Below are 70,124 nucleotides of genomic sequence, written 5' to 3'. Positions count from 1 at the left end.
AGGCGCTCCCACGAGCGGCTGTGCCCTCGATGCAGGGTGAGAACCCACCCCACCGGGGGCGCGCGCTTCTGCCCCGGCCCTCGTCCAGCCCAGCCTCTGCCTGCGTGCGCACTCACCGCTGGCCCAGGCTGTACTGGGGCAGGGCGTCCTGCTGGCGCCCCTGATAACCGCCCCCATTGTGACTCGTCCCCTCTGCTGTCACAGGCGCCAGAGCGCATCACGGGCACGCCCGCCGGCCAGCCCCGCCCCTCGGCCCCACCCCGGAGCAGCAACTCACAGCTCCCCAGGCAGCCAGAGCCCTGACAGCCAGAAAGCGCAGACCCACCCGGCAGGACAAGGCCGGGTGACTCGATTTGGGGAAATTACTTTATTACCAATCAACTCGGTTCACTTGGGTAAGTCGATATCACGGTGGGCGCAGGCTTTTCCACCGACACCTTGATGACAGCTGTGATGCCCCTCCTGACCACCATACCCCTGTCAGGCTGGCGCAGGAGGGATTTCCTGCTGCGGCTGCAGGATACCATGAGATACCTGCGCTGCTGCCTGGAGGAGAATCGCCTTGACCACCTCTTCTCTGGCAATGAGAACATGCCCCAGGAGATCATCTTGCCCCCTGCCTTCCAAACAGCTGAACCCCTCAACCTTTCCCAGGAAGGAACGCTAGTTAATTAAAACAAATTGCTGGTTAGGGAAGCTCTTCTCTCACATTCCCCGTGACCTTGGGCCAGCTGGAGTGGTAGACCTATTCAATGCTGCTTTTTCCTCAAGAGGGATGTGGAGAAGTGGCTGTAAGGCGTCATCACTGTAGTTTGCAGTTGTGGGAAACCAACAGGTCCAGCTATCAAGCAGTGACACTTCTCCACGGCTCTTAAATTGACAGGAGGGCTTCTGGTGGTCCAGTTCAACCTTCCTTTGGGACTGCCCCACGGCCACTTAATCTGTAGCTTTCAGGTACCGCAACAACAGGATCTATTAGGGTGCAGAGGATTGTGGGGGGTTGGGGTGCAGTTTCCTGGGAAGGACTTACAGCAGAACCTAGGCATCATGGCACTCTGGACACTTGTGCCAGGGTACAGCGAGGGCCAGCCGCTCCCTCAGGGCCTGGAAGTCAGGAGCTGAGTGTGCTAAGACAAAGGCCTGTCCCACCACCTCCACCCAGGTAGTGGGGCAGGCCTGGAGACCCTTGGCAGGTTCACTCATGCCTGCAGATCATCAAGCAGGTTCACGGTGATGAGGCAGGATGAGTTCAGGCCAGGAAGTCAACCTGCAGCTCAGGGCTGTGGGGACAAGGCCAGGCCGAGGCCAGGCTGGGATAGTGGCCCACTGGTGGGCCTGGCTCAACGGAGCCCATGGCCAGGCCAGGCAAGGCTGGGGGAAGCTGGAAACTGACAACCTGAAGTGTCGCTCTGACAGGGACTGACAGCCCTGGTTTGAGCTGCAGGGGGATTCTGGGCCATGGACAGGGCGGAGGGAAGGCCTGGGGGGGCTGGTCAGGGCCCTGGCAACCATGGAGGCAGCGTATCTCGTAAGCCAGTTAATTAATACTTTTTGCTCCTAAGCTAGGAGAGACCCATGACACCGTTTAGGGACCAGGGAAAGCGAAGCGATGCAGACTTCTTGCACGTGCATTATTTACACAGTCGATTGCAGGGAAACCCACGTAGTGACATCCAGTGGCAATGGAGTGCAGGGAGCATTTCCTGCCTGTGACGTGACACGCTGAGACAGGGTTTTCTTATGCCGAGTCCTGCTCTTGCTCCTTTCCACTCCCATCACGCCCACAGTTCAGCCATTTCCTTTTTCTACATATGGTGTTAGCTATCTTGCTTCGTCCTTGTGCATTCCCTGTCCTTTGGCAGATTATAGCCTGAAATTAACTCCAGTTTAATGGAAAAGGTTATCAGTTGCCATGGAAATGCCTTACCATGTGATTGTGGTTGTACTTCCTGTTGTGCTTAGGGCTGAAACCATTAGACGAGCCTTGTTTTTACACTTGCTTACAGTTCTATAGATATCTGTTACTCAAAACTGCGGACAGAATGTTCAGTCTTCTAACACAGGTCATTTTGGTTTTTATGCTGTGATCTTATGCCAAGCTGTTAAACACTTATGCTAAAGCTTTCTGCAACAGACATCCTCAGACTTCCTGGTTTGTTATTTAAGAACTGCAAAGCCAAATTCCTGCTGATAACTATTAACTGTCAAGGAAATAGGTTGATTTCCATGAACGAAGAGAAGGCTGAAGCTGGTCGCTTGCCTTTGCTGGCTGGCTGATACTGAGATAAGAGCTCTAGGATGCAGGAGGTATGGGCCGCTGTGCCAGGCAGCCTAGCACGGAAAACTGCCCAATGCTGGGTGACTCTTGGCCTCAGTGTTAGCGACTGTAAACAGCACCTCCTTTTCCTCAGGGGTATACCTGCCACCACTAATAGCTCATCTGGGGATCTGTGCTGGCTCTTTCTTTGTTCATCGTATATATTAGGGATTCCAGTAATGCAGTTGATTGGTAATAAAGTAATAAATTAATGAAGTAATTTCCCCTAATCGAGTCACTGTTTTGCCAGTGGTGGTAATTGCTGAGTGATCTCCCTGTCTTTATCGAAAAGCACTGCACTTTGTTGTAATTTTCTCCTCCTGCAGTGATGTGGAGCGGAAATGATTGAGCGGTTTGGTGAGACCTGGTGCCCAGCTGTGCTCAACCACTGACAGTATCCATGGCACATGTCACCGGATCTTAGGTTTGGTGAGGGTTTCAGGGGTCTTTTGTCTGCTTTGTAAGGGGAGCCATTGGGCTATCAAGCTATGGATGCTTGAAGCAGCTGTGAGTTGCTGCTCCAGGGTGGGGCCGAGGGGCGGGGCTGGCCGGCGGGCGTGCCCGTGATGCGCTCTGGCGCCTGTGACAGCAGAGGGGACGAGTCACAATGGGGGCGGTTATCAGGGGCGCCAGCAGGACGCCCTGCCCCAGTACAGCCTGGGCCAGCGGTGAGTGCGCACGCAGGCAGAGGCTGGGCTGGACGAGGGCCGGGGCAGAAGCGCGCGCCCCCGGTGGGGTGGGTTCTCACCCTGCATCGAGGGCACAGCCGCTCATGGGAGCGCCTTGGGCAGGGCACGGTGATGCCGCTGCCGCGGGTGGGCGCAGGCCTTGCTGCCTCCCAGCTGCCTTGCCCCCTCTCCTCCCTGCCCCCAGCTCCCCCCGCCACCACCTCCCTCCCTTCCAGCCACACTCAACCCCTTCTCTCCCTCCTCCCGCAGGCCATGGCTGCCACAGAATTCCTCATCCGGGTTCTGCTAGGGACCATTTGGTACCCGCAGAAGGTCGGTGATGAGCTGGATGAGACCACGCGTGAGCGCATGCAGCAACGTGCGCAGCTGCTGAGCTTGGAGATGTCTCGGCTGCTGCAGGAGCTGGAGCAGAGCAGCCAGGAGCAGAGCAATGTGGCCTGGGGAGCTCTGCTCTTTGCTGCCTTGCAGCAGCGACAGTTCTGGGCCATTGCTGGAGTCCTGGTCCTGCTCTTTGGGCTCTGGTGGTGGCTCAGCAGAAGGAGCCATGAGACCGACACATGCAGCAAGAAAGGCAGTTGCAGAAAGAAGGGGCACAGGCAGGAGCAAGAAGGAAAACCCAGTGTTGCTCTGGATGTGGGCAGAATTTTGGCGGAGCGCCTTCTGGACGTGCCAGAATCATTTGTCATGGTGGAGGAGCTGGTGGATGAACTTCTGCGTACCTGCCGAAGACTCTGCAGGAATAGTTTCATGCCGCGACTGATGCCAGCCATTGGGGAGGGTAGTTTCTGCCAAGGCTGGAGTCCCCGTGAGGATGACGCCGTCTACCGCCTGCTCGTGCCCCTGCAGGCCCCCCACGGGCACGCCTTCCACCTCGAGCTGGGCACTGATGAGGAGATGCCGGCAAGGAACTCCCGCCTCCGTGTGGAGCTGGTGTGTACCTGCATGAGGGAGCGGCTGGTGAAGGACATGCTGTGCTTCCTCCACCACCCCAAGGAGGAGCTGAGGAGAAATCAGGGTCCCAGCCTGCTAGGCACCCTCTGCACCGGCCCCTACCTAGACGTGGAGAAAACCACACGCTGGTTCCTGACATTGGTACGTGCAGCCTGGCAGGTTTTGCCTCGGTCGCGACACAGCCGCCTCACAGTGCTGCCCTCCAGGCGCTCCTGCAAGCTCCGGGTTGTGGATGCTTCTGATAGTCTCCTCCTGATTGAGATGCTGTTTGGGGTGCAGCAAGGTGACTCGGACACCTTCCTGAGCATCGAGTAGGCAGAGGCCAGGCTTACCATCAGCGGGACGTGGCCAGAGAGCTGTGCTATGGCAGAGGTGCACATCTTCACGCACAGGGCCAGGCGTGGCGGCACTCCCCGGGGAGCTGGTCCTGCAGAACCAAGCACGCTGGACACGGAGAACACACAGCTCCGTCAGCAGTGGGAATTACTGCTGCGCCTTTCCTGCGCAGAAGAAGCACGCCCTGGGGAGCGGGGCCCCATGCAGCTGAAGGGGCCGTTGCAAGGAGGCTTGCGACAGAGACACCCGTTGCCTGCTGGACGGTGACTGCCCTTCCTCTCTGAGAGACACTGTCCCCTCCGGGACCTTTACTCTGTGCCAAGGTGCCAATAAATTGTGTCTTTGAATAAACGCTGATTCTGCGAGTGTCTGTGCACCACTTTGTTGGGGAACATGGGCACGGGGTGCTCCCTGCTCAGCTGGCGCAGTTAGAGAGCATTTTGCAGAAGAGCTGATGCAGTGGGCTCTGGTTTCGCTGATTGTTTAACTATGGCCTGCCCTGTCCGTGCTCCTGCCATGGGCCTCATCCTGCAGAAGGGCTTTGGGAAATGAAAGCCTGCCACAGCATCTGAGATACTGCTTCGCAAATGCCTCTGTAGATGAGAATGGGTAGGTATTGGATAGGTAGAATATGTCTGGACCTATTGTATAAATATAATGAGGTAGCCGGCTACGTTATGCTTGATTTGTGGAAAACCACCGAGCAGCCAGGCTTGCGCAACCCTGAAGTAAATTAGCAATGTCTCTCCTGAGGGTGTGATTATCGACTCGTTGCACACCGGGCAGCGAATCCGCTTTTCGGACAACATCTGTGCGCCTGACGGCCTTGGGCTGCGCACGGGAGGCCCTGGCCAGCAGGCAGCAGGTCTTGGGAGAGTTGGGCGGTGCTGGCTGTCCCCGCAACCGCTTCCAACCATGGGAAGTGTTAGGAAACTTTCGCAACTGTCCCGCACCGACTCAGGAGAGAGGCTAGGGTGCAAAGTACAGAATTACAAGAGAAATTCTTTATTCATGCGCATGAGGTGTCCCATGCAAACTGGGGCACTCCAAACGTGGTTTTACACGAGGTTCTTATACCTTTCTCTAGCATTCAGGCACAACGTGATTTGACCAAGCGCTACTTAACACGCACATACTACTATTTTGCAAAGCAGCCGTCGTTCTGTGGCATCACCATCCACCTGTTCTTTCTGGATCTAAACGACCCTGGAGTTGGTCTTGCTACAGGTACTTATCTATGACGCCAGCTAACGGGAGGCTTTCACAGAGGTGTTTGTTAGAGGGGCTTGGATGCAGATGTGACCGTGTGGGATTGGAGAATTCAGAGCACGGGAGTAACGGACAGCATCCAGGAACTTCAAGCGGGCAAAGTTGAGCCATCACCTGCATTAGAACCGGTGCCACCAGGAAAGCACGTCAGGTATTAGCAATTGGAGATTCTATGAGTGTGGCGAAACACTGGAACAGGTTGCCCAGAGAGGTGGTAGATGCCCCACCCCTGGAAACATTCAAGGTCAGGTTGGACAGGGCGCCGAGCAACCTGACCCAGTGGAAGATGTGTGGAATAACCGGTGGGGGTGACTTAGAAATTAAACTTATGTTTTTAGAAAAGGTACAGCATGGAAGAGTCTTGCAGGGTAGCGTGCGGCTGACAGGTGAGCAATCCATTCCATGGAAGTCCCCTAGGCTCGTAACCTTAGATGTCAGCGATGCCAGGAGAACTTGGTGTTCTGACTCTAGGAGGATTTGTCCGGAGGGTGGAACGGTGTGGAGACACCATGGCCAGGCTCCGTGACCACGGAGCTGGTACACTGCACATTTGCCCAGGCTCCGTGACCACGGAGCTGGTACACTGCACATTTGCCCAGGCTCCGTGACCACGGAGCTGGTACACTGCACATTTGCCCAGGCTCCGTGACCACGGAGCTGGTACACTGCACTTTTGCTACCCCGAGCCAACAGTCTGTCATGGTTTTGACAAAATGCTGTCCTTTTTATCATTATAATACCAAAACACACCTCCGTCCCAAAAGCTACTGCTACAAAAGTTTGTGGATACTATCCTTCAAGGTCCGAGCCTCCCCGTAAGAGGAAGCGGCGTATCCAGAAAGTTCCCAAAATAAAACCAATAGCAACAAAGTCACTATTAAGCAGGCATTCTTTATTACAGCGCTGGGCAGCGCTGGGGATTGCTCCACCACGAGTGCTCCAGTGATTCGGTAAACTTCCACAGATTATTATGCTATAAAGTCATGCATAGTCATAAGGTTCCCGAGGATTCATTAACGTATGGAAAAGTTCAATCCGCGTGCATAGTTGTCTTTTTAGTGGTCTTCGGGGGTCCTCCAGTGGTCTCCGATGGTCTTCCTCACCTGTCCGATGGTTGAACTTTGGGTTTCCTTTGCCTATATATAGTCACTGAATCATCTCATCAGTCCTTTGGCCTTGGACTATCACAAGAGGCTGATGCTTATCTCGGCACTGATGTCCCGAGTCTATGTTATCGATGAATTTACGAGCTTATTCAAGGTCCTTTTAATCCTATCAGGCACCAAGTGGCATTCTTCAAATACCTAACACTATCTTTGCAAGGGAGGAAGCCACAAGACAAGAAGGATGCGTACAATTAGGTCTGAGTCAGGGACTGTCAGGGGTTTAGTCCTTTCACTACCTGCCTCTAAGATGCAACCACCCCTCACTGGGCAAAGCAAGGGAATTTTACACCAATCATAATAAAGGTGCGTATGACTAGAGTCACTCAAGCTCCACCTGAAAGGTAAAAAATAGTATAAATTAGGTTAAGGGAAAAAGGGTGTTGGGGAAGATACCATCGCGTACCACTCTGACTGATGTGCTGAGTACAGCGGAGCACGTCTGAAATATCTTTACGCTAATGCGCACAGCAGGAGGAATAAAGAAGAGGAGCTAGAAGCTTTGGCCCAGTCCCAGAGCTAGAACGTCATCGGCGTACGCAAAAGCTGGTGGGATGAGTCCTGTGACTGGTGTGCCGTGACGTGGCAGACGCTTACGGGCTCTTCAGGAGAGAGAGGCAGGGCAGGCGAGGCGGAGGGGTTGATTCAGGGAATGCATAGTTAAACGTCACCAATGCAATCTAGTGTAGCGCAACAAATGTTGGGGCCCGGAGCCAAAACTCAGCCAGGATAACGAGGTAGCCTTGGGCTGTAAGGTAACAGGCAGAGCTTGCACGATGACGGAAACTTGTTGCTTTGGGGGAGTCAGAGGGGCGTCAGGACAAGAAGCGCCTAAACAAAGTTATAAGGACGCTGCAGAACTACCAAACTCCTGTCTGGAAACCACCCCGTGATCCCTGAGGTTCCCCTCAGAAGCACCCGGGACAAACAGGCAACAGCCTCAGACTGCCACTGCTGTAAGGGGCCTCAGGCAAGAATGCACCCAAGGATGTAATCTTCCCAAGCCTGATGGGGAACATCCTGGGGGGGATGCAAACAACCTAGCAGCAGGTGCCACTCAAAACCAAGACAAAAGGAGCTAAGGACATCTCCATCTAGATAAGAGTCAGAACACCCGTTGAAACCAACACCCCTTGCAATACACTGGCAAGATTACTGGATGGGCCAACTCATGACCGACCATATGTGGAAGAAGGGACTTAAAATGCATGCGTAATTAAGAGGCAAGTATTATAATTAGTGCCAGGAAATCTAATGCGTATGTATATAACTGAGCAATATAAGCTTTGTCCATCAGGACTTGCAGTGTGCAAGTCAGGAGGAGCGACCCCCCTTGCACCCAGGGCTGCAATAAACCTACCTGCTTTATAACTCTCCGTGAGTTGTAGAGTTTGTTTCCGCGCCTCAGGGTAGCACTGGGTGGAAAGGAGGGGCTGGACTGTGCACAGGGCTTGCAGCTGGGGACGGCATGGTTGAGAGCCACCGCCTAAGGGTGAAGGGGAAAGCAAATAAAGCGGATGCTTTTGTGGCAGCCTACCACTGACCATCCAGCCAGGGCGATGCCACCGATGAATTATTGGACTAGGAAGTAAGGGATATCTCTGGATCAACTGCCCTCTTCCTTATGGGTGGTTTGAACTTCCCAGGCGTCAACTGGGAATATCGTACAGTGGACGCAAACAGGTCCAGGAAATTCCTGAAGCACACTGAAGATAACTTCTTGGTTATCTTAGCAGGTGCTAAGGGGGCCGACCAGGAAAGGTGCCCTCCTAGATTTGTTGCTTGTAAAGAAAGAGGGAGTGGTGGGCAATGTGGTGATTGGTGGCTGTCTTGGTCACTAGTTACAGTGACCACGAAGTAACGGAGTTCCCAGGCGTTGGCGATAGAGGAAAGCTGCCAGCAGAACTTGGAGCCTGGATGCGGGGAGAGGTGACTTGGGGCTGCTGAAGCAGCTAGTTAGTAAGGTTCCCTGGGAATCTGCTTTCACGGGTATTGGCTGTCCATGGATGCTGGCCACTTTGTAAGAGCCATCTCTTAAGAGCGCAGGAGCAGGCAATTCCAAGGTGTCAGAAGTCAAGCAAGTGGGGCAGAGGGCCGGCTTGGCTGAACAGGGATCCTCTTCAAGAACATAGGTGGAGAAGGAAAGTGTACGGACACTGGAAGCAAGGAAAGAGAGGCGACACGAGAAGACGACAGAGATGGGGCTTGCCACTGTAGGGGGAAAATCTGTGCAGCCAAAGCTCCGTTAGAGTTCAAGCTGGCCAGCACTAGGACATGAGGAAATGGACTGACGCTGCGTCAGGGGAATTTCAGATTGGACATTAGGAAAAGGTTCTTCACTAAGAGGGTGGCTGGTCACTGGAACAGGCTCCCCGGGGAAGCGGTCACGGCAGCAAGCCTGCCAGAGTTCAAGGGGCGTCTGGATGATCCTCTTTAGTCATATGACTTAGTTTTAGGTAGCCCTGCAAGGAGCAGGGAGTTGGACACAATGATCCTTATGGGTCCCTTCCAACTTGAGCTATTCTATGGCTCTTTGACAATAATCTGAGGGCCGCTGTACAAGGCTAGCAAGTTTCCTGGTAACCCAAGCCGCAGGGAGGTGAACGCTTCCTGTAAAGGCAGGTCTGCTCAGCAGAACAGGGCAGTAGTGAACGGCTTCTTTGTTTTGCTTTACCTGGCCACGTAGCTTTTGCTGCTAAACTGTCCTCTCTCAACCCACAAGTCTTCCCCCTTTCACCCTGCTGATGCACTCAGCCTGCCCACTGTTGGCAAGGGATTGAGCAGCTGCGTGATGCCAAGCTGCCTACTAGGATTAGCCTGCACCACCTGGGAAGGCAAGGCCCAATGAATCACTGAAACCAGAGGGCACGGCACCCGCTCTTCTGCAAAATGTTGGCCGACTGTGTGGCAGCTGAGCTGTCAGCACCCCATGCCCGCATTCCCCAGCAAAGTGATGCATGGAACCTCAGGGACGCAGCGCTTGTGTGTTCAACAAGTGATTTATTGGCATGTTGGCACCTCTGCCATAGCACAGCTCTCTGGCCACGTCCCGCTGATGGTAAGCCTGGCCTCTGCCTACTCGATGCTCAGGAAGGTGTCCGAGTCACCTTGCTGCACCCCAAACAGCATCTCAATCAGGAGGAGACTATCAGAAGCATCCACAACCCGGAGCTTGCAGGAGCGCCTGGAGGGCAGCACTGTGAGGCGGCTGTGTCGCGACCGAGGCAAAACCCGCCAGGCTGCACGTACCAATATCTGGAACCAGCGTGTGGTTTTCTCCACGTCTAGGTAGGGGCCGGTGCAGAGGGTGCCTAGCAGGCTGGGACCCTGATTTCTCCTCAGCTCCTCCTTGGGGTGGTGGAGGAAGCACAGCATGTCCTTCACCAGCCGCTCCCTCATGCAGGTACACACCAGCTCCACGCGGAGGCGGGAGTTCCTTGCCGGCATCTCCTCATCAGTGCCCAGCTCGAGGTGGAAGGCGTGCCCGCGGGGGGCCTGCAGGGGCACGAGCAGGCGGTAGACGGCGTCATCCTCACGGGGACTCCAGCCTTGGCAGAAACTGCCCTCCCCAATGGCTGGCATCAGTCGCGGCATGAAACTATTCCTGCAGAGTCTTCGGCAGGTACGCAGAAGTTCATCCACCAGCTCCTCCACCATGACAAATGATTCTGGCACGTCCAGAAGGCGCTCCGCCAAAATTCTGCCCATATCCAGAGCAACACTGGGTTTTCCTTCTTGCTCCTGCCTGTGCCCCTTCTTTCTGCAACTGCCTTTCTTGCTGCATGTGTCGGTCTCATGGCTCCTTCTGCTGAGCCACCACCAGAGCCCAAAGAGCAGGACCAGGACTCCAGCAATGGCCCAGAACTGTCGCTGCTGCAAGGCAGCAAAGAGCAGAGCTCCCCAGGTCATGACGCTTGGCTCTTGGCTCGTCTGAACCTGGCTCCTTTGCCTCTGGCTGCTCTGCTTCAGCTCCTGCAGCAGCCGAGACATCTCCAAGCTCAGCAGCTGCGCACGTTGCTGCATGCGCTCGCGCGTGGCCTCATCCAGCTCATCACCAACCTTCTGCGGGTACCAAATGGTCCCTAGCAGAACCCGGATGAGGAATTCTGTGGCAGCCATGGCCTGCGGGAGGAGGGAGAGAAGGGGTTGAGTGTGGCTGGAAGGGAGGGAGGTGGTGGCGGGGGGAGCTGGGGGCAGGGAGGAGAGGGGGCAAGGCAGCTGGGAGGCAGCAAGGCCTGCGCCCACCCGCGGCAGCGGCATCACCGTGCCCTGCCCAAGGCGCTCCCACGAGCGGCTGTGCCCTCGATGCAGGGTGAGAACCCACCCCACCGGGGGCGCGCGCTTCTGCCCCGGCCCTCGTCCAGCCCAGCCTCTGCCTGCGTGCGCACTCACCGCTGGCCCAGGCTGTACTGGGGCAGGGCGTCCTGCTGGCGCCCCTGATAACCGCCCCCATTGTGACTCGTCCCCTCTGCTGTCACAGGCGCCAGAGCGCATCACGGGCACGCCCGCCGGCCAGCCCCGCCCCTCGGCCCCACCCCGGAGCAGCAACTCACAGCTCCCCAGGCAGCCAGAGCCCTGACAGCCAGAAAGCGCAGACCCACCCGGCAGGACAAGGCCGGGTGACTCGATTTGGGGAAATTACTTTATTACCAATCAACTCGGTTCACTTGGGTAAGTCGATATCACGGTGGGCGCAGGCTTTTCCACCGACACCTTGATGACAGCTGTGATGCCCCTCCTGACCACCATACCCCTGTCAGGCTGGCGCAGGAGGGATTTCCTGCTGCGGCTGCAGGATACCATGAGATACCTGTGCTGCTGCCTGGAGGAGAATCGCCTTGACCACCTCTTCTCTGGCAATGAGAACATGCCCCAGGAGATCATCTTGCCCCCTGCCTTCCAAACAGCTGAACCCCTCAACCTTTCCCAGGAAGGAACGCTAGTTAATTAAAACAAATTGCTGGTTAGGGAAGCTCTTCTCTCACATTCCCCGTGACCTTGGGCCAGCTGGAGTGGTAGACCTATTCAATGCTGCTTTTTCCTCAAGAGGGATGTGGAGAAGTGGCTGTAAGGCATCATCACTGTAGTTTGCAGTTGTGGGAAACCAACAGGTCCAGCTATCAAGCAGTGACACTTCTCCACAGCTCTTAAATTGACAGGAGGGCTTCTGGTGGTCCAGTTCAACCTTCCTTTGGGACTGCCCCACGGCCACTTAATCTGTAGCTTTCAGGTACCGCAACAACAGGATCTATTAGGGTGCAGAGGATTGTGGGGGGTTGGGGTGCAGTTTCCTGGGAAGGACTTACAGCAGAACCTAGGCATCATGGCACTCTGGACACTTGTGCCAGGGTACAGCGAGGGCCAGCCGCTCCCTCAGGGCCTGGAAGTCAGGAGCTGAGTGTGCTAAGACAAAGGCCTGTCCCACCACCTCCATCCAGGTAGTGGGGCAGGCCTGGAGACCCTTGGCAGGTTCACTCATGCCTGCAGATCATCAAGCAGGTTCACGGTGATGAGGCAGGATGAGTTCAGGCCAGGAAGTCAACCTGCAGCTCAGGGCTGTGGGGACAAGGCCAGGCCGAGGCCAGGCTGGGATAGTGGCCCACTGGTGGGCCTGGCTCAACGGAGCCCATGGCCAGGCCAGGCAAGGCTGGGGGAAGCTGGAAACTGACAACCTGAAGTGTCGCTCTGACAGGGACTGACAGCCCTGGTTTGAGCTGCAGGGGGATTCTGGGCCATGGACAGGGCGGAGGGAAGGCCTGGGGGGGCTGGTCAGGGCCCTGGCAACCATGGAGGCAGCGTATCTCGTAAGCCAGTTAATTAATACTTTTTGCTCCTAAGCTAGGAGAGACCCATGACACCGTTTAGGGACCAGGGAAAGCGAAGCGATGCAGACTTCTTGCACGTGCGTTATTTACACAGTCGATTGCAGGGAAACCCACGTAGTGACATCCAGTGGCAATGGAGTGCAGGGAGCATTTCCTGCCTGTGACGTGACACGCTGAGACAGGGTTTTCTTATGCCGAGTCCTGCTCTTGCTCCTTTCCACTCCCATCACGCCCACAGTTCAGCCATTTCCTTTTTCTACATATGGTGTTAGCTATCTTGCTTCGTCCTTGTGCATTCCCTGTCCTTTGGCAGATTATAGCCTGAAATTAACTCCAGTTTAATGGAAAAGGTTATCAGTTGCCATGGAAATGCCTTACCATGTGATTGTGGTTGTACTTCCTGTTGTGCTTAGGGCTGAAACCATTAGACGAGCCTTGTTTTTACACTTGCTTACAGTTCTATAGATATCTGTTACTCAAAACTGCGGACAGAATGTTCAGTCTTCTAACACAGGTCATTTTGGTTTTTATGCTGTGATCTTATGCCAAGCTGTTAAACACTTATGCTAAAGCTTTCTGCAACAGACGTCCTCAGACTTCCTGGTTTGTTATTTAAGAACTGCAAAGCCAAATTCCTGCTGATAACTATTAACTGTCAAGGAAATAGGTTGATTTCCATGAACAAAGAGAATGCTGAAGCTGGTCGCTTGCCTTTGCTGGCTGGCTGATACTGAGATAAGAGCTCTAGGATGCAGGAGGTATGGGCCGCTGTGCCAGGCAGCCTAGCACGGAAAACTGCCCAATGCTGGGTGACTCTTGGCCTCAGTGTTAGCGACTGTAAACAGCACCTCCTTTTCCTCAGGGGTATACCTGCCACCACTAATAGCTCATCTGGGGATCTGTGCTGGCTCTTTCTTTGTTCATCGTATACATTAGGGATTCCAGTAATGCAGTTGATTGGTAATAAAGTAATAAATTAATGAAGTAATTTCCCCTAATCGAGTCACTGTTTTGCCAGTGGTGGTAATTGCTGAGTGATCTCCCTGTCTTTATCGAAAAGCACTGCATTTTGTTGTCATTTTCTCCTCCTGCAGTCATGTGGAGCGGAAATGATTGAGCGGTTTGGTGAGACCTGGTGCCCAGCTGTGCTCAACCACTGACAGTATCCATGGCACATGTCACCGGATCTCAGGTTTGGTGAGGGTTTCAGGGGTCTTTTGTCTGCTTTGTAAGGGGAGCCATTGGGCTATCAAGCTATGGATGCTTGAAGCAGCTGTGAGTTGCTGCTCCAGGGTGGGGCCGAGGGGCGGGGCTGGCCGGCGGGCGTGCCCGTGATGCGCTCTGGCGCCTGTGACAGCAGAGGGGACGAGTCACAATGGGGGCGGTTATCAGGGGCGCCAGCAGGACGCCCTGCCCCAGTACAGCCTGGGCCAGCGGTGAGTGCGCACGCAGGCAGAGGCTGGGCTGGACGAGGGCCGGGGCAGAAGCGCGCGCCCCCGGTGGGGTGGGTTCTCACCCTGCATCGAGGGCACAGCCGCTCATGGGAGCGCCTTGGGCAGGGCACGGTGATGCCGCTGCCGCGGGTGGGCGCAGGCCTTGCTGCCTCCCAGCTGCCTTGCCCCCTCTCCTCCCTGCCCCCAGCTCCCCCCGCCACCACCTCCCTCCCTTCCAGCCACACTCAACCCCTTCTCTCCCTCCTCCCGCAGGCCATGGCTGCCACAGAATTCCTCATCCGGGTTCTGCTAGGGACCATTTGGTACCCGCAGAAGGTCGGTGATGAGCTGGATGAGGCCACGCGTGAGCGCATGCAGCAACGTGCGCAGCTGCTGAGCCTGGAGATGTCTCGGCTGCTGCAGGAGCTGGAGCAGAGCAGCCAGGAGCAGAGCAATGTGGCCTGGGGAGCTCTGCTCTTTGCTGCCTTGCAGCAGCGACAGTTCTGGGCCATTGCTGGAGTCCTGGTCCTGCTCTTTGGGCTCTGGTGGTGGCTCAGCAGAAGGAGCCATGAGACCGACACATGCAGCAAGAAAGGCAGTTGCAGAAAGAAGGGGCACAGGCAGGAGCAAGAAGGAAAACCCAGTGTTGCTCTGGATGTGGGCAGAATTTTGGCGGAGCGCCTTCTGGACGTGCCAGAATCATTTGTCATGGTGGAGGAGCTGGTGGATGAACTTCTGCGTACCTGCCGAAGACTCTGCAGGAATAGTTTCATGCCGCGACTGATGCCAGCCATTGGGGAGGGCAGTTTCTGCCAAGGCTGGAGTCCCCGTGAGGATGACGCCGTCTACCGCCTGCTCGTGCCCCTGCAGGCCCCCCACGGGCACGCCTTCCACCTCGAGCTGGGCACTGATGAGGAGATGCCGGCAAGGAACTCCCGCCTCCATGTGGAGCTGGTGTGTACCTGCACGAGGGAGCGGCTGGTGAAGGACATGCTGTGCTTCCTCCACCACCCCAAGGAGGAGCTGAGGAGAAATCAGGGTCCCAGCCTGCTAGGCACCCTCTGCACCGGCCCCTACCTAGACGTGGAGAAAACCACACGTTGGTTCCAGACATTGGTACGTGCAGCCTGGCAGGTTTTGCCTCGGTCGCAACACAGCCGCCTCACAGTGCTGCCCTCCAGGCGCTCCTGCAAGCTCCGGGTTGTGGATGCTTCTGATAGTCTCCTCCTGATTGAGATGCTGTTTGGGGTGCAGCAAGGTGACTCGGACACCTTCCTGAGCATCGAGTAGGCAGAGGCCAGGCTTACCATCAGCGGGACGTGGCCAGAGAGCTGTGCTATGGCAGAGGTGCACATCTTCACGCACAGGGCCAGGCGTGGCGGCACTCCCCGGGGAGCTGGTCCTGCAGAACCAAGCACGCTGGACACGGAGAACACACAGCTCCGTCAGCAGTGGGAATTGCTGCTGCGCCTTTCCTGCGCAGAAGAAGCACGCCCTGGGGAGCGGGGCCCCATGCAGCTGAAGGGGCCGTTGCAAGGAGGCTTGCGACAGAGACACCCGTTGCCTGCTGGACGGTGACTGCCCTTCCTCTCTGAGAGACACTGTCCCCTCCGGGACCTTTACTCTGTGCCAAGGTGCCAATAAATCGTGTCTTTGAATAAACGCTGATTCTGCGAGTGTCTGTGCACCACTTTGTTGGGGAACATGGGCACGGGGTGCTCCCTGCTCAGCTGGCGCAGTTAGAGAGCATTTTGCAGAAGAGCTGATGCAGTGGGCTCTGGTTTCGCTGATTGTTTAACTATGGCCTGCCCTGTCCGTGCTCCTGCCATGGGCCTCATCCTGCAGAAGGGCTTTGGGAAATGAAAGCCTGCCACAGCATCTGAGATACTGCTTCGCAAATGCCTCTGTAGATGAGAATGGGTAGGTATTGGATAGGTAGAATATGTCTGGACCTATTGTATAAATATAATGAGGTAGCCGGCTACGTTATGCTTGATTTGTGGAAAACCACCGAGCAGCCAGGCTTGCGCAACCCTGAAGTAAATTAGCAATGTCTCTCCTGAGGGTGTGATTATCGACTCGTTGCACACCGGGCAGCGAATCCGCTTTTCGGACAACATCTGTGCGCCTGACGGCCTTGGGCTGCGCGCGGGAGGCCCTGGCCAGCAGGCAGCAGGTCTTGGGAGAGTTGGGCGGTGCTGGCTGTCCCCGCAACCGCTTCCAACCATGGGAAGTGTTAGGAAACTTTTGCAACTGTCCCGCACCGACTCAGGAGAGAGGCTAGGGTGCAAAGTACAGAATTACAAGAGAAATTCTTTATTCATGCGCATGAGGTGTCCCATGCAAACTGGGGCACTCCAAACGTGGTTTTACACGAGGTTCTTATACCTTTCTCTAGCATTCAGGCACAACGTGATTTGACCAAGCGCTACTTAACACGCACATACTACTATTTTGCAAAGCAGCCGTCGTTCTGTGGCATCACCATCCACCTGTTCTTTCTGGATCTAAACGACCCTGGAGTTGGTCTTGCTACAGGTACTTATCTATGACGCCAGCTAACGGGAGGCTTTCACAGAGGTGTTTGTTAGAGGGGCTTGGATGCAGATGTGACCGTGTGGGATTGGAGAATTCAGAGCACGGGAGTAACGGACAGCATCCAGGAACTTCAAGCGGGCAAAGTTGAGCCATCACCTGCATTAGAACCGGTGCCACCAGGAAAGCACGTCAGGTATTAGCAATTGGAGATTCTATGAGTGTGGCGAAACACTGGAACAGGTTGCCCAGAGAGGTGGTAGATGCCCCACCCCTGGAAACATTCAAGGTCAGGTTGGACAGGGCGCCGAGCAACCTGACCCAGTGGAAGATGTGTGGAATAACCGGTGGGGGTGACTTAGAAATTAAACTTATGTTTTTAGAAAAGGTACAGCATGGAAGAGTCTTGCAGGGTAGCGTGCGGCTGACAGGTGAGCAATCCATTCCATGGAAGTCCCCTAGGCTCGTAACCTTAGATGTCAGCGATGCCAGGAGAACTTGGTGTTCTGACTCTAGGAGGATTTGTCCGGAGGGTGGAACGGTGTGGAGACACCATGGCCAGGCTCCGTGACCACGGAGCTGGTACACTGCACATTTGCCCAGGCTCCGTGACCACGGAGCTGGTACACTGCACGTTTGCTACCCCGAGCCAACAGTCTGTCATGGTTTTGACAAAATGCTGTCCTTTTTATCATTATAATACCAAAACACACCTCCGTCCCAAAAGCTACTGCTACAAAAGTTTGCGGATACTATCCTTCAAAGTCCGAGCCTCCCCGTAAGAGGAAGCGGCGTATCCAGAAAGTTCCCAAAATAAAACTCAATAGCAACAAAGTCACTATTAAGCAGGCATTCTTTATTACAGCGCTGGGCAGCACTGGGGATTGCTCCACCACGAGTGCTCCAGTGATTCGGTAAACTTCCAAAGATTATTATGCTATAAAGTCATGCATAGTCATAAGGTTCCCGAGGATTCATTAACGTATGGAAAAGTTCAATCCGCGTGCATAGTTGTCTTTTTAGTGGTCTTCGGGGGTCCTCCAGTGGTCTCCGATGGTCTTCCTCACCTGTCCGATGGTTGAACTTTGGGTTTCCTTTGCCTATATATAGTCACTGAATTATCTCATCAGTCCTTTGGCCTTGGACTATCACAAGAGGCTGATGCTTATCTCGGCACTGATGTCCCGAGTCTATGTTATCGATGAATTTACGAGCTTATTCAAGGTCCTTTTAATCCTATCAGGCACCAAGTGGCATTCTTCAAATACCTAACACTATCTTTGCAAGGGAGGAAGCCACAAGACAAGAAGGATGCGTACAATTAGGTCTGAGTCAGGGACTGTCAGGGGTTTAGTCCTTTCACTACCTGCCTCTAAGATGCAACCACCCCTCACTGGGCAAAGCAAGGGAATTTTACACCAATCATAATAAAGGTGCGTATGACTAGAGTCACTCAAGCTCCACCTGAAAGGTAAAAAATAGTATAAATTAGGTTAAGAGAAAAAGGGTGTTGGGGAAGATACCATCGCGTACCACTCTGACTGATGTGCTGAGTACAGCGGAGCACGTCTGAAATATCTTTATGCTAATGCGCACAGCAGGAGGAATAAAGAAGAGGAGCTAGAAGCTTTGGCCCAGTCCCAGAGCTAGAACGTCATCGGCGTACGCAAAAGCTGGTGGGATGAGTCCTGTGACTGGTGTGCCGTGACGTGGCAGACGCTTACGGGCTCTTCAGGAGAGAGAGGCAGGGCAGGTGAGGCGGAGGGGTTGATTCAGGGAATGCACAGTTAAACGTCACCAATGCAATCTAGTGTAGCGCAACAAATGTTGGGGCCCGGAGCCAAAACTCAGCCAGGATAACGAGGTAGCCTTGGGCTGTAAGGTAACAGGCAGAGCTTGCACGATGACGGAAACTTGTTGCTTTGGGGGAGTCAGAGGGGCGTCAGGACAAGAAGCGCCTAAACAAAGTTATAAGGACGCTGCAGAACTACCAAACTCCTGTCTGGAAACCACCCCGTGATCCCTGAGGTTCCCCTCAGAAGCACCCGGGACAAACAGGCAACAGCCTCAGACTGCCACTGCTGTAAGGGGCCTCAGGCAAGAATGCACCCAAGGATGTAATCTTCCCAAGCCTGATGGGGAACATCCTGGGGGGGATGCAAACAACCTAGCAGCAGGTGCCACTCAAAACCAAGACAAAAGGAGCTAAGGACATCTCCATCTAGATAAGAGTCAGAACACCTGTTGAAACCAACACCCCTTGCAATACACTGGCAAGATTACTGGATGGGCCAACTCATGACCGACCATATGTGGAAGAAGGGACTTAAAATGCATGCGTAATTAAGAGGCAAGTATTATAATTAGTGCCAGGAAATCTAATGCGTATGTATATAACTGAGCAATATAAGCTTTGTCCATCAGGACTTGCAGTGTGCAAGTCAGGAGGAGCGACCCCCCTTGCACCCAGGGCTGCAATAAACCTACCTGCTTTATAACTCTCCGTGAGTTGTAGAGTTTGTTTCCGCGCCTCAGGGTAGCACTGGGTGGAAAGGAGGGGCTGGACTGTGCACAGGGCTTGCAGCTGGGGACGGCATGGTTGAGAGCCGCCGCCTAAGGGTGAAGGGGAAAGCAAATAAAGCGGATGCTTTTGTGGCAGCCTACCACTGACCATCCAGCCAGGGCGATGCCACCGATGAATTATTGGACTAGGAAGTAAGGGATATCTCTGGATCAACTGCCCTCTTCCTTATGGGTGGTTTGAACTTCCCAGGCGTCAACTGGGAATATCGTACAGTGGACGCAAACAGGTCCAGGAAATTCCTGAAGCACACTGAAGATAACTTCTTGGTTATCTTAGCAGGTGCTAAGGGGGCCGACCAGGAAAGGTGCCCTCCTAGATTTGTTGCTTGTAAAGAAAGAGGGAGTGGTGGGCAATGTGGTGATTGGTGGCTGTCTTGGTCACTAGTTACAGTGACCACGAAGTAACGGAGTTCCCAGGCGTTGGCGATAGAGGAAAGCTGCCAGCAGAACTTGGAGCCTGGATGCGGGGAGAGGTGACTTGGGGCTGCTGAAGCAGCTAGTTAGTAAGGTTCCCTGGGAATCTGCTTTCACGGGTATTGGCTGTCCATGGAAGCTGGCCACTTTGTAAGAGCCATCTCTTAAGAGCGCAGGAGCAGGCAATTCCAAGGTGTCAGAAGTCAAGCAAGTGGGGCAGAGGGCCGGCTTGGCTGAACAGGGATCCTCTTCAAGAACATAGGTGGAGAAGGAAAGTGTACGGACACTGGAAGCAAGGAAAGAGAGGCGACACGAGAAGACGACAGAGATGGGGCTTGCCACTGTAGGGGGAAAATCTGTGCAGCCAAAGCTCCGTTAGAGTTCAAGCTGGCCAGCACTAGGACATGAGGAAATGGACTGACGCTGCGTCAGGGGCATTTCAGATTGGACATTAGGAAAAGGTTCTTCACTAAGAGGGTGGCTGGTCACTGGAACAGGCTCCCCGGGGAAGCGGTCATGGCAGCAAGCCTGCCAGAGTTCAAGGGGCGTCTGGATGATCCTCTTTAGTCATATGACTTAGTTTTAGGTAGCCCTGCAAGGAGCAGGGAGTTGGACACAATGATCCTTATGGGTCCCTTCCAACTTGAGCTATTCTATGGCTCTTTGACAATAATCTGAGGGCCGCTGTACAAGGCTAGCAAGTTTCCTGGTAACCCAAGCCGCAGGGAGGTGAACGCTTCCTGTAAAGGCAGGTCTGCTCAGCAGAACAGGGCAGTAGTGAACGGCTTCTTTGTTTTGCTTTACCTGGCCACGTAGCTTTTGCTGCTAAACTGTCCTCTCTCAACCCACAAGTCTTCCCCCTTTCACCCTGCTGATGCACTCAGCCTGCCCACTGTTGGCAAGGGATTGAGCAGCTGCGTGATGCCAAGCTGCCTACTAGGATTAGCCTGCACCACCTGGGAAGGCAAGGCCCAATGAATCACTGAAACCAGAGGGCACTGCACCCGCTCTTCTGCAAAATGTTGGCCGACTGTGTGGCAGCTGAGCTGTCAGCACCCCATGCCCGCATTCCCCAGCAAAGTGATGCATGGAACCTCAGGGACGCAGCGCTTGTGTGTTCAACAAGTGATTTATTGGCATGTTGGCACCTCTGCCATAGCACAGCTCTCTGGCCACGTCCCGCTGATGGTAAGCCTGGCCTCTGCCTACTCGATGCTCAGGAAGGTGTCCGAGTCACCTTGCTGCACCCCAAACAGCATCTCAATCAGGAGGAGACTATCAGAAGCATCCACAACCCGGAGCTTGCAGGAGCGCCTGGAGGGCAGCGCTGTGAGGCGGCTGTGTCGCGACCGAGGCAAAACCCACCAGGTTGCACGTACCAATATCTGGAACCAGCGTGTGGTTTTCTCCACGTCTAGGTAGGGGCCGGTGCAGAGGGTGCCTAGCAGGCTGGGACCCTGATTTCTCCTCAGCTCCTCCTTGGGGTGGTGGAGGAAGCACAGCATGTCCTTCACCAGCCGCTCCCTCATGCAGGTACACACCAGCTCCACGCGGAGGCGGGAGTTCCTTGCCGGCATCTCCTCATCAGTGCCCAGCTCGAGGTGGAAGGCGTGCCCGCGGGGGGCCTGCAGGGGCACGAGCAGGCGGTAGACGGCGCCATCCTCACGGGGACTCCAGCCTTGGCAGAAACTGCCCTCCCCAATGGCTGGCATCAGTCGCGGCATGAAACTATTCCTGCAGAGTCTTCGGCAGGTACGCAGAAGTTCATCCACCAGCTCCTCCACCATGACAAATGATTCTGGCACGTCCAGAAGGCGCTCCGCCAAAATTCTGCCCACATCCAGAGCAACACTGGGTTTTCCTTCTTGCTCCTGCCTGTGTCCCTTCTTTCTGCAACTGCCTTTCTTGCTGCATCTGTCGGTCTCATGGCTCCTTCTGCTGAGCCACCACCAGAGCCCAAAGAGCAGGACCAGGACTCCAGCAATGGCCCAGAACTGTCGCTGCTGCAAGGCAGCAAAGAGCAGAGCTCCCCAGGTCATGACGCTTGGCTCTTGGCTCGTCTGAACCTGGCTCCTTTGCCTCTGGCTGCTCTGCTTCAGCTCCTGCAGCAGCCGAGACATCTCCAAGCTCAGCAGCTGCGCACGTTGCTGCATGCGCTCGCGCGTGGCCTCATCCAGCTCATCACCAACCTTCTGCGGGTACCAAATGGTCCCTAGCAGAACCCGGATGAGGAATTCTGTGGCAGCCATGGCCTGCGGGAGGAGGGAGAGAAGGGGTTGAGTGTGGCTGGAAGGGAGGGAGGTGGTGGCGGGGGGAGCTGGGGGCAGGGAGGAGAGGGGGCAAGGCAGCTGGGAGGCAGCAAGGCCTGCGCCCACCCGCGGCAGCGGCATCACCGTGCCCTGCCCAAGGCGCTCCCACGAGCGGCTGTGCCCTCGATGCAGGGTGAGAACCCACCCCACCGGGGGCGCGCGCTTCTGCCCCGGCCCTCGTCCAGCCCAGCCTCTGCCTGCGTGCGCACTCACCGCTGGCCCAGGCTGTACTGGGGCAGGGCGTCCTGCTGGCGCCCCTGATAACCGCCCCCATTGTGACTCGTCCCCTCTGCTGTCACAGGCGCCAGAGCGCATCACGGGCACGCCCGCCGGCCAGCCCCGCCCCTCGGCCCCACCCCGGAGCAGCAACTCACAGCTCCCCAGGCAGCCAGAGCCCTGACAGCCAGAAAGCGCAGACCCACCCGGCAGGACAAGGCCGGGTGACTCGATTTGGGGAAATTACTTTATTAACAATCAACTCGGTTCACTTGGGTAAGTCGATATCACGGTGGGCGCAGGCTTTTCCACCAACACCTTGATGACAGCTGTGATGCCCCTCCTGACCACCATACCCCTGTCAGGCTGGCGCAGGAGGGATTTCCTGCTGCGGCTGCAGGATACCATGAGATACCTGCGCTGCTGCCTGGAGGAGAATCGCCTTGACCACCTCTTCTCTGGCAATGAGAACATGCCCCAGGAGATCATCTTGCCCCCTGCCTTCCAAACAGCTGAACCCCTCAACCTTTCCCAGGAAGGAACGCTAGTTAATTAAAACAAATTGCTGGTTAGGGAAGCTCTTCTCTCACATTCCCCGTGACCTTGGGCCAGCTGGAGTGGTAGACCTATTCAATGCTGCTTTTTCCTCAAGAGGGATGTGGAGAAGTGGCTGTAAGGCATCATCACTGTAGTTTGCAGTTGTGGGAAACCAACAGGTCCAGCTATCAAGCAGTGACACTTCTCCACAGCTCTTAAATTGACAGGAGGGCTTCTGGTGGTCCAGTTCAACCTTCCTTTGGGACTGCCCCACGGCCACTTAATCTGTAGCTTTCAGGTACCGCAACAACAGGATCTATTAGGGTGCAGAGGATTGTGGGGGGTTGGGGTGCAGTTTCCTGGGAAGGACTTACAGCAGAACCTAGGCATCATGGCACTCTGGACACTTGTGCCAGGGTACAGCGAGGGCCAGCCGCTCCCTCAGGGCCTGGAAGTCAGGAGCTGAGTGTGCTAAGACAAAGGCCTGTCCCACCACCTCCATCCAGGTAGTGGGGCAGGCCTGGAGACCCTTGGCAGGTTCACTCATGCCTGCAGATCATCAAGCAGGTTCACGGTGATGAGGCAGGATGAGTTCAGGCCAGGAAGTCAACCTGCAGCTCAGGGCTGTGGGGACAAGGCCAGGCCGAGGCCAGGCTGGGATAGTGGCCCACTGGTGGGCCTGGCTCAACGGAGCCCATGGCCAGGCCAGGCAAGGCTGGGGGAAGCTGGAAACTGACAACCTGAAGTGTCGCTCTGACGGGGACTGACAGCCCTGGTTTGAGCTGCAGGGGGATTCTGGGCCATGGACAGGGCGGAGGGAAGGCCTGGGGGGGCTGGTCAGGGCCCTGGCAACCATGGAGGCAGCGTATCTCGTAAGCCAGTTAATTAATACTTTTTGCTCCTAAGCTAGGAGAGACCCATGACACCGTTTAGGGACCAGGGAAAGCGAAGCGATGCAGACTTCTTGCACGTGCGTTATTTACACAGTCGATTGCAGGGAAACCCACGTAGTGACATCCAGTGGCAATGGAGTGCAGGGAGCATTTCCTGCCTGTGACATGACACGCTGAGACAGGGTTTTCTTATGCCGAGTCCTGCTCTTGCTCCTTTCCACTCCCATCACGCCCACAGTTCAGCCATTTCCTTTTTCTACATATGGTGTTAGCTATCTTGCTTCGTCCTTGTGCATTCCCTGTCCTTTGGCAGATTATAGCCTGAAATTAACTCCAGTTTAATGGAAAAGGTTATCAGTTGCCATGGAAATGCCTTACCATGTGATTGTGGTTGTACTTCCTGTTGTGCTTAGGGCTGAAACCATTAGACGAGCCTTGTTTTTACACTTGCTTACAGTTCTATAGATATCTGTTACTCAAAACTGCGGACAGAATGTTCAGTCTTCTAACACAGGTCATTTTGGTTTTTATGCTGTGATCTTATGCCAAGCTGTTAAACACTTATGCTAAAGCTTTCTGCAACAGACGTCCTCAGACTTCCTGGTTTGTTATTTAAGAACTGCAAAGCCAAATTCCTGCTGATAACTATTAACTGTCAAGGAAATAGGTTGATTTCCATGAACAAAGAGAATGCTGAAGCTGGTCGCTTGCCTTTGCTGGCTGGCTGATACTGAGATGAGAGCTCTAGGATGCAGGAGGTATGGGCCGCTGTGCCAGGCAGCCTAGCACGGAAAACTGCCCAATGCTGGGTGACTCTTGGCCTCAGTGTTAGCGACTGTAAACAGCACCTCCTTTTCCTCAGGGGTATACCTGCCACCACTAATAGCTCATCTGGGGATCTGTGCTGGCTCTTTCTTTGTTCATCGTATACATTAGGGATTCCAGTAATGCAGTTGATTGGTAATAAAGTAATAAATTAATGAAGTAATTTCCCCTAATCGAGTCACTGTTTTGCCAGTGGTGGTAATTGCTGAGTGATCTCCCTGTCTTTATCGAAAAGCACTGCATTTTGTTGTCATTTTCTCCTCCTGCAGTCATGTGGAGCGGAAATGATTGAGCGGTTTGGTGAGACCTGGTGCCCAGCTGTGCTCAACCACTGACAGTATCCATGGCACATGTCACCGGATCTTAGGTTTGGTGAGGGTTTCAGGGGTCTTTTGTCTGCTTTGTAAGGGGAGCCATTGGGCTATCAAGCTATGGATGCTTGAAGCAGCTGTGAGTTGCTGCTCCAGGGTGGGGCCGAGGGGCGGGGCTGGCCGGCGGGCGTGCCCGTGATGCGCTCTGGCGCCTGTGACAGCAGAGGGGACGAGTCACAATGGGGGCGGTTATCAGGGGCGCCAGCAGGACGCCCTGCCCCAGTACAGCCTGGGCCAGCGGTGAGTGCGCACGCAGGCAGAGGCTGGGCTGGACGAGGGCCGGGGCAGAAGCGCGCGCCCCCGGTGGGGTGGGTTCTCACCCTGCATCGAGGGCACAGCCACTCGTGGGAGCGCCTTGGGCAGGGCACGGTGATGCCGCTGCCGCGGGTGGGCGCAGGCCTTGCTGCCTCCCAGCTGCCTTGCCCCCTCTCCTCCCTGCCCCCAGCTCCCCCCGCCACCACCTCCCTCCCTTCCAGCCACACTCAACCCCTTCTCTCCCTCCTCCCGCAGGCCATGGCTGCCACAGAATTCCTCATCCGGGTTCTGCTAGGGACCATTTGGTACCCGCAGAAGGTCGGTGATGAGCTGGATGAGGCCACGCGTGAGCGCATGCAGCAACGTGCGCAGCTGCTGAGCCTGGAGATGTCTCGGCTGCTGCAGGAGCTGGAGCAGAGCAGCCAGGAGCAGAGCAATGTGGCCTGGGGAGCTCTGCTCTTTGCTGCCTTGCAGCAGCGACAGTTCTGGGCCATTGCTGGAGTCCTGGTCCTGCTCTTTGGGCTCTGGTGGTGGCTCAGCAGAAGGAGCCATGAGACCGACACATGCAGCAAGAAAGGCAGTTGCAGAAAGAAGGGGCACAGGCAGGAGCAAGAAGAAAAACCCAGTGTTGCTCTGGATGTGGGCAGAATTTTGGCGGAGCGCCTTCTGGACGTGCCAGAATCATTTGTCATGGTGGAGGAGCTGGTGGATGAACTTCTGCGTACCTGCCGAAGACTCTGCAGGAATAGTTTCATGCCGCGACTGATGCCAGCCATTGGGGAGGGCAGTTTCTGCCAAGGCTGGAGTCCCCGTGAGGATGACGCCGTCTACCGCCTGCTCGTGCCCCTGCAGGCCCCCCGCGGGCACGCCTTCCACCTCGAGCTGGGCACTGATGAGGAGATGCCGGCAAGGAACTCCCGCCTCCGCGTGGAGCTGGTGTGTACCTGCACGAGGGAGCGGCTGGTGAAGGACATGCTGTGCTTCCTCCACCACCCCAAGGAGGAGCTGAGGAGAAATCAGGGTCCCAGCCTGCTAGGCACCCTCTGCACCGGCCCCTACCTAGACGTGGAGAAAACCACACGTTGGTTCCAGACATTGGTACGTGCTGCCTGGCAGGTTTTGCCTCGGTCGCGACACAGCCGCCTCACAGTGCTGCCCTCCAGGCGCTCCTGCAAGCTCCGGGTTGTGGATGCTTCTGATAGTCTCCTCCTGATTGAGATGCTGTTTGGGGTGCAGCAAGGTGACTCGGACACCTTCCTGAGCATCGAGTAGGCAGAGGCCAGGCTTACCATCAGCGGGACGTGGCCAGAGAGCTGTGCTATGGCAGAGGTGCACATCTTCACGCACAGGGCCAGGCGTGGCGGCACTCCCCGGGGAGCTGGTCCTGCAGAACCAAGCACGCTGGACACGGAGAACACACAGCTCCGTCAGCAGTGGGAATTGCTGCTGCGCCTTTCCTGCGCAGAAGAAGCACGCCCTGGGGAGCGGGGCCCCATGCGGCTGAAGGGGCCGTTGCAAGGAGGCTTGCGACAGAGACACCCGTTGCCTGCTGGACGGTGACTGCCCTTCCTCTCTGAGAGACACTGTCCCCTCCGGGACCTTTACTCTGTGCCAAGGTGCCAATAAATCGTGTCTTTGAATAAACGCTGATTCTGCGAGTGTCTGTGCACCACTTTGTTGGGGAACATGGGCACGGGGTGCTCCCTGCTCAGCTGGCGCAGTTAGAGAGCATTTTGCAGAAGAGCTGATGCAGTGGGCTCTGGTTTCGCTGATTGTTTAACTATGGCCCGCCCTGTCCGTGCTCCTGCCATGGGCCTCATCCTGCAGAAGGGCTTTGGGAAATGAAAGCCTGCCACAGCATCTGAGATACTGCTTCGCAAATGCCTCTGTAGATGAGAATGGGTAGGTATTGGATAGGTAGAATATGTCTGGACCTATTGTATAAATATAATGAGGTAGCCGGCTACGTTATGCTTGATTTGTGGAAAACCACCGAGCAGCCAGGCTTGCGCAACCCTGAAGTAAATTAGCAATGTCTCTCCTGAGGGTGTGATTATCGACTCGTTGCACACCGGGCAGCGAATCCGCTTTTCGGACAACATCTGTGCGCCTGACGGCCTTGGGCTGCGCGCGGGAGGCCCTGGCCAGCAGGCAGCAGGTCTTGGGAGAGTTGGGCGGTGCTGGCTGTCCCCGCAACTGCTTCCAACCTTTGGAAGTGCTAGGAAACTTTTGCAACTGTCCCGCACCGACTCAGGAGAGAGGCTAGGGTGCAAAGTACAGAATTACAAGAGAAATTCTTTATTCATGCGCATGAGGTGTCCCATGCAAACTGGGGCACTCCAAACGTGGTTTTACACGAGGTTCTTATACCTTTCTCTAGCATTCAGGCACAACGTGATTTGACCAAGCGCTACTTAACACGCACATACTACTATTTTGCAAAGCAGCCGTCGTTCTGTGGCATCACCATCCACCTGTTCTTTCTGGATCTAAACGACCCTGGAGTTGGTCTTGCTACAGGTACTTATCTATGACGCCAGCTAACGGGAGGCTTTCACAGAGGTGTTTGTTAGAGGGGCTTGGATGCAGATGTGACCGTGTGGGATTGGAGAATTCAGAGCACGGGAGTAACGGACAGCATCCAGGAACTTCAAGCGGGCAAAGTTGAGCCATCACCTGCATTAGAACCGGTGCCACCAGGAAAGCACGTCAGGTATTAGCAATTGGAGATTCTATGAGTGTGGCGAAACACTGGAACAGGTTGCCCAGAGAGGTGGTAGATGCCCCACCCCTGGAAACATTCAAGGTCAGGTTGGACAGGGCGCCGAGCAACCTGACCCAGTGGAAGATGTGTGGAATAATCGGTGGGGGTGACTTAGAAATTAAACTTATGTTTTTAGAAAAGGTACAGCATGGAAGAGTCTTGCAGGGTAGCGTGCGGCTGACAGGTGAGCAATCCATTCCATGGAAGTCCCCTAGGCTCGTAACCTTAGATGTCAGCGATGCCAGGAGAACTTGGTGTTCTGACTCTAGGAGGATTTGTCCGGAGGGTGGAACGGTGTGGAGACACCATGGCCAGGCTCTGTGACCACGGAGCTGGTACACTGCACATTTGCCCAGGCTCCGTGACCACGGAGCTGGTACACTGCACATTTGCCCAGGCTCCGTGACCACGGAGCTGGTACACTGCACGTTTGCTACCCCGAGCCAACAGTCTGTCATGGTTTTGACAAAATGCTGTCCTTTTTATCATTATAATACCAAAACACACCTCCGTCCCAAAAGCTACTGCTACAAAAGTTTGCGGATACTATCCTTCAAGGTCCGAGCCTCCCCGTAAGAGGAAGCGGCGTATCCAGAAAGTTCCCAAAATAAAACTCAATAGCAACAAAGTCACTATTAAGCAGGCATTCTTTATTACAGCGCTGGGCAGCACTGGGGATTGCTCCACCACGAGTGCTCCAGTGATTCGGTAAACTTCCTAAGATTATTATGCTATAAAGTCATGCATAGTCATAAGGTTCCCGAGGATTCATTAACGTATGGAAAAGTTCAATCCGCGTGCATAGTTGTCTTTTTAGTGGTCTTCGGGGGTCCTCCAGTGGTCTCCGATGGTCTTCCTCACCTGTCCGATGGTTGAACTTTGGGTTTCCTTTGCCTATATATAGTCACTGAATTATCTCATCAGTCCTTTGGCCTTGGACTATCACAAGAGGCTGATGCTTATCTCGGCACTGATGTCCCGAGTCTATGTTATCGATGAATTTACGAGCTTATTCAAGGTCCTTTTAATCCTATCAGGCACCAAGTGGCATTCTTCAAATACCTAACACTATCTTTGCAAGGGAGGAAGCCACAAGACAAGAAGGATGCGTACAATTAGGTCTGAGTCAGGGACTGTCAGGGGTTTAGTCCTTTCACTACCTGCCTCTAAGATGCAACCACCCCTCACTGGGCAAAGCAAGGGAATTTTACACCAATCATAATAAAGGTGCGTATGACTAGAGTCACTCAAGCTCCACCTGAAAGGTAAAAAATAGTATAAATTAGGTTAAGGGAAAAAGGGTGTTGGGGAAGATACCATCGCGTACCACTCTGACTGATGTGCTGAGTACAGCGGAGCACGTCTGAAATATCTTTACGCTAATGCGCACAGCAGGAGGAATAAAGAAGAGGAGCTAGAAGCTTTGGCCCAGTCCCAGAGCTAGAACGTCATCGGCGTACGCAAAAGCTGGTGGGATGAGTCCTGTGACTGGTGTGCCGTGACGTGGCAGACGCTTACGGGCTCTTCAGGAGAGAGAGGCAGGGCAGGCGAGGCGGAGGGGTTGATTCAGGGAATGCATAGTTAAACGTCACCAATGCAATCTAGTGTAGCGCAACAAATGTTGGGGCCCGGAGCCAAAACTCAGCCAGGATAACGAGGTAGCCTTGGGCTGTAAGGTAACAGGCAGAGCTTGCATGATGACGGAAACTTGTTGCTTTGGGGGAGTCAGAGGGGCGTCAGGACAAGAAGCGCCTAAACAAAGTTATAAGGACGCTGCAGAACTACCAAACTCCTGTCTGGAAACCACCCCGTGATCCCTGAGGTTCCCCTCAGAAGCACCCGGGACAAACAGGCAACAGCCTCAGACTGCCACTGCTGTAAGGGGCCTCAGGCAAGAATGCACCCAAGGATGTAATCTTCCCAAGCCTGATGGGGAACATCCTGGGGGGGATGCAAACAACCTAGCAGCAGGTGCCACTCAAAACCAAGACAAAAGGAGCTAAGGACATCTCCATCTAGATAAGAGTCAGAACACCCGTTGAAACCAACACCCCTTGCAATACACTGGCAAGATTACTGGATGGGCCAACTCATGACCGACCATATGTGGAAGAAGGGACTTAAAATGCATGCGTAATTAAGAGGCAAGTATTATAATTAGTGCCAGGAAATCTAATGCGTATGTATATAACTGAGCAATATAAGCTTTGTCCATCAGGACTTGCAGTGTGCAAGTCAGGAGGAGCGACCCCCCTTGCACCCAGGGCTGCAATAAACCTACCTGCTTTATAACTCTCCGTGAGTTGTAGAGTTTGTTTCCGCGCCTCAGGGTAGCACTGGGTGGAAAGGAGGGGCTGGACTGTGCACAGGGCTTGCAGCTGGGGACGGCATGGTTGAGAGCCACCGCCTAAGGGTGAAGGGGAAAGCAAATAAAGCGGATGCTTTTGTGGCAGCCTACCACTGACCATCCAGCCAGGGCGATGCCACCGATGAATTATTGGACTAGGAAGTAAGGGATATCTCTGGATCAACTGCCCTCTTCCTTATGGGTGGTTTGAACTTCCCAGGCGTCAACTGGGAATATCGTACAGTGGACGCAAACAGGTCCAGGAAATTCCTGAAGCACACTGAAGATAACTTCTTGGTTATCTTAGCAGGTGCTAAGGGGGCCGACCAGGAAAGGTGCCCTCCTAGATTTGTTGCTTGTAAAGAAAGAGGGAGTGGTGGGCAACGTGGTGATTGGTGGCTGTCTTGGTCACTGGTTACAGTGACCACGAAGTAATGGAGTTCCCAGGCGTTGGCGATAGAGGAAAGCTGCCAGCAGAACTTGGAGCCTGGATGCGGGGAGAGGTGACTTGGGGCTGCTGAAGCAGCTAGTTAGTAAGGTTCCCTGGGAATCTGCTTTCACGGGTATTGGCTGTCCATGGATGCTGGCCACTTTGTAAGAGCCATCTCTTAAGAGCGCAGGAGCAGGCAATTCCAAGGTGTCAGAAGTCAAGCAAGTGGGGCAGAGGGCCGGCTTGGCTGAACAGGGATCCTCTTCAAGAACATAGGTGGAGAAGGAAAGTGTACGGACACTGGAAGCAAGGAAAGAGAGGCGACACGAGAAGACGACAGAGATGGGGCTTGCCACTGTAGGGGGAAAATCTGTGCAGCCAAAGCTCCGTTAGAGTTCAAGCTGGCCAGCACTAGGACATGAGGAAATGGACTGACGCTGCGTCAGGGGAATTTCAGATTGGACATTAGGAAAAGGTTCTTCACTAAGAGGGTGGCTGGTCACTGGAACAGGCTCCCCGGGGAAGCGGTCACGGCAGCAAGCCTGCCAGAGTTCAAGGGGCGTCTGGATGATGCTCTTTAGTCATATGACTTAGTTTTAGGTAGCCCTGCAAGGAGCAGGGAGTTGGACACAATGATCCTTATGGGTCCCTTCCAACTTGAGCTATTCTATGGCTCTTTGACAATAATCTGAGGGCCGCTGTACAAGGCTAGCAAGTTTCCTGGTAACCCAAGCCGCAGGGAGGTGAACGCTTCCTGTAAAGGCAGGTCTGCTCAGCAGAACAGGGCAGTAGTGAACGGCTTCTTTGTTTTGCTTTACCTGGCCACGTAGCTTTTGCTGCTAAACTGTCCTCTCTCAACCCACAAGTCTTCCCCCTTTCACCCTGCTGATGCACTCAGCCTGCCCACTGTTGGCAAGGGATTGAGCAGCTGCGTGATGCCAAGCTGTACCTACTAGGATTAGCCTGCACCACCTGGGAAGGCAAGGCCCAATAAATCACTGAAACCAGAGGGCACTGCACCCGCTCTTCTGCAAAATGTTGGCCGACTGTGTGGCAGCTGAGCTGTCAGCACCCCATGCCCGCATTCCCCAGCAAAGTGATGCATAGAACCTCAGGGACGCAGCGCTTGTGTGTTCAACAAGTGATTTATTGGCATGTTGGCACCTCTGCCATAGCACAGCTCTCTGGCCACGTCCCGCTGATGGTAAGCCTGGCCTCTGCCTACTCGATGCTCAGGAAGGTGTCCGAGTCACCTTGCTTCACCCCAAACAGCATCTCAATCAGGAGGAGACTATCAGAAGCATCCACAACCCGGAGCTTGCAGGAGCGCCTGGAGGGCAGCACTGTGAGGCGGCTGTGTCGCGACCGAGGCAAAACCCGCCAGGCTGCACGTACCAATATCTGGAACCAGCGTGTGGTTTTCTCCACGTCTAGGTAGGGGCCGGTGCAGAGGGTGCCTAGCAGGCTGGGACCCTGATTTCTCCTCAGCTCCTCCTTGGGGTGGTGGAGGAAGCACAGCATGTCCTTCACCAGCCGCTCCCTCATGCAGGTACACACCAGCTCCACGCGGAGGCGGGAGTTCCTTGCCGGCATCTCCTCGTCAGTGCCCAGCTCGAGGTGGAAGGCGTGCCCGCGGGGGGCCTGCAGGGGCACGAGCAGGCGGTAGACGGCGTCATCCTCACGGGGACTCCAGCCTTGGCAGAAACTGCCCTCCCCAATGGCTGGCATCAGTCGCGGCATGAAACTATTCCTGCAGAGTCTTCGGCAGGTACGCAGAAGTTCATCCACCAGCTCCTCCACCATGACAAATGATTCTGGCACGTCCAGAAGGCGCTCCGCCAAAATTCTGCCCACATCCAGAGCAACACTGGGTTTTCCTTCTTGCTCCTGCCTGTGCCCCTTCTTTCTGCAACTGCCTTTCTTGCTGCATCTGTCGGTCTCATGGCTCCTTCTGCTGAGCCACCACCAGAGCCCAAAGAGCAGGACCAGGACTCCAGCAATGGCCCAGAACTGTCGCTGCTGCAAGGCAGCAAAGAGCAGAGCTCCCCAGGTCATGACGCTTGGTTCTTGGCTCGTCTGAACCTGGCTCCTTTGCCTCTGGCTGCTCTGCTTCAGCTCCTGCAGCAGCCGAGACATCTCCAAGCTCAGCAGCTGCGCACGTTGCTGCATGCGCTCGCGCGTGGCCTCATCCAGCTCATCACCAACCTTCTGCGGGTACCAAATGGTCCCTAGCAGAACCCGGATGAGGAATTCTGTGGCAGCCATGGCCTGCGGGAGGAGGGAGAGAAGGGGTTGAGTGTGGCTGGAAGGGAGGGAGGTGGTGGCGGGGGGAGCTGGGGGCAGGGAGGAGAGGGGGCAAGGCAGCTGGGAGGCAGCAAGGCCTGCGCCCACCCGCGGCAGCGGCATCACCGTGCCCTGCCCAAGGCGCTCCCACGAGCGGCTGTGCCCTCGATGCAGGGTGAGAACCCACCCCACCGGGGGCGCGCGCTTCTGCCCCGGCCCTCGTCCAGCCCAGCCTCTGCCTGCGTGCGCACTCACCGCTGGCCCAGGCTGTACTGGGGCAGGGCGTCCTGCTGGCGCCCCTGATAACCGCCCCCATTGTGACTCGTCCCCTCTGCTGTCACAGGCGCCAGAGCGCATCACGGGCACGCCCGCCGGCCAGCCCCGCCCCTCGGCCCCACCCCGGAGCAGCAACTCACAGCTCCCCAGGCAGCCAGAGCCCTGACAGCCAGAAAGCGCAGACCCACCCGGCAGGACAAGGCCGGGTGACTCGATTTGGGGAAATTACTTTATTACCAATCAACTCGGTTCACTTGGGTAAGTCGATATCACGGTGGGCGCAGGCTTTTCCACCGACACCTTGATGACAGCTGTGATGCCCCTCCTGACCACCATACCCCTGTCAGGCTGGCGCAGGAGGGATTTCCTGCTGCGGCTGCAGGATACCATGAGATACCTGCGCTGCTGCCTGGAGGAGAATCGCCTTGACCACCTCTTCTTTGGCAATGAGAACATGCCCCAGGAGATCATCTTGCCCCCTGCCTTCCAAACAGCTGAACCCCTCAACCTTTCCCAGGAAGGAATGCTAGTTAATTAAAACAAATTGCTGGTTAGGGAAGCTCTTCTCTCACATTCCCCGTGACCTTGGGCCAGCTGGAGTGGTAGACCTATTCAATGCTGCTTTTTCCTCAAGAGGGATGTGGAGAAGTGGCTGTAAGGCGTCATCACTGTAGTTTGCAGTTGTGGGAAACCAACAGGTCCAGCTATCAAGCAGTGACACTTCTCCACGGCTCTTAAATTGACAGGAGGGCTTCTGGTGGTCCAGTTCAACCTTCCTTTGGGACTGCCCCACGGCCACTTAATCTGTAGCTTTCAGGTACCGCAACAACAGGATCTATTAGGGTGCAGAGGGTTGTGGGGGGTTGGGGTGCAGTTTCCTGGGAAGGACTTACAGCAGAACCTAGGCATCATGGCACTCTGGACACTTGTGCCAGGGTACAGCGAGGGCCAGCCGCTCCCTCAGGGCCTGGAAGTCAGGAGCTGAGTGTGCTAAGACAAAGGCCTGTCCCACCACCTCCATCCAGGTAGTGGGGCAGGCCTGGAGACCCTTGGCAGGTTCACTCATGCCTGCAGATCATCAAGCAGGTTCACGGTGATGAGGCAGGATGAGTTCAGGCCAGGAAGTCAACCTGCAGCTCAGGGCTGTGGGGACAAGGCCAGGCCGAGGCCAGGCTGGGATAGTGGCCCACTGGTGGGCCTGGCTCAACGGAGCCCATGGCCAGGCCAGGCAAGGCTGGGGGAAGCTGGAAACTGACAACCTGAAGTGTCGCTCTGACAGGGACTGACAGCCCTGGTTTGAGCTGCAGGGGGATTCTGGGCCATGGACAGGGCGGAGGGAAGGCCTGGGGGGGCTGGTCAGGGCCCTGGCAACCATGGAGGCAGCGTATCTCGTAAGCCAGTTAATTAATACTTTTTGCTCCTAAGCTAGGAGAGACCCATGACACCGTTTAGGGACCAGGGAAAGCGAAGCGATGCAGACTTCTTGCACGTGCGTTATTTACACAGTCGATTGCAGGGAAACCCACGTAGTGACATCCAGTGGCAATGGAGTGCAGGGAGCATTTCCTGCCTGTGACATGACACGCTGAGACAGGGTTTTCTTATGCCGAGTCCTGCTCTTGCTCCTTTCCACTCCCATCACGCCCACAGTTCAGCCATTTCCTTTTTCTACATATGGTGTTAGCTATCTTGCTTCGTCCTTGTGCATTCCCTGTCCTTTGGCAGATTATAGCCTGAAATTAACTCCAGTTTAATGGAAAAGGTTATCAGTTGCCATGGAAATGCCTTACCATGCGATTGTGGTTGTACTTCCTGTTGTGCTTAGGGCTGAAACCATTAGACGAGCCTTGTTTTTACACTTGCTTACAGTTCTATAGATATCTGTTACTCAAAACTGCGGACAGAATGTTCAGTCTTCTAACACAGGTCATTTTGGTTTTTATGCTGTGATCTTATGCCAAGCTGTTAAACACTTATGCTAAAGCTTTCTGCAACAGACGTCCTCAGACTTCCTGGTTTGTTATTTAAGAACTGCAAAGCCAAATTCCTGCTGATAACTATTAACTGTCAAGGAAATAGGTTGATTTCCATGAACAAAGAGAATGCTGAAGCTGGTTGCTTGCCTTTGCTGGCTGGCTGATACTGAGATAAGAGCTCTAGGATGCAGGAGGTATGGGCCACTGTGCCAGGCAGCCTAGCACGGAAAACTGCCCAATGCTGGGTGACTCTTGGCCTCAGTGTTAGCGACTGTAAACAGCACCTCCTTTTCCTCAGGGGTATACCTGCCACCACTAATAGCTCATCTGGGGATCTGTGCTGGCTCTTTCTTTGTTCATCGTATACATTAGGGATTCCAGTAATGCAGTTGATTGGTAATAAAGTAATTGGTAATAAAGTAATAAATTAATGAAGTAATTTCCCCTAATCGAGTCACTGTTTTGCCAGTGGTGGTAATTGCTGAGTGATCTCCCTGTCTTTATCGAAAAGCACTGCATTTTGTTGTAATTTTCTCCTCCTGCAGTCATGTGGAGCGGAAATGATTGAGCGGTTTGGTGAGACCTGGTGCCCAGCTGTGCTCAACCACTGACAGTATCCATGGCACATGTCACCGGATCTTAGGTTTGGTGAGGGTTTCAGGGGTCTTTTGTCTGCTTTGTAAGGGGAGCCATTGGGCTATCAAGCTATGGATGCTTGAAGCAGCTGTGAGTTGCTGCTCCAGGGTGGGGCCGAGGGGCGGGGCTGGCCGGCGGGCGTGCCCGTGATGCGCTCTGGCGCCTGTGACAGCAGAGGGGACGAGTCACAATGGGGGCGGTTATCAGGGGCGCCAGCAGGACGCCCTGCCCCAGTACAGCCTGGGCCAGCGGTGAGTGCGCACGCAGGCAGAGGCTGGGCTGGACGAGGGCCGGGGCAGAAGCGCGCGCCCCCGGTGGGGTGGGTTCTCACCCTGCATCGAGGGCACAGCCGCTCGTGGGAGCGCCTTGGGCAGGGCACGGTGATGCCGCTGCCGCGGGTGGGCGCAGGCCTTGCTGCCTCCCAGCTGCCTTGCCCCCTCTCCTCCCTGCCCCCAGCTCCCCCCGCCACCACCTCCCTCCCTTCCAGCCACACTCAACCCCTTCTCTCCCTCCTCCCGCAGGCCATGGCTGCCACAGAATTCCTCATCCGGGTTCTGCTAGGGACCATTTGGTACCCGCAGAAGGTTGGTGATGAGCTGGATGAGGCCACGCGCGAGCGCATGCAGCAACGTGCGCAGCTGCTGAGCCTGGAGATGTCTCGGCTGCTGCAGGAGCTGGAGCAGAGCAGCCAGGAGCAGAGCAATGTGGCCTGGGGAGCTCTGCTCTTTGCTGCCTTGCAGCAGCGACAGTTCTGGGCCATTGCTGGAGTCCTGGTCCTGCTCTTTGGGCTCTGGTGGTGGCTCAGCAGAAGGAGCCATGAGACCGACACATGCAGCAAGAAAGGCAGTTGCAGAAAGAAGGGGCACAGGCAGGAGCAAGAAGGAAAACCCAGTGTTGCTCTGGATGTGGGCAGAATTTTGGCAGAGCGCCTTCTGGACGTGCCAGAATCATTTGTCATGGTGGAGGAGCTGGTGGATGAACTTCTGCGTACCTGCCGAAGACTCTGCAGGAATAGTTTCATGCCGCGACTGATGCCAGCCATTGGGGAGGGCAGTTTCTGCCAAGGCTGGAGTCCCCGTGAGGATGACGCCGTCTACCGCCTGCTCGTGCCCCTGCAGGCCCCCCGCGGGCACGCCTTCCACCTCGAGCTGGGCACTGATGAGGAGATGCCGGCAAGGAACTCCCGCCTCCGCGTGGAGCTGGTGTGTACCTGCATGAGGGAGCGGCTGGTGAAGGACATGCTGTGCTTCCTCCACCACCCCAAGGAGGAGCTGAGGAGAAATCAGGGTCCCAGCCTGCTAGGCACCCTCTGCACCGGCCCCTACCTAGACGTGGAGAAAACCACACGTTGGTTCCAGACATTGGTACGTGCTGCCTGGCAGGTTTTGCCTCAGTCGCGACACAGCCGCCTCACAGCGCTGCCCTCCAGGCGCTCCTGCAAGCTCCGGGTTGTGGATGCTTCTGATAGTCCCCTCCTGATTGAGATGCTGTTTGGGGTGCAGCAAGGTGACTCGGACACCTTCCTGAGCATCGAGTAGGCAGAGGCCAGGCTTACCATCAGCGGGACGTGGCCAGAGAGCTGTGCTATGGCAGAGGTGCACATCTTCACGCACAGGGCCAGGCGTGGCGGCACTCCCCGGGGAGCTGGTCCTGCAGAACCAAGCACGCTGGACACGGAGAACACACAGCTCCGTCAGCAGTGGGAATTGCTGCTGCGCCTTTCCTGCGCAGAAGAAGCACGCCCTGGGGAGTGGGGCCCCATGCAGCTGAAGGGGCCGTTGCAAGGAGGCTTGCGACAGAGACACCCGTTGCCTGCTGGACGGTGACTGCCCTTCCTCTCTGAGAGACACTGTCCCCTCCGGGACCTTTACTCTGTGCCAAGGTGCCAATAAATCGTGTCTTTGAATAAACGCTGATTCTGCGAGTGTCTGTGCACCACTTTGTTGGGGAACATGGGCACGGGGTGCTCCCTGCTCAGCTGGCGCAGTTAGAGAGCATTTTGCAGAAGAGCTGATGCAGTGGGCTCTGGTTTCGCTGATTGTTTAACTATGGCCCGCCCTGTCCGTGCTCCTGCCATGGGCCTCATCCTGCAGAAGGGCTTTGGGAAATGAAAGCCTGCCACAGCATCTGAGATACTGCTTCGCAAATGCCTCTGTAGATGAGAATGGGTAGGTATTGGATAGGTAGAATATGTCTGGACCTATTGTATAAATATAATGAGGTAGCCGGCTACGTTATGCTTGATTTGTGGAAAACCACCGAGCAGCCAGGCTTGCGCAACCCTGAAGTAAATTAGCAATGTCTCTCCTGAGGGTGTGATTATCGACTCGTTGCACACCGGGCAGCGAATCCGCTTTTCGGACAACATCTGTGCGCCTGACGGCCTTGGGCTGCGCGCGGGAGGCCCTGGCCAGCAGGCAGCAGGTCTTGGGAGAGTTGGGCGGTGCTGGCTGTCCCCGCAACTGCTTCCAACCATGGGAAGTGTTAGGAAACTTTCGCAACTGTCCCGCACCGACTCAGGAGAGAGGCTAGGGTGCAAAGTACAGAATTACAAGAGAAATTCTTTATTCATGCGCATGAGGTGTCCCATGCAAACTGGGGCACTCCAAACGTGGTTTTACACGAGGTTCTTATACCTTTCTCTAGCATTCAGGCACAACGTGATTTGACCAAGCGCTACTTAACACGCACATACTACTATTTTGCAAAGCAGCCGTCGTTCTGTGGCATCACCATCCACCTGTTCTTTCTGGATCTAAACGACCCTGGAGTTGGTCTTGCTACAGGTACTTATCTATGACGCCAGCTAACGGGAGGCTTTCACAGAGGTGTTTGTTAGAGGGGCTTGGATGCAGATGTGACCGTGTGGGATTGGAGAATTCAGAGCACGGGAGTAACGGACAGCATCCAGGAACTTCAAGCGGGCAAAGTTGAGCCATCACCTGCATTAGAACCGGTGCCACCAGGAAAGCACGTCAGGTATTAGCAATTGGAGATTCTATGAGTGTGGCGAAACACTGGAACAGGTTGCCCAGAGAGGTGGTAGATGCCCCACCCCTGGAAACATTCAAGGTCAGGTTGGACAGGGCGCCGAGCAACCTGACCCAGTGGAAGATGTGTGGAATAATCGGTGGGGGTGACTTAGAAATTAAACTTATGTTTTTAGAAAAGGTACAGCATGGAAGAGTCTTGCAGGGTAGCGTGCGGCTGACAGGTGAGCAATCCATTCCATGGAAGTCCCCTAGGCTTGTAACCTTAGATGTCAGCGATGCCAGGAGAACTTGGTGTTCTGACTCTAGGAGGATTTGTCCGGAGGGTGGAACGGTGTGGAGACACCATGGCCAGGCTCCGTGACCACGGAGCTGGTACACTGCACATTTGCCCAGGCTCCGTGACCACGGAGCTGGTACACTGCACGTTTGCTACCCCGAGCCAACAGTCTGTCATGGTTTTGACAAAATGCTGTCCTTTTTATCATTATAATACCAAAACACACCTCCGTCCCAAAAGCTACTGCTACAAAAGTTTGCGGATACTATCCTTCAAGGTCCGAGCCTCCCCGTAAGAGGAAGCGGCGTATCCAGAAAGTTCCCAAAATAAAACTCAATAGCAACAAAGTCACTATTAAGCAGGCATTCTTTATTACAGCGCTGGGCAGCACTGGGGATTGCTCCACCATGAGTGCTCCAGTGATTCGGTAAACTTCCAAAGATTATTATGCTATAAAGTCATGCATAGTCATAAGGTTCCCGAGGATTCATTAACGTATGGAAAAGTTCAATCCGCGTGCATAGTTGTCTTTTTAGTGGTCTTCGGGGGTCCTCCAGTGGTCTCCGATGGTCTTCCTCACCTGTCCGATGGTTGAACTTTGGGTTTCCTTTGCCTATATATAGTCACTGAATTATCTCATCAGTCCTTTGGCCTTGGACTATCACAAGAGGCTGATGCTTATCTCGGCACTGATGTCCCGAGTCTATGTTATCGATGAATTTACGAGCTTATTCAAGGTCCTTTTAATCCTATCAGGCACCAAGTGGCATTCTTCAAATACCTAACACTATCTTTGCAAGGGAGGAAGCCACAAGACAAGAAGGATGCGTACAATTAGGTCTGAGTCAGGGACTGTCAGGGGTTTAGTCCTTTCACTACCTGCCTCTAAGATGCAACCACCCCTCACTGGGCAAAGCAAGGGAATTTTACACCAATCATAATAAAGGTGCGTATGACTAGAGTCACTCAAGCTCCACCTGAAAGGTAAAAAATAGTATAAATTAGGTTAAGAGAAAAAGGGTGTTGGGGAAGATACCATCACGGTACCACTCTGACTGATGTGCTGAGTACGGCGGAGCACGTCTGAAATATCTTTACGCTAATGCGCACAGCAGGAGGAATAAAGAAGAGGAGCTAGAAGCTTTGGCCCAGTCCCAGAGCTAGAACGTCATCGGCATACGCAAAAGCTGGTGGGATGAGTCCTGTGACTGGTGTGCCGTGACGTGGCAGACGCTTACGGGCTCTTCAGGAGAGAGAGGCAGGGCAGGCGAGGCGGAGGGGTTGATTCAGGGAATACATAGTTAAACGTCACCAATGCAATCTAGTGTAGCGCAACAAATGTTGGGGCCCGGAGCCAAAACTCAGCCAGGATAACGAGGTAGCCTTGGGCTGTAAGGTAACAGGCAGAGCTTGCATGATGACGGAAACTTGTTGCTTTGGGGGAGTCAGAGGGGCGTCAGGACAAGAAGCGCCTAAACAAAGTTATAAGGACGCTGCAGAACTACCAAACTCCTGTCTGGAAACCACCCCATGATCCCTGAGGTTCCCCTCAGAAGCACCCGGGACAAACAGGCAACAGCCTCAGACTGCCACTGCTGTAAGGGGCCTCAGGCAAGAATGCACCCAAGGATGTAATCTTCCCAAGCCTGATGGGGAACATCCTGGGGGGGATGCAAACAACCTAGCAGCAGGTGCCACTCAAAACCAAGACAAAAGGAGCTAAGGACATCTCCATCTAGATAAGAGTCAGAACACCCGTTGAAACCAACACCCCTTGCAATACACTGGCAAGATTACTGGATGGGCCAACTCATGACCGACCATATGTGGAAGAAGGGACTTAAAATGCATGCGTAATTAAGAGGCAAGTATTATAATTAGTGCCAGGAAATCTAATGCATATGTATATAACTGAGCAATATAAGCTTTGTCCATCAGGATTTGCGGTGTGCAAGTCAGGAGGAGCGACCCCCCTTGCACCCAGGGCTGCAATAAACCTACCTGCTTTATAACTCTCCGTGAGTTGTAGAGTTTGTTTCCGCGCCTCAGGGTAGCACTGGGTGGAAAGGAGGGGCTGGACTGTGCACAGGGCTTGCAGCTGGGGACGGCATGGTTGAGAGCCACCGCCTAAGGGTGAAGGGGAAAGCAAATAAAGCGGATGCTTTTGTGGCAGCCTACCACTGACCATCCAGCCAGGGCGATGCCACCGATGAATTATTGGACTAGGAAGTAAGGGATATCTCTGGATCAACTGCCCTCTTCCTTATGGGTGGTTTGAACTTCCCAGGCGTCAACTGGGAATATCGTACAGTGGACGCAAACAGGTCCAGGAAATTCCTGAAGCACACTGAAGATAACTTCTTGGTTATCTTAGCAGGTGCTAAGGGGGCCGACCAGGAAAGGTGCCCTCCTAGATTTGTTGCTTGTAAAGAAAGAGGGAGTGGTGGGCAACGTGGTGATTGGTGGCTGTCTTGGTCACTGGTTACAGTGACCACGAAGTAATGGAGTTCCCAGGCGTTGGCGATAGAGGAAAGCTGCCAGCAGAACTTGGAGCCTGGATGTGGGGAGAGGTGACTTGGGGCTGCTGAAGCAGCTAGTTAGTAAGGTTCCCTGGGAATCTGCTTTCACGGGTATTGGCTGTCCATGGATGCTGGCCACTTTGTAAGAGCCATCTCTTAAGAGCGCAGGAGCAGGCAATTCCAAGGTGTCAGAAGTCAAGCAAGTGGGGCAGAGGGCCGGCTTGGCTGAACAGGGATCCTCTTCAAGAACATAGGTGGAGAAGGAAAGTGTACGGACACTGGAAGCAAGGAAAGAGAGGCGACACGGGAAGACGACAGAGATGGGGCTTGCCACTGTAGGGGGAAAATCTGTGCAGCCAAAGCTCGGTTAGAGTTCAAGCTGGCCAGCACTAGGACATGAGGAAATGGACTGACGCTGCGTCAGGGGAATTTCATATTGGACATTAGGAAAAGGTTCTTCACTAAGAGGGTGGCTGGTCACTGGAACAGGCTCCCCGGGGAAGCGGTCACGGCAGCAAGCCTGCCAGAGTTCAAGGGGCGTCTGGATGATGCTCTTTAGTCATATGACTTAGTTTTAGGTAGCCCTGCAAGGAGCAGGGAGTTGGACACAATGATCCTTATGGGTCCCTTCCAACTTGAGCTATTCTATGGCTCTTTGACAATAATCTGAGGGCCGCTGTACAAGGCTAGCAAGTTTCCTGGTAACCCAAGCCGCAGGGAGGTGAACGCTTCCTGTAAAGGCAGGTCTGCTCAGCAGAACAGGGCAGTAGTGAACGGATTCTTTGTTTTGCTTTACCTGGCCACGTAGCTTTTGCTGCTAAACTGTCCTCTCTCAACCCACAAGTCTTCCCCCTTTCACCCTGCTGATGCACTCAGCCTGCCCACTGTTGGCAAGGGATTGAGCAGCTGCGTGATGCCAAGCTGCCTACTAGGATTAGCCTGCACCACCTGGGAAGGCAAGGCCCAATGAATCACTGAAACCAGAGGGCACTGCACCCGCTCTTCTGCAAAATGTTGGCCGACTGTGTGGCAGCTGAGCTGTCAGCACCCCATGCCCGCATTCCCCAGCAAAGTGATGCATGGAACCTCAGGGACGCAGCGCTTGTGTGTTCAACAAGTGATTTATTGGCATGTTGGCACCTCTGCCATAGCACAGCTCTCTGGCCACGTCCCGCTGATGGTAAGCCTGGCCTCTGCCTACTCGATGCTCAGGAAGGTGTCCGAGTCACCTTGCTTCACCCCAAACAGCATCTCAATCAGGAGGGGACTATCAGAAGCATCCACAACCCGGAGCTTGCAGGAGCGCCTGGAGGGCAGCACTGTGAGGCGGCTGTGTCGCGACCGAGGCAAAACCTGCCAGGCAGCACGTACCAATGTCTGGAACCAACGTGTGGTTTTCTCCACGTCTAGGTAGGGGCCGGTGCAGAGGGTGCCTAGCAGGCTGGGACCCTGATTTCTCCTCAGCTCCTCCTTGGGGTGGTGGAGGAAGCACAGCATGTCCTTCACCAGCCGCTCCCTCATGCAGGTACACACCAGCTCCACGCGGAGGCGGGAGTTCCTTGCCGGCATCTCCTCGTCAGTGCCCAGCTCGAGGTGGAAGGCGTGCCCGTGGGGGGCCTGCAGGGGCACGAGCAGGCGGTAGACGGCGTCATCCTCACGGGAACTCCAGCCTTGGCAGAAACTGCCCTCCCCAATGGCTGGCATCAGTCGCGGCATGAAACTATTCCTGCAGAGTCTTCGGCAGGTACGCAGAAGTTCATCCACCAGCTCCTCCACCATGACAAATGATTCTGGCACGTCCAGAAGGCGCTCCGCCAAAATTCTGCCCACATCCAGAGCAACACTGGGTTTTCCTTCTTGCTCCTGCCTGTGCCCCTTCTTTCTGCAACTGCCTTTCTTGCTGCATCTGTCGGTCTCATGGCTCCTTCTGCTGAGCCACCACCAGAGCCCAAAGAGCAGGACCAGGACTCCAGCAATGGCCCAGAACTGTCGCTGCTGCAAGGCAGCAAAGAGCAGAGCTCCCCAGGTCATGACGCTTGGCTCTTGGCTCGTCTGAACCTGGCTCCTTTGCCTCTGGCTGCTCTGCTTCAGCTCCTGCAGCAGCCGAGACATCTCCAAGCTCAGCAGCTGCGCACGTTGCTGCATGCGCTCGCGCGTGGCCTCATCCAGCTCATCACCAACCTTCTGCGGGTACCAAATGGTCCCTAGCAGAACCCGGATGAGGAATTCTGTGGCAGCCATGGCCTGCGGGAGGAGGGAGAGAAGGGGTTGAGTGTGGCTGGAAGGGAGGGAGGTGGTGGCGGGGGGAGCTGGGGGCAGGGAGGAGAGGGGGCAAGGCAGCTGGGAGGCAGCAAGGCCTGCGCCCACCCGCGGCAGCGGCATCACCGTGCCCTGCCCAAGGCGCTCCCACGAGCGGCTGTGCCCTCGATGCAGGGTGAGAACCCACCCCACCGGGGGCGCGCGCTTCTGCCCCGGCCCTCGTCCAGCCCAGCCTCTGCCTGCGTGCGCACTCACCGCTGGCCCAGGCTGTACTGGGGCAGGGCGTCCTGCTGGCGCCCCTGATAACCGCCCCCATTGTGACTCGTCCCCTCTGCTGTCACAGGCGCCAGAGCGCATCACGGGCACGCCCGCCGGCCAGCCCCGCCCCTCGGCCCCACCCCGGAGCAGCAACTCACAGCTCCCCAGGCAGCCAGAGCCCTGACAGCCAGAAAGCGCAGACCCACCCGGCAGGACAAGGCCGGGTGACTCGATTTGGGGAAATTACTTTATTACCAATCAACTCGGTTCACTTGGGTAAGTCGATATCACGGTGGGCGCAGGCTTTTCCACCGACACCTTGATGACAGCTGTGATGCCCCTCCTGACCACCATACCCCTGTCAGGCTGGCGCAGGAGGGATTTCCTGCTGCGGCTGCAGGATACCATGAGATACCTGCGCTGCTGCCTGGAGGAGAATCGCCTTGACCACCTCTTCTTTGGCAATGAGAACATGCCCCAGGAGATCATCTTGCCCCCTGCCTTCCAAACAGCTGAACCCCTCAACCTTTCCCAGGAAGGAATGCTAGTTAATTAAAACAAATTGCTGGTTAGGGAAGCTCTTCTCTCACATTCCCCGTGACCTTGGGCCAGCTGGAGTGGTAGACCTATTCAATGCTGCTTTTTCCTCAAGAGGGATGTGGAGAAGTGGCTGTAAGGCGTCATCACTGTAGTTTGCAGTTGTGGGAAACCAACAGGTCCAGCTATCAAGCAGTGACACTTCTCCACGGCTCTTAAATTGACAGGAGGGCTTCTGGTGGTCCAGTTCAACCTTCCTTTGGGACTGCCCCACGGCCACTTAATCTGTAGCTTTCAGGTACCGCAACAACAGGATCTATTAGGGTGCAGAGGGTTGTGGGGGGTTGGGGTGCAGTTTCCTGGGAAGGACTTACAGCAGAACCTAGGCATCATGGCACTCTGGACACTTGTGCCAGGGTACAGCGAGGGCCAGCCGCTCCCTCAGGGCCTGGAAGTCAGGAGCTGAGTGTGCTAAGACAAAGGCCTGTCCCACCACCTCCATCCAGGTAGTGGGGCAGGCCTGGAGACCCTTGGCAGGTTCACTCATGCCTGCAGATCATCAAGCAGGTTCACGGTGATGAGGCAGGATGAGTTCAGGCCAGGAAGTCAACCTGCAGCTCAGGGCTGTGGGGACAAGGCCAGGCCGAGGCCAGGCTGGGATAGTGGCCCACTGGTGGGCCTGGCTCAACGGAGCCCATGGCCAGGCCAGGCAAGGCTGGGGGAAGCTGGAAACTGACAACCTGAAGTGTCGCTCTGACAGGGACTGACAGCCCTGGTTTGAGCTGCAGGGGGATTCTGGGCCATGGACAGGGCGGAGGGAAGGCCTGGGGGGGCTGGTCAGGGCCCTGGCAACCATGGAGGCAGCGTATCTCGTAAGCCAGTTAATTAATACTTTTTGCTCCTAAGCTAGGAGAGACCCATGACACCGTTTAGGGACCAGGGAAAGCGAAGCGATGCAGACTTCTTGCACGTGCGTTATTTACACAGTCGATTGCAGGGAAACCCACGTAGTGACATCCAGTGGCAATGGAGTGCAGGGAGCATTTCCTGCCTGTGACATGACACGCTGAGACAGGGTTTTCTTATGCCGAGTCCTGCTCTTGCTCCTTTCCACTCCCATCACGCCCACAGTTCAGCCATTTCCTTTTTCTACATATGGTGTTAGCTATCTTGCTTCGTCCTTGTGCATTCCCTGTCCTTTGGCAGATTATAGCCTGAAATTAACTCCAGTTTAATGGAAAAGGTTATCAGTTGCCATGGAAATGCCTTACCATGTGATTGTGGTTGTACTTCCTGTTGTGCTTAGGGCTGAAACCATTAGACGAGCCTTGTTTTTACACTTGCTTACAGTTCTATAGATATCTGTTACTCAAAACTGCGGACAGAATGTTCAGTCTTCTAACACAGGTCATTTTGGTTTTTATGCTGTGATCTTATGCCAAGCTGTTAAACACTTATGCTAAAGCTTTCTGCAACAGACGTCCTCAGACTTCCTGGTTTGTTATTTAAGAACTGCAAAGCCAAATTCCTGCTGATAACTATTAACTGTCAAGGAAATAGGTTGATTTCCATGAACGAAGAGAAGGCTGAAGCTGGTCGCTTGCCTTTGCTGGCTGGCTGATACTGAGATAAGAGCTCTAGGATGCAGGAGGTATGGGCCGCTGTGCCAGGCAGCCTAGCACGGAAAACTGCCCAATGCTGGGTGACTCTTGGCCTCAGTGTTAGCGACTGTAAACAGCACCTCCTTTTCCTCAGGGGTATACCTGCCACCACTAATAGCTCATCTGGGGATCTGTGCTGGCTCTTTCTTTGTTCATCATATACATTAGGGATTCCAGTAATGCAGTTGATTGGTAATAAAGTAATTGGTAATAAAGTAATAAATTAATGAAGTAATTTCCCCTAATCGAGTCACTGTTTTGCCAGTGGTGGTAATTGCTGAGTGATCTCCCTGTCTTTATCGAAAAGCACTGCATTTTGTTGTCATTTTCTCCTCCTGCAGTCATGTGGAGCGGAAATGATTGAGCGGTTTGGTGAGACCTGGTGCCCAGCTGTGCTCAACCACTGACAGTATCCATGGCACATGTCACCGGATCTTAGGTTTGGTGAGGGTTTCAGGGGTCTTTTGTCTGCTTTGTAAGGGGAGCCATTGGGCTATCAAGCTATGGATGCTTGAAGCAGCTGTGAGTTGCTGCTCCAGGGTGGGGCCGAGGGGCGGGGCTGGCCGGCGGGCGTGCCCGTGATGCGCTCTGGCGCCTGTGACAGCAGAGGGGACGAGTCACAATGGGGGCGGTTATCAGGGGCACCAGCAGGACGCCCTGCCCCAGTACAGCCTGGGCCAGCGGTGAGTGCGCACGCAGGCAGAGGCTGGGCTGGACGAGGGCCGGGGCAGAAGCGCGCGCCCCCGGTGGGGTGGGTTCTCACCCTGCATCGAGGGCACAGCCGCTCGTGGGAGCGCCTTGGGCAGGGCACGGTGATGCCGCTGCCGCGGGTGGGCGCAGGCCTTGCTGCCTCCCAGCTGCCTTGCCCCCTCTCCTCCCTGCTCCCAGCTCCCCCCGCCACCACCTCCCTCCCTTCCAGCCACACTCAACCCCTTCTCTCCCTCCTCCCGCAGGCCATGGCTGCCACAGAATTCCTCATCCGGGTTCTGCTAGGGACCATTTGGTACCCGCAGAAGGTCGGTGATGAGCTGGATGAGGCCACGCGCGAGCGCATGCAGCAACGTGCGCAGCTGCTGAGCATGGAGATGTCTCGGCTGCTGCAGGAGCTGGAGCAGAGCAGCCAGGAGCAGAGCAATGTGGCCTGGGGAGCTCTGCTCTTTGCTGCCTTGCAGCAGCGACAGTTCTGGGCCATTGCTGGAGTCCTGGTCCTGCTCTTTGGGCTCTGGTGGTGGCTCAGCAGAAGGAGCCATGAGACCGACACATGCAGCAAGAAAGGCAGTTGCAGAAAGAAGGGGCACAGGCAGGAGCAAGAAGGAAAACCCAGTGTTGCTCTGGATGTGGGCAGAATTTTGGTGGAGCGCCTTCTGGACGTGCCAGAATCATTTGTCATGGTGGAGGAGCTGGTGGATGAACTTCTGCGTACCTGCCGAAGACTCTGCAGGAATAGTTTCATGCCGCGACTGATGCCAGCCATTGGGGAGGGCAGTTTCTGCCAAGGCTGGAGTTCCCGTGAGGATGACGCCGTCTACCGCCTGCTCGTGCCCCTGCAGGCCCCCCGCGGGCACGCCTTCCACCTCGAGCTGGGCACTGATGAGGAGATGCCGGCAAGGAACTCCCGCCTCCGCGTGGAGCTGGTGTGTACCTGCACGAGGGAGCGGCTGGCGAAGGACATGCTGTGCTTCCTCCACCACCCCAAGGAGGAGCTGAGGAGAAATCAGGGTCCCAGCCTGCTAGGCACCCTCTGCACCGGCCCCTACCTAGACGTGGAGAAAACCACACGCTGGTTCCAGATATTGGTACGTGCTGCCTGGCAGGTTTTGCCTCGGTCGCGACACAGCCACCTCACAGTGCTGCCCTCCAGGCGCTCCTGCAAGCTCCGGGTTGTGGATGCTTCTGATAGTCTCCTCCTGATTGAGATGCTGTTTGGGGTGCAGCAAGGTGACTCGGACACCTTCCTGAGCATCGAGTAGGCAGAGGCCAGGCTTACCATCAGCGGGACGTGGCCAGAGAGCTGTGCTATGGCAGAGGTGCACATCTTCACGCACAGGGCCAGGCGTGGAAGCACTCCCCGGGCAGCTGGTCCTGCAGAACCAAGCACGCTGGACACGGAGAACACACAGCTCCGTCAGCTGTGGGAATTGCTGCTGCGCCTTTCCTGCGCAGAAGAAGCACGCTCTGGGGAGCGGGGCCCCATGCGGCTGAAGGGGCCGTTGCAAGGAGGCTTGCGACAGAGACACCCGTTGCCTGCTGGACGGTGACTGCCCTTCCTCTCTGAGAGACACTGTCCCCTCCGGGACCTTTACTCTGTGCCAAGGTGCCAATAAATCGTGTCTTTGAATAAACGCTGATTCTGCGAGTGTCTGTGCACCACTTTGTTGGGGAACATGGGCACGGGGTGCTCCCTGCTCAGCTGGCGCAGTTAGAGAGCATTTTGCAGAAGAGCTGATGCAGTGGGCTCTGGTTTCGCTGATTGTTTAACTATGGCCCGCCCTGTCCGTGCTCCTGCCATGGGCCTCATCCTGCAGAAGGGCTTTGGGAAATGAAAGCCTGCCACAGCATCTGAGATACTGCTTCGCAAATGCCTCTGTAGATGAGAATGGGTAGGTATTGGATAGGTAGAATATGTCTGGACCTATTGTATAAATATAATGAGGTAGCCGGCTACGTTATGCTTGATTTGTGGAAAACCACCGAGCAGCCAGGCTTGCGCAACCCTGAAGTAAATTAGCAATGTCTCTCCTGAGGGTGTGATTATCGACTCGTTGCACACCGGGCAGCGAATCCGCTTTTCGGACAACATCTGTGCGCCTGACGGCCTTGGGCTGCGCGCGGGAGGCCCTGGCCAGCAGGCAGCAGGTCTTGGGAGAGTTGGGCGGTGCTGGCTGTCCCCGCAACCGCTTCCAACCATGGGAAGTGTTAGGAAACTTTCGCAACTGTCCCGCACCGACTCAGGAGAGAGGCTAGGGTGCAAAGTACAGAATTACAAGAGAAATTCTTTATTCATGCGCATGAGGTGTCCCATGCAAACTGGGGCACTCCAAACGTGGTTTTACACGAGGTTCTTATACCTTTCTCTAGCATTCAGGCACAACGTGATTTGACCAAGCGCTACTTAACACGCACATACTACTATTTTGCAAAGCAGCCGTCGTTCTGTGGCATCACCATCCACCTGTTCTTTCTGGATCTAAACGACCCTGGAGTTGGTCTTGCTACAGGTACTTATCTATGACGCCAGCTAACGGGAGGCTTTCACAGAGGTGTTTGTTAGAGGGGCTTGGATGCAGATGTGACCGTGTGGGATTGGAGAATTCAGAGCACGGGAGTAACGGACAGCATCCAGGAACTTCAAGCGGGCAAAGTTGAGCCATCACCTGCATTAGAACCGGTGCCACCAGGAAAGCACGTCAGGTATTAGCAATTGGAGATTCTATGAGTGTGGCGAAACACTGGAATAGGTTGCCCAGAGAGGTGGTAGATGCCCCACCCCTGGAAACATTCAAGGTCAGGTTGGACGGGGCGCCGAGCAACCTGACCCAGTGGAAGATGTGTGGAATAATCGGTGGGGGTGACTTAGAAATTAAACTTATGTTTTTAGAAAAGGTACAGCATGGAAGAGTCTTGCAGGGTAGCGTGCGGCTGACAGGTGAGCAATCCATTCCATGGAAGTCCCCTAGGCTCGTAACCTTAGATGTCAGCGATGCCAGGAGAACTTGGTGTTCTGACTCTAGGAGGGTTTGTCCGGAGGGTGGAACGGTGTGGAGACACCATGGCCAGGCTCCGTGACCACGGAGCTGGTACACTGCTCATTTGCCCAGGCTCCGTGACCACGGAGCTGGTACACTGCACATTTGCCCAGGCTCCGTGACCATGGAGCTGGTACACTGCACATTTGCCCAGGCTCCGTGACCACGGAGCTGGTACACTGCACGTTTGCTACCCCGAGCCAACAGTCTGTCATGGTTTTGACAAAATGCTGTCCTTTTTATCATTATAATACCAAAACACACCTCCGTCCCAAAAGCTACTGCTACAAAAGTTTGCGGATACTATCCTTCAAGGTCCGAGCCTCCCCGTAAGAGGAAGCGGCGTATCCAGAAAGTTCCCAAAATAAAACTCAATAGCAACAAAGTCACTATTAAGCAGGCATTCTTTATTACAGCGCTGGGCAGCACTGGGGATTGCTCCACCATGAGTGCTCCAGTGATTCGGTAAACTTCCAAAGATTATTATGCTATAAAGTCATGCATAGTCATAAGGTTCCCGAGGATTCATTAACGTATGGAAAAGTTCAATCCGCGTGCATAGTTGTCTTTTTAGTGGTCTTCGGGGGTCCTCCAGTGGTCTCCGATGGTCTTCCTCACCTGTCCGATGGTTGAACTTTGGGTTTCCTTTGCCTATATATAGTCATTGAATTATCTCATCAGTCCTTTGGCCTTGGACTATCACAAGAGGCTGATGCTTATCTCGGCACTGATGTCCCGAGTCTATGTTATCGATGAATTTACGAGCTTATTCAAGGTCCTTTTAATCCTATCAGGCACCAAGTGGCATTCTTCAAATACCTAACACTATCTTTGCAAGGGAGGAAGCCACAAGACAAGAAGGATGCGTACAATTAGGTCTGAGTCAGGGACTGTCAGGGGTTTAGTCCTTTCACTACCTGCCTCTAAGATGCAACCACCCCTCACTGGGCAAAGCAAGGGAATTTTACACCAATCATAATAAAGGTGCGTATGACTAGAGTCACTCAAGCTCCACCTGAAAGGTAAAAAATAGTATAAATTAGGTTAAGAGAAAAAGGGTGTTGGGGAAGATACCATCACGTACCACTCTGACTGATGTGCTGAGTACAGCGGAGCACGTCTGAAATATCTTTACGCTAATGCGCACAGCAGGAGGAATAAAGAAGAGGAGCTAGAAGCTTTGGCCCAGTCCCAGAGCTAGAACGTCATCGGCGTACGCAAAAGCTGGTGGGATGAGTCCTGTGACTGGTGTGCCGTGACGTGGCAGACGCTTACGGGCTCTTCAGGAGAGAGAGGCAGGGCAGGTGAGGCGGAGGGGTTGATTCAGGGAATGCACAGTTAAACGTCACCAATGCAATCTAGTGTAGCGCAACAAATGTTGGGGCCCGGAGCCAAAACTCAGCCAGGATAACGAGGTAGCCTTGGGCTGTAAGGTAACAGGCAGAGCTTGCATGATGACGGAAACTTGTTGCTTTGGGGGAGTCAGAGGGGCGTCAGGACAAGAAGCGCCTAAACAAAGTTATAAGGACGCTGCAGAACTACCAAACTCCTGTCTGGAAACCACCCCGTGATCCCTGAGGTTCCCCTCAGAAGCACCCGGGACAAACAGGCAACAGCCTCAGACTGCCACTGCTGTAAGGGGCCTCAGGCAAGAATGCACCCAAGGATGTAATCTTCCCAAGCCTGATGGGGAACATCCTGGGGGGGATGCAAACAACCTAGCAGCAGGTGCCACTCAAAACCAAGACAAAAGGAGCTAAGGACATCTCCATCTAGATAAGAGTCAGAACACCCGTTGAAACCAACACCCCTTGCAATACACTGGCAAGATTACTGGATGGGCCAACTCATGACCGACCATATGTGGAAGAAGGGACTTAAAATGCATGCGTAATTAAGAGGCAAGTATTATAATTAGTGCCAGGAAATCTAATGCGTATGTATATAACTGAGCAATATAAGCTTTGTCCATCAGGACTTGCAGTGTGCAAGTCAGGAGGAGCGACCCCCCTTGCACCCAGGGCTGCAATAAACCTACCTGCTTTATAACTCTCTGTGAGTTGTAGAGTTTGTTTCCGCGCCTCAGGGTAGCACTGGGTGGAAAGGAGGGGCTGGACTGTGCACAGGGCTTGCAGCTGGGGACGGCATGGTTGAGAGCCACCGCCTAAGGGTGAAGGGGAAAGCAAATAAAGCGGATGCTTTTGTGGCAGCCTACCACTGACCATCCAGCCAGGGCGATGCCACCGATGAATTATTGGACTAGGAAGTAAGGGATATCTCTGGATCAACTGCCCTCTTTCTTATGGGTGGTTTGAACTTCCCAGGCGTCAACTGGGAATATCGTACAGTGGACGCAAACAGGTCCAGGAAATTCCTGAAGCACACTGAAGATAACTTCTTGGTTATCTTAGCAGGTGCTAAGGGGGCCGACCAGGAAAGGTGCCCTCCTAGATTTGTTGCTTGTAAAGAAAGAGGGAGTGGTGGGCAACGTGGTGATTGGTGGCTGTCTTGGTCACTGGTTACAGTGACCACGAAGTAATGGAGTTCCCAGGCGTTGGCGATAGAGGAAAGCTGCCAGCAGAACTTGGAGCCTGGATGCGGGGAGAGGTGACTTGGGGCTGCTGAAGCAGCTAGTTAGTAAGGTTCCCTGGGAATCTGCTTTCACGGGTATTGGCTGTCCATGGATGCTGGCCACTTTGTAAGAGCCATCTCTTAAGAGCGCAGGAGCAGGCAATTCCAAGGTGTCAGAAGTCAAGCAAGTGGGGCAGAGGGCCGGCTTGGCTGAACAGGGATCCTCTTCAAGAACATAGGTGGAGAAGGAAAGTGTACGGACACTGGAAGCAAGGAAAGAGAGGCGACACGGGAAGACGACAGAGATGGGGCTTGCCACTGTAGGGGGAAAATCTGTGCAGCCAAAGCTCGGTTAGAGTTCAAGCTGGCCAGCACTAGGACATGAGGAAATGGACTGACGCTGCGTCAGGGGAATTTCATATTGGACATTAGGAAAAGGTTCTTCACTAAGAGGGTGGCTGGTCACTGGAACAGGCTCCCCGGGGAAGCGGTCACGGCAGCAAGCCTGCCAGAGTTCAAGGGGCGTCTGGATGATGCTCTTTAGTCATATGACTTAGTTTTAGGTAGCCCTGCAAGGAGCAGGGAGTTGGACACAATGATCCTTATGGGTCCCTTCCAACTTGAGCTATTCTATGGCTCTTTGATAATAATCTGAGGGCCGCTGTACAAGGCTAGCAAGTTTCCTGGTAACCCAAGCTGCAGGGAGGTGAACGCTTCCTGTAAAGGCAGGTCTGCTCAGCAGAACAGGGCAGTAGTGAATGGCTTCTTTGTTTTGCTTTACCTGGCCACGTAGCTTTTGCTGCTAAACTGTCCTCTCTCAACCCACAAGTCTTCCCCCTTTCACCCTGCTGATGCACTCAGCCTGCCCACTGTTGGCAAGGGATTGAGCAGCTGCGTGATGCCAAGCTGCCTACTAGGATTAGCCTGCACCACCTGGGAAGGCAAGGCCCAATGAATCACTGAAACCAGAGGGCACTGCACCCGCTCTTCTGCAAAATGTTGGCCGACTGTGTGGCAGCTGAGCTGTCAGCACCCCATGCCCGCATTCCCCAGCAAAGTGATGCATGGAACCTCAGGGACGCAGCGCTTGTGTGTTCAACAAGTGATTTATTGGCATGTTGGCACCTCTGCCATAGCACAGCTCTCTGGCCACGTCCCGCTGATGGTAAGCCTGGCCTCTGCCTACTCGATGCTCAGGAAGGTGTCCGAGTCACCTTGCTGCACCCCAAACAGCATCTCAATCAGGAGGGGACTATCAGAAGCATCCACAACCCGGAGCTTGCAGGAGCGCCTGGAGGGCAGCGCTGTGAGGTGGCTGTGTCGCGACCGAGGCAAAACCCGCCAGGCTGCACGTACCAATATCTGGAACCAGCGTGTGGTTTTCTCCACGTCTAGGTAGGGGCCGGTGCAGAGGGTGCCTATCAGGCTGGGACCCTGATTTCTCCTCAGCTCCTCCTTGGGGTGGTGGAGGAAGCACAGCATGTCCTTCACCAGCCGCTCCCTCGTGCAGGTACACACCAGCTCCACGCGGAGGTGGGAGTTCCTTGCCGGCATCTCCTCATCAGTGCCCAGCTTGAGGTGGAAGGCGTGCCCGCGGGGGGCCTGCAGGGGCACGAGCAGGCGGTAGACGGCGTCATCCTCACGGGGACTCCAGCCTTGGCAGAAACTGCCCTCCCCAATGGCTGGCATCAGTCGCGGCATGAAACTATTCCTGCAGAGTCTTCGGCAGGTACGCAGAAGTTCATCCACCAGCTCCTCCACCATGACAAATGATTCTGGCACGTCCAGAAGGCGCTCCGCCAAAATTCTGCCCACATCCAGAGCAACACTGGGTTTTCCTTCTTGCTCCTGCCTGTGCCCCTTCTTTCTGCAACTGCCTTTCTTGCTGCATGTGTCGGTCTCATGGCTCCTTCTGCTGAGCCACCACCAGAGCCCAAAGAGCAGGACCAGGACTCCAGCAATGGCCCAGAACTGTCGCTGCTGCAAGGCAGCAAAGAGCAGAGCTCCCCAGGTCATGACGCTTGGCTCTTGGCTCGTCTGAACCTGGCTCCTTTGCCTCTGGCTGCTCTGCTTCAGCTCCTGCAGCAGCCGAGACATCTCCAAGCTCAGCAGCTGCGCACGTTGCTGCATGCGCTCGCGCGTGGCCTCATCCAGCTCATCACCAACCTTCTGCGGGTACCAAATGGTCCCTAGCAGAACCCGGATGAGGAATTCTGTGGCAGCCATGGCCTGCGGGAGGAGGGAGAGAAGGGGTTGAGTGTGGCTGGAAGGGAGGGAGGTGGTGGCGGGGGGAGCTGGGGGCAGGGAGGAGAGGGGGCAAGGCAGCTGGGAGGCAGCAAGGCCTGTGCCCACCCGCGGCAGCGGCATCACCGTGCCCTGCCCAAGGCGCTCCCACGAGCGGCTGTGCCCTCGATGCAGGGTGAGAACCCACCCCACCGGGGGCGCGCGCTTCTGCCCCGGCCCTCGTCCAGCCCAGCCTCTGCCTGCGTGCGCACTCACCGCTGGCCCAGGCTGTACTGGGGCAGGGCGTCCTGCTGGCGCCCCTGATAACCGCCCCCATTGTGACTCGTCCCCTCTGCTGTCACAGGCGCCAGAGCGCATCACGGGCACGCCCGCCGGCCAGCCCCGCCCCTCGGCCCCACCCCGGAGCAGCAACTCACAGCTCCCCAGGCAGCCAGAGCCCTGACAGCCAGAAAGCGCAGACCCACCCGGCAGGACAAGGCCGGGTGACTCGATTTGGGGAAATTACTTTATTAACAATCAACTCGGTTCACTTGGGTAAGTCGATATCACGGTGGGCGCAGGCTTTTCCACCAACACCTTGATGACAGCTGTGATGCCCCTCCTGACCACCATACCCCTGTCAGGCTGGCGCAGGAGGGATTTCCTGCTGCGGCTGCAGGATACCATGAGATACCTGCGTTGCTGCCTGGAGGAGAATCGCCTTGACCACCTCTTCTTTGGCAATGAGAACATGCCCCAGGAGATCATCTTGCCCCCTGCCTTCCAAACAGCTGAACCCCTCAACCTTTCCCAGGAAGGAATGCTAGTTAATTAAAACAAATTGCTGGTTAGGGAAGCTCTTCTCTCACATTCCCCGTGACCTTGGGCCAGCTGGAGTGGTAGACCTATTCAATGCTGCTTTTTCCTCAAGAGGGATGTGGAGAAGTGGCTATAAGGCGTCATCACTGTAGTTTGCAGTTGTGGGAAACCAACAGGTCCAGCTATCAAGCAGTGACACTTCTCCACGGCTCTTAAATTGACAGGAGGGCTTCTGGTGGTCCAGTTCAACCTTCCTTTGGGACTGCCCCACGGCCACTTAATCTGTAGCTTTCAGGTACCGCAACAACAGGATCTATTAGGGTGCAGAGGGTTGTGGGGGGTTGGGGTGCAGTTTCCTGGGAAGGACTTACAGCAGAACCTAGGCATCATGGCACTCTGGACACTTGTGCCAGGGTACAGCGAGGGCCAGCCGCTCCCTCAGGGCCTGGAAGTCAGGAGCTGAGTGTGCTAAGACAAAGGCCTGTCCCACCACCTCCATCCAGGTAGTGGGGCAGGCCTGGAGACCCTTGGCAGGTTCACTCATGCCTGCAGATCATCAAGCAGGTTCACGGTGATGAGGCAGGATGAGTTCAGGCCAGGAAGTCAACCTGCAGCTCAGGGCTGTGGGGACAAGGCCAGGCCGAGGCCAGGCTGGGATAGTGGCCCACTGGTGGGCCTGGCTCAACGGAGCCCATGGCCAGGCCAGGCAAGGCTGGGGGAAGCTGGAAACTGACAACCTGAAGTGTCGCTCTGACAGGGACTGACAGCCCTGGTTTGAGCTGCAGGGGGATTCTGGGCCATGGACAGGGCGGAGGGAAGGCCTGGGGGGGCTGGTCAGGGCCCTGGCAACCATGGAGGCAGCGTATCTCGTAAGCCAGTTAATTAATACTTTTTGCTCCTAAGCTAGGAGAGACCCATGACACCGTTTAGGGACCAGGGAAAGCGAAGCGATGCAGACTTCTTGCACGTGCGTTATTTACACAGTCGATTGCAGGGAAACCCACGTAGTGACATCCAGTGGCAATGGAGTGCAGGGAGCATTTCCTGCCTGTGACATGACACGCTGAGACAGGGTTTTCTTATGCCGAGTCCTGCTCTTGCTCCTTTCCACTCCCATCACGCCCACAGTTCAGCCATTTCCTTTTTCTACATATGGTGTTAGCTATCTTGCTTCGTCCTTGTGCATTCCCTGTCCTTTGGCAGATTATAGCCTGAAATTAACTCCAGTTTAATGGAAAAGGTTATCAGTTGCCATGGAAATGCCTTACCATGTGATTGTGGTTGTACTTCCTGTTGTGCTTAGGGCTGAAACCATTAGACGAGCCTTGTTTTTACACTTGCTTACAGTTCTATAGATATCTGTTACTCAAAACTGCGGACAGAATGTTCAGTCTTCTAACACAGGTCATTTTGGTTTTTATGCTGTGATCTTATGCCAAGCTGTTAAACACTTATGCTAAAGCTTTCTGCAACAGACATCCTCAGACTTCCTGGTTTGTTATTTAAGAACTGCAAAGCCAAATTCCTGCTGATAACTATTAACTGTCAAGGAAATAGGTTGATTTCCATGAACGAAGAGAAGGCTGAAGCTGGTCGCTTGCCTTTGCTGGCTGGCTGATACTGAGATAAGAGCTCTAGGATGCAGGAGGTATGGGCCACTGTGCCAGGCAGCCTAGCACGGAAAATTGCCCAATGCTGGGTGACTCTTGGCCTCAGTGTTAGCGACTGTAAACAGCACCTCCTTTTCCTCAGGGGTATACCTGCCACCACTAATAGCTCATCTGGGGATCTGTGCTGGCTCTTTCTTTGTTCATCGTATACATTAGGGATTCCAGTAATGCAGTTGATTGGTAATAAAGTAATTGGTAATAAAGTAATAAATTAATGAAGTAATTTCCCCTAATCGAGTCACTGTTTTGCCAGTGGTGGTAATTGCTGAGTGATCTCCCTGTCTTTATCGAAAAGCACTGCATTTTGTTGTCATTTTCTCCTCCTGCAGTCATGTGGAGCGGAAATGATTGAGCGGTTTGGTGAGACCTGGTGCCCAGCTGTGCTCAACCACTGACAGTATCCATGGCACATGTCACCGGATCTTAGGTTTGGTGAGGGTTTCAGGGGTCTTTTGTCTGCTTTGTAAGGGGAGCCATTGGGCTGTCAAGCTATGGATGCTTGAAGCAGCTGTGAGTTGCTGCTCCGGGGTGGGGCCGAGGGGTGGGGCTGGCCGGCGGGCGTGCCCGTGATGCGCTCTGGCGCCTGTGACAGCAGAGGGGACGAGTCACAATGGGGGCGGTTATCAGGGGCGCCAGCAGGACGCCCTGCCCCAGTACAGCCTGGGCCAGCGGTGAGTGCGCACGCAGGCAGAGGCTGGGCTGGACGAGGGCCGGGGCAGAAGCGCGCGCCCCCGGTGGGGTGGGTTCTCACCCTGCATCGAGGGCACAGCCACTCGTGGGAGCGCCTTGGGCAGGGCACGGTGATGCCGCTGCCGCGGGTGGGCGCAGGCCTTGCTGCCTCCCAGCTGCCTTGCCCCCTCTCCTCCCTGCCCCCAGCTCCCCCCGCCACCACCTCCCTCCCTTCCAGCCACACTCAACCCCTTCTCTCCCTCCTCCCGCAGGCCATGGCTGCCACAGAATTCCTCATCCGGGTTCTGCTAGGGACCATTTGGTACCCGCAGAAGGTCGGTGATGAGCTGGATGAGGCCACGCGTGAGCGCATGCAGCAACGTGCGCAGCTGCTGAGCCTGGAGATGTCTCGGCTGCTGCAGGAGCTGGAGCAGAGCCGCCAGGAGCAGAGCAATGTGGCCTGGGGAGCTCTGCTCTTTGCTGCCTTGCAGCAGCGACAGTTCTGGGCCATTGCTGGAGTCCTGGTCCTGCTCTTTGGGCTCTGGTGGTGGCTCAGCAGAAGGAGCCATGAGACCGACACATGCAGCAAGAAAGGCAGTTGCAGAAAGAAGGGGCACAGGCAGGAGCAAGAAGGAAAACCCAGTGTTGCTCTGGATGTGGGCAGAATTTTGGCGGAGCGCCTTCTGGACGTGCCAGAATCATTTGTCATGGTGGAGGAGCTGGTGGATGAACTTCTGCGTACCTGCCGAAGACTCTGCAGGAATAGTTTCATGCCGCGACTGATGCCAGCCATTGGGGAGGGCAGTTTCTGCCAAGGCTGGAGTCCCCGTGAGGATGACGCCGTCTACCACCTGCTCGTGCCCCTGCAGGCCCCCCACGGGCACGCCTTCCACCTCGAGCTGGGCACTGATGAGGAGATGCCGGCAAGGAACTCCCACCTCCGCGTGGAGCTGGTGTGTACCTGCACGAGGGAGCGGCTGGTGAAGGACATGCTGTGCTTCCTCCACCACCCCAAGGAGGAGCTGAGGAGAAATCAGGGTCCCGGCCTGCTAGGCACCCTCTGCACCGGCCCCTACCTAGACGTGGAGAAAACCACACGTTGGTTCCAGACATTGGTACGTGCTGCCTGGCAGGTTTTGCCTCGGTCGCGACACAGCCGCCTCACAGTGCTGCCCACCAGGCGCTCCTGCAAGCTCCGGGTTGTGGATGCTTCTGATAGTCCCCTCCTGATTGAGATGCTGTTTGGGGTGCAGCAAGGTGACTCGGACACCTTCCTGAGCATCGAGTAGGCAGAGGCCAGGCTTACCATCAGCGGGACGTGGCCAGAGAGCTGTTCTATGGCAGAGGTGCACATCTTCACGCACAGGGCCAGGCGTGGAGGCACTCCCCGGGCAGCTGGTCCTGCAGAACCAAGCACGCTGGACACGGAGAACACACAGCTCCGTCAGCAGTGGGAATTGCTGCTGCACCTTTCCTGCGCAGAAGAAGCACGCCCTGGGGAGCGGGGCCCCATGCGGCTGAAGGGGCCGTTGCAAGGAGGCTTGCGACAGAGACACCCGTTGCCTGCTGGACGGTGACTGCCCTTCCTCTCTGAGAGACACTGTCCCCTCCGGGACCTTTACTCTGTGCCAAGGTGCCAATAAATCGTGTCTTTGAATAAACGCTGATTCTGCGAGTGTCTGTGCACCACTTTGTTGGGGAACATGGGCACGGGGTGCTCCCTGCTCAGCTGGCGCAGTTAGAGAGCATTTTGCAGAAGAGCTGATGCAGTGGGCTCTGGTTTCGCTGATTGTTTAACTATGGCCTGCCCTGTCCGTGCTCCTGCCATGGGCCTCATCCTGCAGAAGGGCTTTGGGAAATGAAAGCCTGCCACAGCATCTGAGATACTGCTTCGCAAATGCCTCTGTAGATGAGAATGGGTAGGTATTGGATAGGTAGAATATGTCTGGACCTATTGTATAAATATAATGAGGTAGCCGGCTACGTTATGCTTGATTTGTGGAAAACCACCGAGCAGCCAGGCTTGCGCAACCCTGAAGTAAATTAGCAATGTCTCTCCTGAGGGTGTGATTATCGACTCGTTGCACACTGGGCAGCGAATCCGCTTTTCGGACAACATCTGTGCGCCTGACGGCCTTGGGCTGCGCGCGGGAGGCCCTGGCCAGCAGACAGCAGGTCTTGGGAGAGTTGGGCGGTGCTGGCTGTCCCCGCAACCGCTTCCAACCATGGGAAGTGTTAGGAAACTTTCGCAACTGTCCCGCACCGACTCAGGAGAGAGGCTAGGGTGCAAAGTACAGAATTACAAGAGAAATTCTTTATTCATGCGCATGAGGTGTCCCATGCAAACTGGGGCACTCCAAACGTGGTTTTACACGAGGTTCTTATACCTTTCTCTAGCATTCAGGCACAACGTGATTTGACCAAGCGCTACTTAACACGCACATACTACTATTTTGCAAAGCAGCCGTCGTTCTGTGGCATCACCATCCACCTGTTCTTTCTGGATCTAAACGACCCTGGAGTTGGTCTTGCTACAGGTACTTATCTATGACGCCAGCTAACGGGAGGCTTTCACAGAGGTGTTTGTTAGAGGGGCTTGGATGCAGATGTGACCGTGTGGGATTGGAGAATTCAGAGCACGGGAGTAACGGACAGCATCCAGGAACTTCAAGCGGGCAAAGTTGAGCCATCACCTGCATTAGAACCGGTGCCACCAGGAAAGCACGTCAGGTATTAGCAATTGGAGATTCTATGAGTGTGGCGAAACACTGGAACAGGTTGCCCAGAGAGGTGGTAGATGCCCCACCCCTGGAAACATTCAAGGTCAGGTTGGACGGGGCGCCGAGCAACCTGACCCAGTGGAAGATGTGTGGAATAATCGGTGGGGGTGACTTAGAAATTAAACTTATGTTTTTAGAAAAGGTACAGCATGGAAGAGTCTTGCAGGGTAGCGTGCGGCTGACAGGTGAGCAATCCATTCCATGGAAGTCCCCTAGGCTTGTAACCTTAGATGTCAGCGATGCCAGGAGAACTTGGTGTTCTGACTCTAGGAGGGTTTGTCCGGAGGGTGGAACGGTGTGGAGACACCATGGCCAGGCTCCGTGACCACGGAGCTGGTACACTGCACATTTGCCCAGGCTCCGTGACCACGGAGCTGGTACACTGCACATTTGCCCAGGCTCCGTGACCACGGAGCTGGTACACTGCACGTTTGCTACCCCGAGCCAACAGTCTGTCATGGTTTTGACAAAATGCTGTCCTTTTTATCATTATAATACCAAAACACACCTCCGTCCCAAAAGCTACTGCTACAAAAGTTTGCGGATACTATCCTTCAAGGTCCGAGCCTCCCCGTAAGAGGAAGCGGCGTATCCAGAAAGTTCCCAAAATAAAACTCAATAGCAACAAAGTCACTATTAAGCAGGCATTCTTTATTACAGCGCTGGGCAGCACTGGGGATTGCTCCACCATGAGTGCTCCAGTGATTCGGTAAACTTCCAAAGATTATTATGCTATAAAGTCATGCATAGTCATAAGGTTCCCGAGGATTCATTAACGTATGGAAAAGTTCAATCCGCGTGCATAGTTGTCTTTTTAGTGGTCTTCGGGGGTCCTCCAGTGGTCTCCGATGGTCTTCCTCACCTGTCCGATGGTTGAACTTTGGGTTTCCTTTGCCTATATATAGTCATTGAATTATCTCATCAGTCCTTTGGCCTTGGACTATCACAAGAGGCTGATGCTTATCTCGGCACTGATGTCCCGAGTCTATGTTATCGATGAATTTACGAGCTTATTCAAGGTCCTTTTAATCCTATCAGGCACCAAGTGGCATTCTTCAAATACCTAACACTATCTTTGCAAGGGAGGAAGCCACAAGACAAGAAGGATGCGTACAATTAGGTCTGAGTCAGGGACTGTCAGGGGTTTAGTCCTTTCACTACCTGCCTCTAAGATGCAACCACCCCTCACTGGGCAAAGCAAGGGAATTTTACACCAATCATAATAAAGGTGCGTATGACTAGAGTCACTCAAGCTCCACCTGAAAGGTAAAAAATAGTATAAATTAGGTTAAGGGAAAAAGGGTGTTGGGGAAGATACCATCGCGTACCACTCTGACTGATGTGCTGAGTACAGCGGAGCACGTCTGAAATATCTTTACGCTAATGCGCACAGCAGGAGGAATAAAGAAGAGGAGCTAGAAGCTTTGGCCCAGTCCCAGAGCTAGAACGTCATCGGCGTACGCAAAAGCTGGTGGGATGAGTCCTGTGACTGGTGTGCCGTGACGTGGCAGACGCTTACGGGCTCTTCAGGAGAGAGAGGCAGGGCAGGCGAGGCGGAGGGGTTGATTCAGGGAATGCATAGTTAAACGTCACCAATGCAATCTAGTGTAGCGCAACAAATGTTGGGGCCCGGAGCCAAAACTCAGCCAGGATAACGAGGTAGCCTTGGGCTGTAAGGTAACAGGCAGAGCTTGCATGATGACGGAAACTTGTTGCTTTGGGGGAGTCAGAGGGGCGTCAGGACAAGAAGCGCCTAAACAAAGTTATAAGGACGCTGCAGAACTACCAAACTCCTGTCTGGAAACCACCCCGTGATCCCTGAGGTTCCCCTCAGAAGCACCCGGGACAAACAGGCAACAGCCTCAGACTGCCACTGCTGTAAGGGGCCTCAGGCAAGAATGCACCCAAGGATGTAATCTTCCCAAGCCTGATGGGGAACATCCTGGGGGGGATGCAAACAACCTAGCAGCAGGTGCCACTCAAAACCAAGACAAAAGGAGCTAAGGACATCTCCATCTAGATAAGAGTCAGAACACCCGTTGAAACCAACACCCCTTGCAATACACTGGCAAGATTACTGGATGGGCCAACTCATGACCGACCATATGTGGAAGAAGGGACTTAAAATGCATGCGTAATTAAGAGGCAAGTATTATAATTAGTGCCAGGAAATCTAATGCGTATGTATATAACTGAGCAATATAAGCTTTGTCCATCAGGACTTGCAGTGTGCAAGTCAGGAGGAGCGACCCCCCTTGCACCCAGGGCTGCAATAAACCTACCTGCTTTATAACTCTCCGTGAGTTGTAGAGTTTGTTTCCGCGCCTCAGGGTAGCACTGGGTGGAAAGGAGGGGCTGGACTGTGCACAGGGCTTGCAGCTGGGGACGGCATGGTTGAGAGCCGCCGCCTAAGGGTGAAGGGGAAAGCAAATAAAGCGGATGCTTTTGTAGCAGCCTACCACTGACCATCCAGCCAGGGTGATGCCACCGATGAATTATTGGACTAGGAAGTAAGGGATATCTCTGGATCAACTGCCCTCTTCCTTATGGGTGGTTTGAACTTCCCAGGCGTCAACTGGGAATATCGTACAGGTATTCCTGTACGATATACAGGTCCAGGAAATTCCTGAAGCACACTGAAGATAACTCCTTGGTTATCTTAGCAGGTGCTAAGGGGGCCGACCAGGAAAGGTGCCCTCCTAGATTTGTTGCTTGTAAAGAAAGAGGGAGTGGTGGGCAACGTGGTGATTGGTGGCTGTCTTGGTCACTGGTTACAGTGACCACGAAGTAATGGAGTTCCCAGGCGTTGGCGATAGAGGAAAGCTGCCAGCAGAACTTGGAGCCTGGATGCGGGGAGAGGTGACTTGGGGCTGCTGAAGCAGCTAGTTAGTAAGGTTCCCTGGGAATCTGCTTTCACGGGTATTGGCTGTCCATGGATGCTGGCCACTTTGTAAGAGCCATCTCTTAAGAGCGCAGGAGCAGGCAATTCCAAGGTGTCAGAAGTCAAGCAAGTGGGGCAGAGGGCCGGCTTGGCTGAACAGGGATCCTCTTCAAGAACATAGGTGGAGAAGGAAAGTGTACGGACACTGGAAGCAAGGAAAGAGAGGCGACACGGGAAGACGACAGAGATGGGGCTTGCCACTGTAGGGGGAAAATCTGTGCAGCCAAAGCTCGGTTAGAGTTCAAGCTGGCCAGCACTAGGACATGAGGAAATGGACTGACGCTGCGTCAGGGGAATTTCATATTGGACATTAGGAAAAGGTTCTTCACTAAGAGGGTGGCTGGTCACTGGAACAGGCTCCCCGGGGAAGCGGTCACGGCAGCAAGCCTGCCAGAGTTCAAGGGGCGTCTGGATGATGCTCTTTAGTCATATGACTTAGTTTTAGGTAGCCCTGCAAGGAGCAGGGAGTTGGACACAATGATCCTTATGGGTCCCTTCCAACTTGAGCTATTCTATGGCTCTTTGACAATAATCTGAGGGCCGCTGTACAAGGCTAGCAAGTTTCCTGGTAACCCAAGCCGCAGGGAGGTGAACGCTTCCTGTAAAGGCAGGTCTGCTCAGCAGAACAGGGCAGTAGTGAACGGATTCTTTGTTTTGCTTTACCTGGCCACGTAGCTTTTGCTGCTAAACTGTCCTCTCTCAACCCACAAGTCTTCCCCCTTTCACCCTGCTGATGCACTCAGCCTGCCCACTGTTGGCAAGGGATTGAGCAGCTGCGTGATGCCAAGCTGCCTACTAGGATTAGCCTGCACCACCTGGGAAGGCAAGGCCCAATGAATCACTGAAACCAGAGGGCACTGCACCCGCTCTTCTGCAAAATGTTGGCCGACTGTGTGGCAGCTGAGCTGTCAGCACCCCATGCCCGCATTCCCCAGCAAAGTGATGCATGGAACCTCAGGGACGCAGCGCTTGTGTGTTCAACAAGTGATTTATTGGCATGTTGGCACCTCTGCCATAGCACAGCTCTCTGGCCACGTCCCGCTGATGGTAAGCCTGGCCTCTGCCTACTCGATGCTCAGGAAGGTGTCCGAGTCACCTTGCTGCACCCCAAACAGCATCTCAATCAGGAGGGGACTATCAGAAGCATCCACAACCCGGAGCTTGCAGGAGCGCCTGGAGGGCAGCGCTGTGAGGCGGCTGTGTCGCGACCGAGGCAAAACCCACCAGGTTGCACGTACCAATATCTGGAACCAGCGTGTGGTTTTCTCCACGTCTAGGTAGGGGCCGGTGCAGAGGGTGCCTAGCAGGCCGGGACCCTGATTTCTCCTCAGCTCCTCCTTGGGGTGGTGGAGGAAGCACAGCATGTCCTTTGCCAGCCACTCCCTCGTGCAGGTACACACCAGCTCCACGCGGAGGCGGGAGTTCCTTGCCGGCATCTCCTCATCAGTGCCCAGCTCGAGGTGGAAGGCGTGCCCGCGGGGGGCCTGCAGGGGCACGAGCAGGCGGTAGACGGCGTCATCCTCACGGGGACTCCAGCCTTGGCAGAAACTGCCCTCCCCAATGGCTGGCATCAGTCGCGGCATGAAACTATTCCTGCAGAGTCTTCGGCAGGTACGCAGAAGTTCATCCACCAGCTCCTCCACCATGACAAATGATTCTGGCACGTCCAGAAGGCGCTCCACCAAAATTCTGCCCACATCCAGAGCAACACTGGGTTTTTCTTCTTGCTCCTGCCTGTGCCCCTTCTTTCTGCAACTGCCTTTCTTGTTGCATGTGTTCTCCCCTCTTTTTTCCCTGCAGTAGGAGGTCACTGTCTGCCGTTGGCTGTGAGCCCTGCAAACACAGCTCTGGAAGACCTCTTTCAGTTTCCATAGATCAGCAGTCTCGTGAGCCGATCACGCAGCTCATAGAAGTCATGCAGTGCCTCAGCATGGGCGGCTGGATCCTGTGCCAGGTGCTGGAAGAGGTTGGGTGGCTCGGCTGCTTGTAAAGCTGGGGGCAAGACAATCTCCTGGGGCATGTTCTCATTGCCAAAGAAGAAGTGGTCAAGGCATTTCTCCTCCAGGCAGCAGCGCAGGTATCGCATGATATCCTGCAGCCGCAGCAGGAAATCCCTCCTGCGCCAGCCTGACAGGGGTATGGTGGTCAGGAGGTGCATCACAGCTGTCTTCAAGGTATAGGTGGAAAAGCCTGTGCCCACCATGGCGCGAGCACAGAGCTGCAGGCATCTGAGGTGGAAGCTGTCACGCGGGACCTGCCGGGCTATGTGCCTGAAGAACTTCATCTCAGCCACAGCGTAGCTCTCTGACCAAATTGTGCTTGGGGTGAAGATGGCCTCTGTACTCTGGCTGCTCAGGAAGATGTCCGAGTCGCCTTGCTGCACCCCAAACATCATCTCAATGGTGTGTTTTTTGCTGTAATCTTTTGTCACCTGGAATTTGCAGGAGCGACTGGGTGGCAGCATCATTAGATGACAACTGGACGACTGAGGCAAAACCACCCAGGCACCTTTCACCAACAGATGCAACCAGCGAGCAGTTTTCTGCACATCTAGGTAGGAGCCTGTACAGAGGGTGTCTAGGAGGCTGGGGTCCTGATTCCTCCTCAGCTCCTCCTCGGGGTGGTGGAGTAGACACAGCATCTCTCCTGCCAGCTGCTCTGTCATGCACGTGCACACAAGCTCCACGCGGATGCAGAAGCACCTCACTGGCATCTCCTCGTCAGTGCAGAGTTCCAGGTGGAAGGCATGCCCACGGGGGGGCTTCAGGGGCACGAGCAGGCGATAGGTGATGTCTTTCTCACGGGGACTCCAACCTTCAAAGGCGCTGCCAACCCCAATGGCTGCTTGCAACACCGGCATCAAACTATTTGACAAGAGCATTTGGAAGACAAGGACGAGGTTGTCCATCAAGTCCTTCACCAGCTGGCACTCTGTGGCCAGGTCCTGGACTGGCCACTGTATGTGCTCCTCAAAAAACCTTCCTAGGTCATCGGCATCATCATTTCCTTCTTCTTCCTCCTGTGCCTCCTCCACCTGCTCCCTGTCACTGCTGGAGCTCTCCTCGTCACTGCTGCCATCCTGCTCACGGCTCCTTCTGCTGAGCCACCACCAGAGCCCAAAGAGCAGGACCAGGACTCCAGTAATGGCCCGGAACTGCCACTGCTGCAAGGCAGCAAAGAGCAGGGCTCCCCAGGCCACGCTGCTCGGCTCCTGGCTGTTTGGCTCCTGGCGGCTCTGCTCCAGCTCCTGCAGCAGCCGAGACATCTCCAAGCTCAGCAGCTGCGCACGTTGCTGCATGCGCTCGCGCGTGGCCTCATCCAGCTCATCACCGACCTTCTGCGGGTACCAAATGGTCCCTAGCAGAACCCGGATGAGGAATTCTGTGGCAGCCATGGCCTGCGGGAGGAGGGAGAGAAGGGGTTGAGTGTGGCTGGAAGGGAGGGAGGTGGTGGCGGGGGGAGCTGGGGGCAGGGAGGAGAGGGGGCAAGGCAGCTGGGAGGCAGCAAGGCCTGCGCCCACCCGCGGCAGCGGCATCACCGTGCCCTGCCCAAGGCGCTCCCACGAGTGGCTGTGCCCTCGATGCAGGGTGAGAACCCACCCCACCGGGGGCGCGCGCTTCTGCCCCGGCCCTCGTCCAGCCCAGCCTCTGCCTGCGTGCGCACTCACCGCTGGCCCAGGCTGTACTGGGGCAGGGCGTCCTGCTGGCGCCCCTGATAACCGCCCCCATTGTGACTCGTCCCCTCTGCTGTCACAGGCGCCAGAGCGCATCACGGGCACGCCCGCCGGCCAGCCCCGCCCCTCGGCCCCACCCCGGAGCAGCAACTCACAGCTCCCCAGGCAGCCAGAGCCCTGACAGCCAGAAAGCGCAGACCCACCCGGCAGGACAAGGCCGGGTGACTCGATTTGGGGAAATTACTTTATTACCAATCAACTCGGTTCACTTGGGTAAGTCGATATCACGGTGGGCGCAGGCTTTTCCACCGACACCTTGATGACAGCTGTGATGCCCCTCCTGACCACCATACCCCTGTCAGGCTGGCGCAGGAGGGATTTCCTGCTGCGGCTGCAGGATACCATGAGATACCTGCGTTGCTGCCTGGAGGAGAATCGCCTTGACCACCTCTTCTTTGGCAATGAGAACATGCCCCAGGAGATCGTCTTGCCCCCTGCCTTCCAAACAGCTGAACCCCTCAACCTTTCCCAGGAAGGAATGCTAGTTAATTAAAACAAATTGCTGGTTAGGGAAGCTCTTCTCTCACATTCCCCGTGACCTTGGGCCAGCTGGAGTGGTAGACCTATTCAATGCTGCTTTTTCCTCAAGAGGGATGTGGAGAAGTGGCTGTAAGGCGTCATCACTGTAGTTTGCAGTTGTGGGAAACCAACAGGTCCAGCTATCAAGCAGTGACACTTCTCCACGGCTCTTAAATTGACAGGAGGGCTTCTGGTGGTCCAGTTCAACCTTCCTTTGGGACTGCCCCACGGCCACTTAATCTGTAGCTTTCAGGTACCGCAACAACAGGATCTATTAGGGTGCAGAGGGTTGTGGGGGGTTGGGGTGCAGTTTCCTGGGAAGGACTTACAGCAGAACCTAGGCATCATGGCACTCTGGACACTTGTGCCAGGGTACAGCGAGGGCCAGCCGCTCCCTCAGGGCCTGGAAGTCAGGAGCTGAGTGTGCTAAGACAAAGGCCTGTCCCACCACCTCCATCCAGGTAGTGGGGCAGGCCTGGAGACCCTTGGCAGGTTCACTCATGCCTGCAGATCATCAAGCAGGTTCACGGTGATGAGGCAGGATGAGTTCAGGCCAGGAAGTCAACCTGCAGCTCAGGGCTGTGGGGACAAGGCCAGGCCGAGGCCAGGCTGGGATAGTGGCCCACTGGTGGGCCTGGCTCAACGGAGCCCATGGCCAGGCCAGGCAAGGCTGGGGGAAGCTGGAAACTGACAACCTGAAGTGTCGCTCTGACAGGGACTGACAGCCCTGGTTTGAGCTGCAGGGGGATTCTGGGCCATGGACAGGGCGGAGGGAAGGCCTGGGGGGGCTGGTCAGGGCCCTGGCAACCATGGAGGCAGCGTATCTCGTAAGCCAGTTAATTAATACTTTTTGCTCCTAAGCTAGGAGAGACCCATGACACCGTTTAGGGACCAGGGAAAGCGAAGCGATGCAGACTTCTTGCACGTGCGTTATTTACACAGTCGATTGCAGGGAAACCCACGTAGTGACATCCAGTGGCAATGGAGTGCAGGGAGCATTTCCTGCCTGTGACATGACACGCTGAGACAGGGTTTTCTTATGCCGAGTCCTGCTCTTGCTCCTTTCCACTCCCATCACGCCCACAGTTCAGCCATTTCCTTTTTCTACATATGGTGTTAGCTATCTTGCTTCGTCCTTGTGCATTCCCTGTCCTTTGGCAGATTATAGCCTGAAATTAACTCCAGTTTAATGGAAAAGGTTATCAGTTGCCATGGAAATGCCTTACCATGTGATTGTGGTTGTACTTCCTGTTGTGCTTAGGGCTGAAACCATTAGACGAGCCTTGTTTTTACACTTGCTTACAGTTCTATAGATATCTGTTACTCAAAACTGCGGACAGAATGTTCAGTCTTCTAACACAGGTCATTTTGGTTTTTATGCTGTGATCTTATGCCAAGCTGTTAAACACTTATGCTAAAGCTTTCTGCAACAGACGTCCTCAGACTTCCTGGTTTGTTATTTAAGAACTGCAAAGCCAAATTCCTGCTGATAACTATTAACTGTCAAGGAAATAGGTTGATTTCCATGAACAAAGAGAATGCTGAAGCTGGTCGCTTGCCTTTGCTGGCTGGCTGATACTGAGATGAGAGCTCTAGGATGCAGGAGGTATGGGCCACTGTGCCAGGCAGCCTAGCACGGAAAACTGCCCAATGCTGGGTGACTCCTGGCCTCAGTGTTAGCGACTGTAAACAGCACCTCCTTTTCCTCAGGGGTATACCTGCCACCACTAATAGCTCATCTGGGGATCTGTGCTGGCTCTTTCTTTGTTCATCGTATACATTAGGGATTCCAGTAATGCAGTTGATTGGTAATAAAGTAATTGGTAATAAAGTAATAAATTAATGAAGTAATTTCCCCTAATCGAGTCACTGTTTTGCCAGTGGTGGTAATTGCTGAGTGATCTCCCTGTCTTTATCGAAAAGCACTGCATTTTGTTGTAATTTTCTCCTCCTGCAGTCATGTGGAGCGGCAATGATTGAGCGGTTTGGTGAGACCTGGTGCCCAGCTGTGCTCAACCACTGACAGTATCCATGGCACATGTCACCGGATCTTAGGTTTGGTGAGGGTTTCAGGGGTCTTTTGTCTGCTTTGTAAGGGGAGCCATTGGGCTGTCAAGCTATGGATGCTTGAAGCAGCTGTGAGTTGCTGCTCCGGGGTGGGGCCGAGGGGCGGGGCTGGCCGGCGGGCGTGCCCGTGATGCGCTCTGGCGCCTGTGACAGCAGAGGGGACGAGTCACAATGGGGGCGGTTATCAGGGGCGCCAGCAGGACGCCCTGCCCCAGTACAGCCTGGGCCAGCGGTGAGTGCGCACGCAGG

At 55.0% G+C, this 70,124-nt stretch overlaps 3 protein-coding genes across 3 annotated transcripts; 2 read left to right on the top strand and 1 right to left on the bottom strand.

Annotated features, from left to right (window-relative positions):
• Positions 1-25,149: 25,149 nt before the first annotated feature.
• LOC135314967 (inositol 1,4,5-trisphosphate receptor-interacting protein-like 1) lies at positions 25,150-34,168 on the top strand. Its single transcript, XM_064460017.1, is given in 4 exon segments — positions 25,150-26,477; positions 27,302-27,441; positions 32,012-32,230; positions 33,306-34,168. Coding segments are annotated over 4 exon segments (1,911 nt in total). The 5' UTR covers positions 25,150-25,179; the 3' UTR covers positions 33,560-34,168.
• A 1,989-nt stretch (positions 34,169-36,157) lies between these two features.
• Positions 36,158-45,104, top strand: LOC135314966 (inositol 1,4,5-trisphosphate receptor-interacting protein-like). Its single transcript, XM_064460016.1, is given in 4 exon segments — positions 36,158-37,455; positions 38,280-38,419; positions 42,948-43,166; positions 44,242-45,104. Coding segments are annotated over 4 exon segments (1,911 nt in total). The 3' UTR covers positions 44,496-45,104.
• A 20,254-nt stretch (positions 45,105-65,358) lies between these two features.
• On the bottom strand, positions 65,359-66,980 carry LOC135314951 (inositol 1,4,5-trisphosphate receptor-interacting protein-like 1). Its single transcript, XM_064460005.1, has one exon. The coding sequence runs from the start codon at positions 66,948-66,950 to the stop codon at positions 65,418-65,420; it is 1,533 nt and encodes a 510-aa protein (XP_064316075.1). The 5' UTR covers positions 66,951-66,980; the 3' UTR covers positions 65,359-65,417.
• Positions 66,981-70,124: the final 3,144 nt, after the last annotated feature.

The sequence above is a fragment of the Phalacrocorax carbo genome, chromosome 9, assembly GCF_963921805.1.
Source record: "Phalacrocorax carbo chromosome 9, bPhaCar2.1, whole genome shotgun sequence".
Taxonomy (NCBI): Eukaryota; Metazoa; Chordata; class Aves; order Suliformes; family Phalacrocoracidae; genus Phalacrocorax; species Phalacrocorax carbo.
This window is presented reverse-complemented; position numbering and strand designations above follow the sequence as displayed.

Coding starts and splice junctions, on each gene's coding strand:
- LOC135314951 (XM_064460005.1), bottom strand. CDS start 66,950: ATGGCTGCCACAGAATTCCTCATCCGGGTTCTGCTAGGGACCATTTGG.